The sequence below is a fragment of the Carassius carassius genome, chromosome 2, assembly GCF_963082965.1.
Source record: "Carassius carassius chromosome 2, fCarCar2.1, whole genome shotgun sequence".
In the NCBI taxonomy this organism is placed as follows: Eukaryota; Metazoa; Chordata; class Actinopteri; order Cypriniformes; family Cyprinidae; genus Carassius; species Carassius carassius.
This window is the reverse complement of record NC_081756.1, coordinates 31558555-31630643: the sequence shown is the minus strand read 5'-3', so window position 1 is coordinate 31630643 and position 72089 is coordinate 31558555. Positions and strand designations below refer to the sequence as shown.

General features: G+C 39.2%; 4 protein-coding genes and 1 long non-coding RNA gene across 17 annotated transcripts in view; 4 read left to right on the top strand and 1 right to left on the bottom strand.

Annotated features, from left to right (window-relative positions):
* Positions 1–37577: 37577 nt before the first annotated feature.
* Positions 37578–49105, bottom strand: LOC132108154 (ras association domain-containing protein 7-like). 5 transcript variants are annotated; one of them, XM_059514765.1, is made up of 6 exons: positions 48982–49105; positions 41529–41678; positions 40554–41437; positions 38778–38934; positions 38484–38591; positions 37578–37664 (listed from the first exon to the last, which is right to left on the bottom strand). In XM_059514765.1, exons 2-6 carry the CDS (start codon positions 41629–41631, stop codon positions 37633–37635), a joined length of 1284 nt encoding a protein of 427 aa, XP_059370748.1. In that variant the 5' UTR covers positions 41632–41678; positions 48982–49105; the 3' UTR covers positions 37578–37632. The 5 variants fall into 5 exon arrangements, with proteins under 5 accessions (XP_059370748.1, XP_059370740.1, XP_059370731.1 ...); XM_059514757.1 differs by having other exon boundaries at positions 41529–41675; positions 48982–49091; XM_059514748.1 differs by lacking the exon at positions 48982–49105 and adding an exon at positions 46934–47175.
* A 1011-nt stretch (positions 49106–50116) lies between these two features.
* LOC132108178 (GTPase HRas-like) lies at positions 50117–55637 on the top strand. 4 transcript variants are annotated; one of them, XM_059514795.1, is made up of 7 exons: positions 50117–50343; positions 50424–50540; positions 51863–51997; positions 52336–52514; positions 52614–52773; positions 53620–53743; positions 53887–55637. In XM_059514795.1, the coding sequence occupies exons 3-6, from the start codon at positions 51887–51889 to the stop codon at positions 53737–53739; spliced, it is 570 nt and encodes a 189-aa protein (XP_059370778.1). In that variant the 5' UTR covers positions 50117–50343; positions 50424–50540; positions 51863–51886; the 3' UTR covers positions 53740–53743; positions 53887–55637. The 4 variants fall into 4 exon arrangements, with proteins under 4 accessions (XP_059370778.1, XP_059370769.1, XP_059370794.1 ...); XM_059514786.1 differs by lacking the exon at positions 50424–50540; XM_059514811.1 differs by lacking the exon at positions 50424–50540 and having other exon boundaries at positions 53620–53760.
* Positions 55638–55695: 58 nt separating this feature from the next.
* LOC132108201 (tumor susceptibility gene 101 protein-like) lies at positions 55696–61395 on the top strand. Its single transcript, XM_059514823.1, has 10 exons — positions 55696–56116; positions 56196–56283; positions 58201–58266; positions 58407–58570; positions 58662–58788; positions 58884–58944; positions 59838–59917; positions 60329–60531; positions 60705–60944; positions 61058–61395. Exons 1-10 carry the CDS (start codon positions 56072–56074, stop codon positions 61145–61147), a joined length of 1164 nt encoding a protein of 387 aa, XP_059370806.1. The 5' UTR covers positions 55696–56071; the 3' UTR covers positions 61148–61395.
* Positions 61396–61400: 5 nt separating this feature from the next.
* On the top strand, positions 61401–62679 carry LOC132108206 (uncharacterized). The gene is made up of 2 exons (XR_009424418.1): positions 61401–61912; positions 61985–62679. It is a non-coding gene; the product is annotated as an uncharacterized LOC132108206 (long non-coding RNA).
* A 7291-nt stretch (positions 62680–69970) lies between these two features.
* LOC132108228 (serine/threonine-protein kinase BRSK2-like) overlaps positions 69971–72089 on the top strand; it is a 153482-nt gene continuing 151363 nt past the window's right edge. For all 6 annotated transcript variants that reach the window (XM_059514904.1, XM_059514921.1, XM_059514896.1 and 3 more), the window contains exon 1: positions 69971–70221. In XM_059514904.1, the coding sequence (XP_059370887.1) occupies positions 70131–70221 (91 nt within the window). In that variant the 5' untranslated portion in view covers positions 69971–70130. The remainder of the gene's footprint in view (positions 70222–72089) is intronic.

Here is a 72089-nt window from a genome sequence, read left to right as displayed (position 1 = left end):
TGGCCCGTGTACGTTTTGATCATTTCGGTTTATGGCTTCAAATATTACATTCGCACTTGTGGGTGGCGCTGAAGCGCTCCTTTCATCTGATTGGTCGAATCGCTCCAGTTCCAGCCCGGTCTTTTCATTCTTTCAGGCAGAATAAGAGTCAGTGCGAGTGAAGCACTGTAATGTCTGAAACCACCGCTCACTTTTAATTAGCATAATATTTGAATCAGATGATGCTGGCCACATAATTCGTGCTGCTGCGACTTGCAAGAGACCCCGTTAAATTATTTATAGGTTATAGCATTGTATAAATATTGTCCCACTGATAAATACAGTGCAAATAGTTCTGTCTCCTTGGATAACAGTGAAGTGGAAATAAATATAGTTAAATTTATGAAATAAAATTAAATAGGATTTTTTGGGAAGGTAAGTCTGGCCAGTTATTCAGCAACACGAGTCAGACGAGTCTGAAGATCTGAGCTGAATTTGGTGAAACATTAAAGTTCTAGTCTGTGTCAGTTACTTTCATAATAAATAATAATAATAATGTTACCCGTATTTTTCGGTATAAGTTGCATCAGTCCAAAAATACGTCATGACGAGGAAAAAAACATATAAGTCGCATTTATTCAGAACCAAGAGAAAACATTACCGTCTACAGCCGCGAGAGGGCGCTCTGGGGTAGGCTACAGGAGCACTGAGCAGCATAGAGCTAATTTTACTATTTTTATTTCAGAAATGTAACAATGTTAATTTTTACAATTATTTATTAATGTCACACACACATACCTAGTGCCTTATGGCTTAAAAGATGAGAGTGGTAAATGTTACAGACATGGAACTGTTCAGTCTATTATTGATTTTTATTTCCACTTCACTTTTTTCCAAAGAAACAGAACTATTTGCACTGTATTTATCAGTGGGACAATATTCATACAATACTGCAACCTAGAAATAATTTGCAGGTCTCAGCAGCACGAATTATGTGCCCAGCTACATCTGATTCAAATATTATGCTAATTAACAGTGAGTGTAGTTTCAGACATTACAGTGCTTCACTCGCACGGACTCTTATTCTGCCTGAAAGAATGAAAAGACCGAGTTGAAGGTGGAGCGATTCGACCAATCAGATTGTAGCGGCCCTTCAGCTCATAGGAAAGAAACAGAGAGTTTTTGACGGGTGCCTTCAATTTATTTTAAGATGCAATAAACTTCATTGCTGAAGTGATCGTTGTCTTAATTCCTTGTTGCAAATGTTTTCCATGCATCACAACACTGTGTTTACACATTAACTTCATAGCACCATTACAATTGTATCACAGCATGGTGGCACCGTAAAACTACAAAGAAAACAAAAAACAATAGATAAATAAAGCAAAATAAACTCAAAAACAAACAAACATTCACTACACATTTAACATTGTTCAAATTAAACAACAAATGACACCAAAGAAATACATGAAAAACAAACTAACATACCTCGCTCTGCTTGCCAAAGGGATACTAAAGCTTAAACCATTTTTCTCAAGCTTGTTAGCTCAAGAACAAACGTGAAAATACTCTTGCTTTGTTTCCTCTCCCTTATATACACAATAAGGGTATTTCGCCATCTAGTGGTAACGCCAAGCAAAACAAAATTAAAGGGGAAGGCCATTACACTCCCACCAATCATGTTATGATACACAAAAACAAAAAAATACAAATATCATACATGATTTCAACCTTCAGTGACCCTTTTCCAACATAACACACAACAAAAAAAACATTTTAACCTTGTGTTTAACCCAATTGTCTAATGCACGAGTCCCTATCAATGAATCATTCGCTTTCAAGTAGAACCACTAATTTTTGAATTGGTCGCTCAATGATTGAAGGTTTAGGGTGATGCCCTAACTTAGTCTTTAGTTTTCGTTCTCCTGTTTGAACTTTAACTCGTCGGACTAAGCCATCGTTCCCTTGAATGACTGGTTCCTTGGCAGCATGTCCTCTTTGATGATGACTATGTCATTAATCTCAAGATTACGTCGAGGTACGTGCCACTTCTGTCGTGTGGAAATATTTAGGAGATACTCCCTTTTCCAACGACTCCAAAACTGTTCAATTAAGTACTGGACTCTGCGCCACCTTTTTGTAGCATACATGTCTTCCTTCAGAAAGTTCCCAGGAGGAGGAAGAACAGTCTTAGACTTCATTAGGATAAGATGGTTTGGTGTTATTGGTTCCAGTGACCTGGGGTCATTTATTCCATCTATAGTTAATGGTCGACTGTTAACGATAGCCATTGCTTCGTAAAACAACGTTCTAAGAGAAGAGTCATCAAATCTGCCGGAGCACTGAGAAAGCGTAGCATTTAGCACATTTCGCACAGTCCTGATTTGGCGTTCCCAGACACCACCAGAGTGACTAGCTGAAGCAGCATTAAAAACAAACTCACACTGATTTTCCACAAGAAACGCCTCCAGTGTCTTTGCGTCACATTCTTTAAGAGCTTCTCGAAGTTCATTTCTAGCTCCCACAAAATTTGTACCACAATCACAATAAAGTTGACGAACAGCTCCCTGGAGGCTTAGGAAACATCTTAGAGCATTAATGAACATATCTGTTGACAAATCTTCCAACATCTCGATATGGACAGCTCGAGAAGAAAGGCAAGTAAAGAGAAGACCATATCTTTTATACTCCTTTCGACCCTTCTTCATGATAAACGGGCCAAAACAGTCCATACCAGTGTAACAGAAAGGGGCAGAGACTTCAATCCGTTCTTTAGGAAGCTCAGCCATTTGCTGCTCTTCTACTGGCCGTCTTAGCTTCCTACATTGTACACATTTGTAAATCAATTTAGATACTGATCTACTGCCACCGATAACCCAAAACCCATTTGCTCTGAGTTCCATGAGTGTTTGATACCTCCCTTGATGACAAATTTTGGCATGGTAATGTGTCAAAATGAGTTTGGTGATGTGGCTGTCTTTCGGCAAGATCACTGGATGCTTGAACTCTTCACTAAGAGACGACTGTTTCAATCTTCCTCCAACTCGAAAAAGACCACTTTTCAAAATAGGATCGAGATGAAAAAGTACACTTGATTTCTGAAGAACCTTCCCTCCTTGAATTGCTCTTATCTCTTGGGGAAAAGCCTGTTGTTGAACGAGCTTGATAACAACCTCAGATGCCTTTTCTTGTTCTTCCACAGTCACAATGTTGTTAAGATATTTCTGACTTGAGGCCAGCCTTTTTATTCTAGTAATCACATTAATGAGAGTTCTCCAGGAAGAAAGGTGATTAAATCGTTCAAGAAAGTCAGAACTAACACCACCCTTCGTCACTAATGCTTGAACTAGTCTGACTTCAGGATCTCCCACGAGTAGATTATTTGAGAAATTAGGAGGTGGACACACTTCTTGTTCCCATAAAAATTTGGGTGCTGACATCCAATTTGTTGAAGATATGTCTGAGACAAGAAGACTCTCGAAACATGATCAGCTGGATTTTCAGATGTATTGACATAATACCACTGATGTGTACTTGTAATTTCCCGGATTAGTTGCACACGATTTGCAACAAACACATGAAACCTTCTGGCTTCATTGTTGACATATGCTAGAACAACCTGCGAATCGGTCCAAAAGAACTCTTGATCAATCTTCAGTTCCAGTTCAGCCTTTAACATAACACTCATTCTGGCTGAAACTACAGCAGCAGACAATTCCAGTCTCGGAATGCTTTTGATCTTTGTGGGTGCAACTCGAGCTTTGGCCATTACAAGACTACAGTGTACTTCGTCTTTGTCATTCTTGAACCTAAGATAGGAACATGCACCGTACCCCAGGTTACTTGCATCAGAGAAATGGTGCAGTTCTGTCCAGACAATTTTACTAAAGGATGGTGGATGATAGCATCTTTGAATGCTGAAATTTTTTCAAGTCCTGAAAACTACTTTTCCACTCCTCCCACCGTAGGAATAAGTCGTCAGGAAGAGGATCATCCCATCCAATATTTCTACGGCACAACTCCTGTAAAATGCACTTTCCTTTCAACAGGAAAGGAGCAACAAACCCAATAGGGTCAAACAAGGAAGCAACAATTGACAAAATACCTCGACGTGTTCCAGGCTGGTCTTTCAGTTTGATGTCAAAACTGAAAGTGTCATCTTTCGTAGACCACTGAATGCCAAGAACGTATCCGGTTATTTCAGGAGTCAGGTTAAGAGGTTTAGTAGTTATTGCCCACTCTGTGGAATTCACACTCTGAAGAACTTCATTCTCATTTGAATTAAACTTATGGAGGCGTAACCCTCCATGCTTACACAGAGTTTGAGTTTTGACAATCAATTCCTTCGCTTCCTCTATCAATGGAACAGAAGTCAAACCGTCATCAACATAAAAGTTTTTCTTCATGAATGACGAAGCTGTGGGATACTCAGACTTATACTGCTCTGCAAGGTATTTAAGGCCAAAGTTGGCACATCCAGGAGATGAAGCGGCGCCGAAAAGGTGTACAGTCATTCTATATTCTTTGGGTTCTCTTTCCAAATCTCCATTTTCCCACCATAAGAATCTCAAATAGTTTCTATTATCGGGAGGAACATGAAATTGATGGAACATCTTTTCGATATCACATGTCACGGCAACAGCTTCCTTCCTGAACCGGCAAAGTACTCCCACCAGAGAATTTATCAAATCTGGACCAGTGAGAAGGGTGTCATTAAGAGAAATACCACAAAATTTTGCAGAGCAATCAAATACCACCCTCAACTTATCTGGCTTGTGAAGGTGGTAAACACCATGATGGGGTATATACCACACTGTTCCTTCATCAGATGTAACAGGAGCTATCTCTGCATCTCCCTTGCTGAACATTTCTTTCATGAAGGCCTTATAATGATCAAAATACTGTTGATTTGACTTCAACTTCTTCTTCAAGTGCTGCAAACGTACCATAGCAAGCCTCTTGTTATTAGGTAGTGAAGGAGGACTGATGCTCTTGAAAGGAAGGGGCAGTTGAAAATGTCCATCTTCTTTATGTTGGATGTTGTCACTAAGAAGACGTATAAAACGGACATCTTCCTGGGACACATATTTATCCTCATAACCCTTCTCATTGAAGTCTGACTCTAGTACCTTTAAAACATCATTAGCTGATGGAACTGACAATTCTTTCACTGAAACTCGATGAATGAAACTTTGACTTCCTTGTCTGTCCAGGTGGGGATTACAAAGGCCAATGATACTCCAACCCAACTCTGTTTTCTGCGCAAAAGGCTCATTTTCAGTGCCAATAATGACCTCTAAAGGAGCTAATGCTAAAGGACAATCATATCCAATTAACAATCCTATATCACAGCTCTGGAGTGGTGGTAACTCATTGGCAATGTGCCTGAGGTGAGGCCATTGCAACGCAGTCTCTCGTTGGAATATAAGCTTTATCCACGGGAATAAAGTCACAAGTATAGGCTTGCTGTACTTTAATACATTTCCCACCTTGGAGTCCTCGAACTTGTAAGCCACTAACCTTGTTACTTGGGGTGACTGTATCTGTGGTCGTCATTGTACTAAGTCTCAGCTTCACTGCTTGACTGCTTACTTGGAGCTCATCTAGAAAATCTTTCAAAATAAAAGTCGAATCGCTCTGTGTGTCAAGTAAAGCGTATGTGAGAATCTCATTTTGTGGCTTATCCACTGTTGAAATAAAAACAGGAACAATGCTAGAGGTAGCAGAAGCACGTTGCGTTACTGTATGAGACATAACCTTTTGAACTTCTTGATTAGTTTGCACGTCCGTAGGAGTGAACCCCATTCTTGATACATTCACAGGCCCTTTGATTTTATCTTCATGCAAGCAAGTTGGATGGCGAAAGCTACATGTGCCACAAATATGCCGTCTTTTGCAGTCTTTGGAAATATGCCCCTTTCTCAGACATCCAAAACAGATATGATTCTCACGAATAAAAGACCTTTTGTCAGCCTTGGGCTTTTCTGCAAAAATAGGACATTTAGAGATGCTATGCATTTCACTCCTACAGACAGAACATGGTGATACCGTCTTGAATTCTGTTCTTGTTGAATCTTTAACTTGAGTTGTGTTGAAAGCTCTGACTCTTTTGGGATATTTCTCATCTGAAACTTTAGAACTCAGTAGAAGTGGAGAAGTGAATGGATTGCAAGCTATTTTGGACTCCTGCTGCAAAAACTCAGCAAATCGTTTAAAACTTGGATAATCACCAGTCATGTCTAACTCTTCAACCACAATTGTGCTCCATTTACGTACAATCCACTCAGGTAATTTCTTGAGTAATTTATGGTTTTCCTCACAGTCGTTCAAAATAGCCAAACCTTTGACATGCGGAATAGCTTCAACACAGCCTTGTAGAAAGTCAGTGAATTCTCTTAAGGAAAGTGGGTCATTTACTCCCACCTTAGGCCATCTCAGAAGTTTTTCTCGAAAGGCTCTCTGAACAATGAACGGGTTTCCATACCGCTCTTCAAGGACCTTCCAGGTGCCCTGGTATGCATCGTGAGAATTTCTATAGAAGAAACCTTCCACAGCCTTTCGAGCTTCTCCAGCAAGATAGGTTTTCAAGTAGAACATCTTCTCACTTGCAGGAATTGATTTACGATCAATAAGTGCTGTGAAGGACATTTTCAAATCAATGAACTTCAAAGGATCACCAGTGAAAGTCGTTGGCTCTGGGACAGGTAATCGATTTATGCTTAGAGAGTTCGCTAACACTTGAGCCAAGTTCTCAGTCTCTTGAGTTGTCTTTACCTCTTGAAATACTTGAGGATGGAATGAATCTACCTGAGGATTCAGCTGGGGTTGAGTTCCAGCCGCTCTCCTTCCAGACCACGTTGCATTACCTCTCCCCTCCTCCTCCACTTCAAGATTACTCTCATGATAGTTGTAGGCATTCCCTTGAGCTGCAGCTACCTTGACTTCTTTATCTGCTTGTAGCATCTGCAGCTTAGTCCTTTCTTCTTCCAGTCTTCGATGCATCTCTGATTCTTTCTGTTTCACCTCTGCTAGCATTCTTGCTTCATTCAGCTTCCAGTCATTCTCCATCTCAAGTAATCTGGCCTGCTGATTGTGAATTTCTTGCATAGCCTTCACTTGTTCTACTTTGGCTGCGAGTTCAGCTTCTGCGTCGGCTCGTTTACTGGAAGCTCTGGAGAAGGTCTCCGATGTTGTTAGGCTTTCTGAGATGATGGTATCAGTGTTTGTGTAACCAAAGACAGATGCATACTCCTCTTTATTTAATGTCTGCCTTACTCTCTCCTTTACAACTTCTTTTTGTTGGATCTGCTCAACAGTTTCTATTCGTTTGCTCAACAAATCAGAAATTTCTGCAGTAAGTGTGGCACAAACATCTACTCTTTTAACAATCTCTGAAGTTGTTGTTTGATTGCGCAATAAGGGAGCATAATGCTGGGTGACTACATCATGTTTAGTTTGAATGTCCTTTAAAATATGTTCAAGCTCTTCATATGTGCAAAAAACTTTCAATTTAGACCTAGTTTCCTTAGCGGTCTGCTTCCAGGAGTCATAAGCTTTATTAAAAGCTTTCTCTTGCTTCTGGGTCTCCTGTTTATGCATCTCTAGGCCTTTCTCTGTACGATTTCTTTTTCGAGAACTTGATCTTGATCTAACCGGTTGCATTTCTTTAGAAATATTTAAATCCTTATCAGGAACTAACTTTTGACTTGCTTGCGCTGCCATTTGCTCAACTGTGTCTTCCATTTTGTCTGTCTACAAACTTGAGAGCAATGCATTACTCATATCAGACATCTATAATTTAGACACTCAAATAATCAGCAATGGTAATAAGTCAATTTATATATGCAACACGATCACGAATTCTTTGACATTCAACATTTTACACGTGCTTGTGACATATAGGCTACCATAAATATAAAACCCAGCATTTACCTGTGGCAGTCAATAACTTATATAAAGAAGACTGAAATCAATAACTTCAACATCATAATCAATATTTCACAACTCACTCAACTTCATATCTTGAACGTCAATTCTCTATAAAATTCAAAACATTTTTAAACATCTAAAGTGTCTTTAATTGTAAAGATTTCAACTCACACAGTCCAGAAACTTGTATTTGCAGTCTTACTTCATGTAACGTTCTTTTACTGAAAGTTTACCTTTTCATCTGTAACAGTAACGTTGATATACGATCACCATCCAAACGTTCATGAATGAGCCACGCTCCAACTGACTGTGTAATTTTACAATCCTGATGAGGTATCCGTCTCGGACTGACGTAACGTGATTCAATCAGCGCTTTAGATGCAAAGTCCAGTGTCCCACTCACGCGATGAAACAACAGCAACACGATGAAACCTCATGTGTAGCAGCGAGTTTTACTGTAGCGGCCCTTCAGCTCATAGAAAAGAAACAGAGTTTTTGACGGGTGCCTTCGATTTATTTTAAGATGCAATAAACTTCATTGCTGAAGTGATCGTTGTCTTAATTCCTTGTTGCAAATGTTTTCCATGCATCACAACACTGTGTTTACACATTAACTTCATAGCACCATTACAATTGTATCACAGCATGGTGGCACCGTAAAACTACAAAGAAAACAAAAAACAATAGATAAATAAAGCAAAATAAACTCAAAAACAAACAAACATTCACTACACATTTAACATTGTTCAAATTAAACAACAAATGACACCAAAGAAATACATGAAAAACAAACTAACATACCTCGCTCTGCTTGCCAAAGGGATACTAAAGCTTAAACCATTTTTCTCAAGCTTGTTAGCTCAAGAACAAACGTGAAAATACTCTTGCTTTGTTTCCTCTCCCTTATATACACAATAAGGGTATTTCGCCATCTAGTGGTAACGCCAAGCAAAACAAAATTAAAGGGGAAGGCCATTACACAGATGAAAGCAGCGTTTCAGCGCCGCCCACAAGTGCGAATGAAATATTGAAGCCATAAACCGAAATGATCAAAACATACACGGACCAACTGTCTTGTCCATGTTCTCTCACTTGAATCCTCTTCTTGAGATTTGAGTCTGTGACCTTCTGCAAGCCAGCCTTGTTCACGCAGTGATTGACATGGCGCGAGGGGGGCGGACACGTGATCGGCTCGGAATGCATTTTCAATGTGCACATTGAATTTTGCTACATTCATTGCGGGACACTGAATGAAAATGCAATCGTAAGTGTCTTGACTGTGAGTGTTAATGCATTTAAGAAAAATAGCATTTAAATGATCATTTTGCCACAGTTTTTGCTTGAACATGTTATACATATCTAATAATTTCTGTAATACATTTCCATTTTAATTTTGCAACTTATAAAGCGTTAAAATTAGTTTTCATTTTACATATTAAAACTGGTGTATGAAATGGCAAATGAAAATTATGTATTTAATTTTTATTTTCATTTTGCACCAAACGTTGCACAAATGTATTGGAAAATGAAAATGTAAATACAGAAATGCATTGCCATTTTACATATTGCATTGTCATTTTGCATATTACATTCCAAATTGAATATCGCTACCCATGTGCTTCCATAGAAGCAAGAAGGATAAAAATTTAACGGATTGCTATCACAAAGAAAGTAAAAAAACTTGCAGTGAAAAATGGAAAACTAAAGTGAAAGTGTGCGGAAGGTGCGCACTTGAATCGACGGTAAAGACATCATCAAGGAAATCAACGTCGGTGTTTGAACAGTGAAATGTTTAACGATCGTGGAATATGAATAGTGGACAGTGCTTTATTCTCCAGTGGATTTAAAACTGCATCACAGAGAAGAACGTCGCTACTTCTTAAAATTCGGCTCTTTTACTGAGGTAACGGACTTTAAATCAGCTATAAAAAGGCAATGCATGTTTGAAGAAACTGAAATGTATACGATTGATACAGAAAGGTGTTGTGCGTACTTTTAATCGTCTGCAAGCAGTTTGTGCATTGATGGAGTTAAGATGGCTGAAGAGGGAGAGGACGTTGCACTTTCTGAACACAAGAGGGCGCCTAAACCCACTGAAAGAGCGTTAGGGCCGTTCCATAGTCAACGCGAGAAACGCGAGCGAGAAACGCGAGCAAGCAACGCGAGCGACGCGCTCCCTTTCATAGTCTAAACAGTGGACGCAAGCGTCACGGGCGATGCGTGTATGCAATACACCACTCACGCAACAGGGGGTAGTAGAGTCGGGTGATATTCAGATCACAATGGCAACTGAAGAGGAGTGTATTCTGTTGCTGATTTTACATAGGCGGCAACAAAGGCAACGCAGAGATAGACGGTGGTATGTTCGCCCTATTTTTCCTCTTCGCCCGCCATTGTATTTGTGGCGAGGTGATGGACCGGGTAAATTACAGTTACACTTATGAGGAAAAGTATAACTAATTGAAAAGCAGACTACGCCACCCCGTTTCACTAAACGGAGAAATTTATACAAGACACGCTGGTTCGTGACCACAGAGGACAAGAGACGTGGATCAAAATACAAAAATACTCTTTTATTTTCTCAACAATAATTTAATATATAAAAACTTTGAGGTAGACAAGTTTTGCACTGTTAAGTGTGCACCAGGCCAAAAACAAAGAAAAACAAAAATAACAAAACAAAAACACTTTTGGGCTGAGGCTTGCCAGCAGGGAGCTAGCTGGGCAGTGAGTGTCCTAAGGTCACCCTACTCATTAAATTCCACTCCACACAACACTCACACTCACTAGGTGAAAGACACACAGGCGCCCACGGCAAAACACTCACATCACACTGTGAAGGAACCACCACCAAAAGAGGACAGACAGCTAGCTCCTCTGCAAAGGGCGGGCCTTCAGCTCCTGAAAGAAACAAAAACACAATATAATACACCTTCACAGTTGGCTGCGAGCTTATGAAGTTATAATAAAACAAATTCAACAAAGAAATCAACAGTCTGCAAATTACTGAGCACCGTAGTTAGCCTGGCTGGTAGTGACCTAGAAAGTTCACAATGTGGCCATGTTACAACAGCCAAAGGCTATGAACCAAATGAAATGAACCACACAAAACACAATTAGACATTAAATCACAGAAATCAAAAACCAGGCTTACAAGACAAAGAAATGTTGCTCACTTCACAATCTTCGAGGAACACACAGAGCAAAGGGCTCAAGGATAACCCAAAGGCTGGTGGTTATATATTAAGTGAGGCTAAATTATACCATCACATGCAGCTACGTCATGCATGGATGGACGGCTCGGAAGCTAGCCAGTAGCCACACACTAGTACAACCAGCTTTTATAACCATATGCAGATGCAATGTGAGCTAACGAAAACAAATAATGAATCACGATGATCACAGTGATATTAAATGGCAGCAGAAAACAACAGTGCCGTCTTAGCGACGTTATCAATGGAGCATTTTTGCCTCCAGTCCACAATGATGAACCGCTCACAAGTGGTTTACTGCACCCGTAGTAGATCGCTAGACCCACAGAGGATTAAGTTACTCACACGCAGTCTCGTTCACAACAGGCAACCCGCCAGCGTACAGAGATGTTACATCCGTTCAAGCACATTAGCCGCACTCGGATAGGGACAGCCTGCACCCACAAGCAACGTCGCATTAATTCGGACAGTAACCTGGCTCCCACGGAACTGCACGCGCACAACAACAAAGTCTGTGACGATGACGTATAACCGGGTAACCTGAACTCCGCCTTAAATAAGCCAGGGGTGGCTGCCGATAGGCTGTCAGCCCCGTCACTCAACACAAATCACAGGGCGGAATCTAACCCGCCTTGCCACAATCTACCCCCAGCTTTTGCATCGTCGCCCCGACGATGGACCTAGTCACACTACCACTAAGCGACTCCTAGTGCCAGGGCCTAAAGAGGGCAGAGACAGTATTAGACACAGCGGCCACCCTAGAGGGGTCATCCCTCACAACTTCCGGTGCCCGAGGGAGGTGGTGTCGATTCGAATGATGACCAGCATTAGCTCGCCCCGTCCGTCGCAAGGTTACCTCACCATTACCAGGTTGATCCACAGGCAAGGGTTCCATTACCCAGGCGGGTTCTGGAGCGACCGCACCAAGCTGTCTAGGGGTCAGTAAAGCCGTAGGGCTAACGCTCTTGGTTAAACATCGAGGAGCCGGCCCACTAACAGCCTGTGGGGTTTCAGGTACCAAAACCCACAGATCAACCTCCTCCGATGGAGATCCCTCCGATGGTGGTGCCTCAATCACCAAAGGGCCACCTGTAGAAACTTCAACAGGAGAGTCCCTTCGTACACGGGTCTTCAACAGGGAGCTGTGGACCCGTTTTACACTACTCAAGTCATCCACCGGCGCAATTGTATACACAGACTCACCTGCCTGCGGTGCTCTCACCACCTGATACACCACTGGGCTCCACAGGTCCTGGATCTTATGGCGCCCTCTCACGCCATAATCCCGAAGGTAAACCAATTGACCCTCCCCCAATGGTGCATCTCGAACATGTGGGTCGTGCTGCTTCTTACGACGATCTGCCGCTACCTTTAAATGTTCTCGGGCCCCTTCGAAGGCCACCAACAACCTCGTTTGGTGCTCTATCACCCACTCATTCACCTTTCCGGATGCCATCTCTTGGTTTTTACCCAAAAGAAAATCAATAGGGAGTCTGGGCTCTTGGCCAAACATCAGGAAGTAAGGTGACTCACCAGTCGCCTGATGCGGGGTAGTATTATAGCAGAAAAGCACCTGAGGGAGCGCAGAAACCCAATCTGCCTTTCGGGAGAGGGGTAAGGTGCGCAGAAGGTTATGCAGAGTCCGGTTAAAACGTTCGCACTGCCCGTTGCCAGCCGGGTGATACGGTGTAGTGCGAGACTTCTCAACCTGATACAGATGACAGAGCTGTTGTATTAGGGAGGACTCAAAGCTGCGGCCCTGGTCAGAATGAATGCGACCAGGTACACCAAATTTATAGAACCACTCCACCACCAACATGCGGGCCACAGTCTCAGCTCGTTGGTCTCGAGTAGGGACTGCAAGAGTGTATTTGGTAAACACATCAGTCATCACCAAAACACTTTCCAGCCCTGAGCGAGAAGGTTCTAGCAGCGTAAAATCAATGGCCAAGATCTCATTTGGCCGGGAGGCCAACAAGTGACCCATAAAGCTGCGGGCAACTGGCTGCGTATCCTTGGCGACCTGACACCTTTCGCACTTCCGACACCACTGGGCTACATCAGATGTCAAGCCTGGCCAATAGAAGCGCTGCCGCACAAGCTCGGTAGTCCGCTCGATCCCCTGATGCCCATGCCCTTGATGCATTTGTGTCAACACTTCCTTATGCAAGGCCGCAGGGAGAACTACCTGGAGAATCTCTTCGCCGCCATTGGAACGGAACACACGACGATGCAAAACCCCTTCTCTATCTAGTAGCCGGTCCCACTGACCTAACAGGACCCGGGCAGTTTTGGACAACTGTCGACGCTCCTCAAAAGTAGGGCGGGATCCCAGTCTCCAGAACACCAAAACCTCCTCAATCACCGAATCAGCTTCCTGTAACTCCCTCATGTCGCCCACCAAACTAGGCAGAACAGAAACTACAGCCTGGGTAGCTTGTACCCCCAGATCTACCCCTGATGCTTCCGTCACTTCCGATGGAACCTCAGTCCCCAATAACAACCCTCTCACTGCCCCATGGCTAGCAGGGTCCTGTCTGGAAAGTGCATCGGCATTCCGGTTACTCCTTCCTGACCGATACCGGATCTCAAAATTAAATGCTGCAAGCTGCGCAGCCCAGCGCTGTTCGGTAGCCCCGAGCTTTGCAGTGGCCAGATGGCTGAGAGGGTTATTGTCAGTGTACACAATACACTGCTGCCCTAACAAGTACTCCCTAAATTTCTCAGTCAAGGCCCACTTGAGCGCCAAAAACTCCAACTTCATGGAGCTGTAGTTGGACATATTGCGCTCAGTGGGCCTAAGACTGCGGCTCGCATATGAAATTGGCCGTACCTTACCTCCTTGTTCCTGCGAAAGGACAGCCCCTAGACCGCCATGGCTAGCATCTACCTCCAGGATAAAAGGCAAGGAAAAGTCGGCATAGGCGAGTACTGGGGCGCTGGTAAACCTACTCTTCAACTCATCAAAACTCTGCTGGCACTGCTCAGTCCAGGCACTAGAAAAACCCTGCCCTGCTCGAATCCTAGGCTTAATATCAGCCCATGCGGCAACCACTTTATGAAGAGGGGCTGCCAGTTTTGCAAACCCCTCAACAAAACGGCGATAGTAGCTTGCAAAGCCCAGAAATGAACGCAGCTCTGAGGCATTAGTGGGGCGTGGCCAATTAGCCACTGCCTCAATTTTACCGGGATCGGTTGACACTCCCTGTGCTGAAATAACATGTCCCAGATACTTTACCTCACGTTGGAAAAATGCACATTTACTCAATTTAGCCTTCAAGCCCTCATGCTCTAAACGACTTAGAACCACCTCCAACCGCTCTAAATGCTGGGATACCGAGGAAGAGAATACTATGATGTCATCAAGGTACAGAAGTAAAGACCTACACTGCTGGTCCCCAAACATCCGCTCCATTAACCGCTGGAAGGTGCTTGGGGCATTGCAAAGCCCAAAGGGCATGCGATTCCATTCAAACAACCCAAAAGGGGTGCAGAATGCGGTCTTAGGTCTATCTCCCTCAGTGACCGGGACCTGGTTGTATCCACTTGCCAAATCCATCGTGGAAAACCAGCAAGCCCCGGTCAAGGAGTCCAACGATTCCTCAATGCGAGGCAGAGGGAACGCGTCCTTTCGAGTCTTTGAGTTTAGTTGACGGTAGTCGACGCACATGCGTAGACTACCGTCTTTCTTTTTGACAAGGACAATTGGTGACGCATATGGGCTGCAACTCTCCCTTATAACTCCCGCCTCCAAAAGCTGATTGATGTGAGACTTCACCACCTCATATTCTGACGGAGGTATACGCCTGTAACGTTGCCGGACAGGAACGGTGTCTAACAGGGGAATGTCGTGAGAAATCAAACCTGTACATCCCAAGTCACCCTTGTGCATAGAAAACACAGACTGAAATCTGTAAAGCAGATCCCTTACCTGACCCTGTTCTACTTCCGATAAAACAGACAGATCAAGTGCTTCAATTTGTTCCTGAACACGAGGGCTCGCTTCAGGGGCTATAGAACCCACCATTGCCTCTACAGACCTGACCTCACTAATTCCTGATGGCAAGCTAACCACACAAACGTTATTTAATGTACCAAGGACAGTGTTAGCATAGAGCAACACGTCGATGGTTCCCACATTTACCACGGGTAAATAAACAGTACCTCGCGTAACTTGCACTAATGCAGGAGAAGCCAACAAACCAGCTGGTAACCCAGACTCTGGAGGCTCAAAAAGAACAGTGTTGTTGGCATATTGCTCGGAACAAGTAGCTGCCACAAACTTCATCATGCCGCCTGGGATGCGCCATGGTCTCCTCCCTCGCACTCTGACCCTTCCTGAACTTACCTCAGGGGGCTGGTTATCAACTAGATGACAATGTTGCAGCGCCTGCAGAACAGAATTTGGAACCTCGATGGTCAAAGGCAATTCGAAAAGGGCCGGGCCATGTTGTCCAAAACACTCCCGGTAGCATCGGCTAAGCACATTCATTCCCAGAACACCTGGGACCCGAGTGCACAAGCCACCAGGAGGGTCCCGTACAACAAGCACGCCACATCCCGAAATCAACTGGCCGCACAATTCTATGTCCAATTCCACATAACCAATATAGGGAATTGAAAGACCATTAGCAGCTCGAAGCTGCAACCACTGGCACGATTTAAGTCGATCCTGACCCCATGGCTCAAAATGTTTCTGAAAACAGCTCTCAGTGATCGTGGTTACCATGGAGCCAGTATCCACCAGACAGGACACTTGAACTCCGCCAATCAATGCGTCAAGGTGCGGGCAAGATGACATTAAAGGCGACATATTTGAAAGTTTTGAGCCAGTTAATTCCCCATCCGTGTTATGGCCCTGAATCACGGTGGGAACTAGTTTTCCGACGTTGCAAATGGGCCAGGCTGTCCTCTTCCAGCTACTGACGCGACTGAGCGTGAGGGAAATTGAGCGCGAGAAGGAGCGCGTTCCCCGTCGCAATCCCGAGCATAATGACCAGGTTTTTGACACCTTCTACATATTACAGGTCCCTGCCGGGGAGGTTGACTCCGTGACTGGGGGTTCTGCAACCGGGCAAAACTTTGTGTAAGTTTAGTTAACTGCTCCTGTTGGCTTTTAAGCATATCCCTCAACTCAGCCATCTCCGAACTCCCCGGTGAACTACGGATGCCAACAAAAGGATTCCCTTGCACCCCATATTGGATCCCATGAGCAGAGGGAACAGAGTGACTTCGGGCCCTTGTGCTTCCTGGCATACCCTCCCTCTCCCATCTAAGGGCTTCGCTACGAATCTCCAACAAAGTTAACGCAGGTTGCTGACGAATCAACTGTTTTAATTCGCGACGGAGGGCGCTATCAAAAACATGTTCGACAAATTGGTCTCGCAGTAAAACATGCGAATTTGGCATACCGTGAGGAGACTGTTGCTTCACTTGCTCAAGGAGACCCATCAGGACAAGGGAGAACTCCAACAAGCTCTCCCCTTCCTGTTGCTTTCTCGAAAAGAAAGCCTCCTGCAATGAAACATATGACTGTGAGCAACCATACAATTCTCGCAAAGCTGAAATAATCCTCCCTGGGTCCTTACGCTCCACTTCTGGGCGGTACTTAATCTCTTCCCTTGCCTCCCCTTCTAAGTGGTCAAACAAATAAAACGCCTTATCGGTTTCAGAAAGGTGACGAACGCGCATACAAGCCTGGGCCTCCTCAACCCACTCTTCAATGCCAATGCCCACCCTGCCATTAAATTTTGGACACTTTCTGTCTCGTGGTACAAAAACAAATCGGTCCGGTCGGGTGGCATCAACATTACTGTGTTGCAAAGGAACAGAAGGCCCAGGTAAAAGCGGTGCATCAACAGGACCTGGAGGCACAGGAACACGCTCCTGACGCAACCTCTCGTTGTCTGCTTTAAGCTGATTAATCATTTCCCTCAATTGTTGTAACTCCTCTTCCATATTTTAACTACAAAATCACTTACCAATGAAAGAAGAATAAGCCCACAATAAGGGCTAGAATTTATACACAAGACGTGCACTGTTGCTCTGCTGCCACTCCAAGGAAATGTCAATCCTAAAATACAAAAAGAAAAAAAGAAAAGACAAACAAAAACAACAACAAACAATTGTACAATTAACCCACGTCTCTGTCTCAAAGTGGAAACCCTGCCGACTACGCCAAAATGTGGCGAGGTGATGGACCGGGTAAATTACAGTTACACTTATGAGGAAAAGTATAACTAATTGAAAAGCAGACTACGCCACCCCGTTTCACTAAACAGAGAAATTTATACAAGACACGCTGGTTCGTGACCGTCAAAATACAAAATACAAAAATACTCTTTTATTTTCTCAACAATAATTTAATATATAAAAACTTTGAGGTAGACAAGTTTTGCACTGTTAAGTGTGCACCAGGCCAAAAACAAAGAAAAACAAAAAAAACAAAACAAAAACACTTTTGGGCTGAGGCTTGCCAGCAGGGAGCTAGCTGGGCAGTGAGTGTCCTAAGGTCACCCCACTCATTAAATTCCACTCCACACAACACTCACACTCACTAGGTGAAAGACACACAGGCGCCCACGGCAAAACACTCTGTGAAGGAACCACCACCAAAAGAGGACAGACAGCTAGCTCCTCTGCAAAGGGCGGGCCTTCAGCTCCTGAAAGAAACAAAAACACAATATAATACACCTTCACAGTTGGCTGCGAGCTTATGAAGTTATAATAAAACAAATTCAACAAAGAAATCAACAGTCTGCAAATTACTGAGCACCGTAGTTAGCCTGGCTGGTAGTGACCTAGAAAGTTCACAATGTGGCCATGTTACAACAGCCAAAGGCTATGAACCAAATGAAATGAACCACACAAAACACAATTAGACATTAAATCACAGAAATCAAAAACCAGGCTTACAAGACAAAGAAATGTTGCTCACTTCACAATCTTCGAGGAACACACAGAGCAAAGGGCTCAAGGATAACCCAAAGGCTGGTGGTTATATATTAAGTGAGGCTAAATTATACCATCACATGCAGCTACGTCATGCATGGACGGACGGCTCGGAAGCTAGCCAGTAGCCACACACTAGTACAACCAGCTTTTATAACCATATGCAGATGCAATGTGAGCTAACGAAAACAAATAATGAATCACGATGATCACAGTGATATTAAATGGCAGCAGAAAACAACAGTGCCGTCTTAGCGACGTTATCAATGGAGCATTTTTGCCTCCAGTCCACAATGATGAACCGCTCACAAGTGGTTTACTGCACCCGTAGTAGATCGCTAGACCCACAGAGGATTAAGTTACTCACACACAGTCTCGTTCACAACAGGCAACCCGCCAGCGTACAGAGATGTTACATCCGTTCAAGCACATTAGCCGCACTCGGATAGGGACAGCCTGCACCCACAAGCAACGTCGCATTAATTCGGACAGTAACCTGGCTCCCACGGAACTGCACGCGCACAACAACAAAGTCTGTGACGATGACGTATAACCGGGTAACCTGAACTCCGCCTTAAATAAGCCAGGGGTGGCTGCCGATAGGCTGTCAGCCCCGTCACTCAACACAAATCACAGGGCGGAATCTAACCCGCCTTGCCACATATTCAAACCTTCTTCTTCTGTAAACACAATATACTTGAAATAATGTACAATACTTGCAATGTCGCCCCCACCGACAACGCATAGTATTGCGTCCATCGGCGCGTTGCGTATCAAAAACTAGAACGACACATTTGGCTACGCACCGACGCATAATGGCGGCCGAAGCGCAACGATGCGTAGGCTCGGGGACACGTATGCGTACAGATGCGTTGACTATGAAACGGCCCTTAGAAGAGCAGCTTCACCGACGCATTGGACTAAGAAGAGCGAAATTATCTGCTCTTACCAGTAAAAGCAAAGCCATTGAAAAGTTGATGATTGATGAAGAAAATCTGCAGAATGTACAAGAGTTGATGCAACTTGACTTTGCACAATTGCTAAACGAATTTACTGAGTTAAATTTGCAAGTTCGAGATCTTTTGCCTGAAGATGAAATGATTGCAGATCAACAAAATTGGTTTCAGCCTAAATTGGACTCCCTGAGAGATTTTGAAAAGAAAACAGAAAACTGGATAGCTGCTGTTGGTGATAGAAAAGGCCAAAAAGACAATGCTGATATGGAGGATGATGTTAGTCCTCACGACAGTGCCTCACAGGTATCTGCAAACAAGGCTGAATCTAAAAAACATGATTCAGATGTTGGAAGTGGATCAGTTTCCTCCTCAGTATCATCAGCTTGCGCACGAGAAGAATAGAAACAGCTCTTGCAGAAAGCAATGCTAAATTAAAGGTCCTGAAAGAGTATGAACGATCAGATGACAGCAGAAGCAGTGTACAATCTAAGCCAAGAAGGGGAATCCACCAGAAGCATTCAGAGCTGAAAACAGAGCTGAGTAATGATTCACCAGGTCACTCATCTGTGGAAAAAATTAAATGAAGGCCATCTCAAGCCCAGTGTTACTTGCACCACCATTTGACACATCAAGAGCCACAGGCCACAGTAACAATCGTCAAACAGATGACAGCATTATTCAAATTATGCAGAAGCAAAATGACTTGACTGAATTACTTGTGAAACAGCAAAGACAAATTCAGCTTCCAAGTAAAAACTTCCAAGTGTTTACTGGTGATCCACTGACTTTCAAATCTTTCATCAGGTCCTTTGAACATACCATAGAATACAAGATAGACAATGAAAAAGGCTAGTGTTTATATTGATAAAGCTTTAAAGTGGCCTCAGATCAAGTCTGATGATGGTAAAGCTTTGAGTGCATATGCTCTGTTCCTGATTGGTTGTCGGAATACAATGGAAGATGGAGAGTTCATGGAGGAAATGGACAATCCTACTGTGGCGAGTGGGGCGGGGCCGAGGGACGTGGGAACCAGGAGTGAGGCCGGCAATGATTGGGCAAATCAGTGTCACCTGCGACCCACCGCCGGTCTCGAGTCCCACGTAGGAGATGGAAGGATATAAAACTGGATCGACGACAGTGAAGGACGAGAGAGGACCAGGCCTGGGCTTTTAGTTGTGTTTTTATTTGAGCGCACCAGTCGTCCGTGAGGGGCTGGTGCGCTGTTTTGTGTTTATTTTGATTATTCAAGTTTTATTGTGATTGTCTGCTGGTTCCCGCCTCCTTCTTCCGGATGAATACGAAGTTTTTATCATTACAATGGTGCCGAAGCCTGGGAGAAGGAGGGACGCGCTGCTGAAGATCCCTCGCCGCTGTGGTGAATCCGCGGTGCCATTGAGCTGGCGAGGAGTGTGCCGCCATGGACGCTCGAGGCGGTGGGTGAAGCTGGAGTGAGTTGACGGGGGCGGGCGAGCTCGCTGCCAGCCGCCCACGATATGGAGGGGCGGCTTCCGTCCGTGAGGGAGCGGAGGAGTCGGCGCCGTTCGCCAGGTGGCCGGAGCCTGCTGCCACCTGCCAGAACGGGGAGGAGCAGGGAACGGGGGACTCCTGCCGGCTGCCCAAAACCGGAGGAGCCATCGCCGTCCACCGGGCGGCGGGGGAGTGTCGTGCCGTCCGCCGAGGGCCGTCCAGTGCCACCGCCAGGCACCGCGGAGGAGATCACCAAGCAGCAGTGCGTCTGGGAACCGGAATTTTTTTTTTCCCTCTCTCCCCTCTCTCGTCTCTGTCGCTCCTCCTTCCATCTCCGTTTCTCTCGCCTCGTCTGTCCTACCCCCAGGTCCCCGCAGGTCCCCGTGAGCGGTCCCCTCCGGATGGAGGGGGGGGGGGCGGAGTAGAGCGCAGTCTCGAGGGTACCCCCCGGCCTGCGAGGGGCGATGGGGGTATGTGGCGAGTGGGGCGGGGCCGAGGGACGTGGGAACCAGGAGTGAGGCCGGCAATGATTGGACAAATCAGTGTCACCTGATATAAAACTATAAAATATGGATATAAAACTGGAGCGACGACAGTGAAGGACGAGAGAGGACCAGGCCTGGGCTTTTAGTTGTGTTTTTATTTGAGTGCACCAGTCGTCCGTGAGGGGCTGGTGCGCTGTTTTGTGTTTATTTTGCATTATTAAATGTCGTTTGATTGTCCGCCGGTTCCCGCCTCCTTCTTCCGGATGAATATGAAGGTTTTTATCATTACACCTACCAATATGAGAGTTATACTTTCAAAACTACCATTCAAGATGAAAGAAAGGTGGTGATCAGAAGCTTACGACATCAAAGAGCGACAAGGAGTCAGAGCAAGATTCACTCATTTAGTTGACTTCATTGATCGTCAAGCTAAAGTGGCCATGGACCCTCTCTTTGGTGACATACTGGACCATCGCAATGTTGTAATAGCAAAGGGGAATCAGAAAGAAAAGTACCCTACTAAAAAAGGAGTAATAAAGAGCAGCTTTGCAACCAACATTTGCATGGAGGAAAGAAGGCCTCAAATTGTGTCCAGGAAACAAGTCAGTCCCCCCAAGAGCCTCAACGCCTTTGAAAAACCATGTATGTTTTGCACCAAGGATCATGCTCTAGAGTCATGCAGTGAAATAAAAGAGCAGCCACATAACGTACGTGTGGTTTTCCTGAAGTCTAAAGGCTTATGTTTTGGATGCTTAACTCAAGGCCATCTTAGCAAGACTTGCAAAAAGAGAATGGAATGTAAAGAATGTTCTCAAAAACACCCAGACATTCTACACATTAAAGAGAACCAAAAAGGTACAAAAGATGTTGAAACACAAGAACAGAAGATCTCATGTGCCCAAGTCTCCCTTAACAACCAATCAAGTGAGAACACATAGTCTGGAGGAGATAACTGTGTGCTTTCAATAGTGCCAGTAAAAATCAAGTCGAAGAAGAATGACAGATATGTAGAAACATATGCTTTCTTGGATGCTGGAAGTACAGCTACATTTTGTACTGGTGAACTGCAAGGAAACTGAACCTGAAAGGGAAGCCAACTCAAATTCTACTGAGCACTATGTGTCAAAATAAAACAGGAGAGCAGAAGTTAGTAAACAGTTTCATTCTCACAGACTTGGAAGTGTGTGCACTGGAAGACAAAATATTATGAGCTACCTAAAGTCTTCACACACAGCAGTATCCTTGTTCAAAACGAGAACATTCCCAAACAAGAACACATAAAAAATGGCCATACTTAAGCGAAGTAAGCATACCTAATATTGATGCAAATGTAGACCTTCTGATTGGAGCCAACAATGCAAAAGCAATGGAGCCATGGTACATCATAAACAGTCAACAGGGTGGACCTTATGCTGTGAAAACTGCACTGGGTTGGGTGGTGAATGGACCCATCAAGAAAGAAAGCAACACTGCAGAAAAGTCCAAACTGCCACATCAAACAGTTAATAGTCTCTCAGTGGTGGAGATAGAGAAATTGTTGATTCAACAGTACAACACAGATTTCCAAAGAGCAAAACTATGAAAGAGGAAATGTCAATGGAGGACAAACAGTTCATGCAGTCAGTGCAGCAAAAAACTAAGTTTGAGAAAGGGCATTACTGTGTAAGACTTCCCCCTAGAAATGAAGCAATCAAAATGCCAAATAATCGATGTGTTGCCGAACTGCGTGCTGCTAACATGAAAAGAAAGCTTCAAAAGAACTCAAGTTTGCTTGAAGATTACTGTAGCTTCATGAAAAGTATAATAGACAAAGGATATGCAGTTAAAGTTTCCCCCGAACAGCTTGTTCGCAATGACAACAGAGTCTGGTACATACCACACCACGGGGTGTACCACCCAAAGAAAAAGAAAATAAGAGTGGTTTTTGATTGTACTGCTTCGTTTCAAGGCATGTCCTTGAACAGCCAATTGCTACACGGTCCGAACCTCACAAACACACTGGTGTCCTTACCAGATTTAGGGAAGAACCGATAGCCATGATGGCAGATGTGGAGTCGATGTTCTATCAGGTGAGGGTTCCTGAGGAGGATGCAGATCTGCTTCGTTTTCTTTGGTGGCCAGAGGGCAATTTGAATGCACCTATAGAAGAATTTAGGATGATGGTGCACCTATTCGGAGCCACTTCGTCACCTAGCTGTGCCTCTTATGCACTGAAAAGGACTGCTGAGGACAGAAAAGAAGTAGCATCTCCGAAGGCTGTTGAAACAGTTATACACAAATTTTTATGTTGATGACTGCCTGAAATCTGTGTCTACAGAACAAGAAGCTATTGACTTAGCAAGTGATGTTCGGAAGTTGTGTGCTGAAGGAGGTTTCTGCCTAACCAAGTGGGTAAGCAATAGTAGGAAAGTACTATTGTCTATTCCAGAAGAACAAAGGGCCAGTGGAATATAGGACCTGGACTTAGATCAGGATTTTCAGCCTATCGAGAGAGAAAATGACGCTTTCACATATAAGATCAAGGTACAAGGTTCATTTCCGGTTCGATGGCGCCTGTGTTTGGCTTTGCCTCCGCGGCTGGATGTTTGTCCCGAGTTATTTTGTTTGTCTTTTGTGCCATACTACTACTAAGTTTGTCAACAAAAGTTGTGTCTACTGCATGGGTGTATGATCGCCAAACACTGCTGCTAATCCGATCTTCCTTGGTGGAGCGCAGCAACGGATATAATGGATATAACGTTATCTGGAATGGTATTGACGCAGCCCCATTCGCGCGTCCGACTGGATCTGACTGCACGCGACATGGAGAGGGCCTAATACGATCTACAATTAAACGGAGGAGAAAGCGAGGAAAAAGGGCAGGGAGACAGACTCATTTGAAAAAACTTTTCAAATTGAGGATTTTCAACTATGACTCCAGACCTTCATGCCTTCTTTCGGTTTTCCCTGGTGTCCCTGTGGTTCTGGTTCCAGGGTGCCGGAGAAGTTTCGACGTCGCATCTGGACGCGGTGTGTGCTTGGAGCATCTGAGGTCGCTGACGCGAGCCTGTTGTACTGCTTCGGTTGTTCCTGCACCGCTCAGGATGGGCCTTATAAATGCGCGTTCAATTGCAAACAAATCTCTCCTACTCAGCGATTTATTTACGTCCAAAGCCATGGACTTCTTGTTGCTTACGGAGACTTGGCAACGGGATATGGAATATTATCACCTGAATGAGCTTTGCCCGATGGACTGTGAATTTATTAGCTCGCCAAGACTCACTGGTCGGGGTGGAGGCCTTGCTGTGGTTTTTAAAAAGCGTTTTATCTGCCAGTCAATGAGAGCTGACGCGTACTCTTCGTTTGAACTACAAATGACTAAGGTTGGTCGCTCTAATTCAGTTTACTGCATCGTGGTTTACCGGCCACCTGGACCAGTGTCTACTTTTCTTACTGAGTTTTCTGACTTCCTATCATCTGTTATTAAGCTTGACAGAGTGATTATTGCTGGCGATTTTAATATACATGTAGATGATCCTTTGTGTAAAACTGCGTCTGAATTTGTAAATATTACTGAATCGTTTAATTTCATTCAGCATGTCTCTGGCCCTACGCACAGCAAAGGGCATACGCTCGATCTTGTCTTTTCTCATGGCGTTAATATTAATAACATCAGTATTGAAGATGTATTTGTTAGTGACCACAAATGCATTTTATTTGAACTTGTTTGTGATGAGGATCCTCTCCCTGTTAAACGAGAGACCTGCTCACGATTGATCACTCAGCGTACTATTGAGAAATTTTCTGCCGCTTTTGATTCAAGCTCTGTTCTTATTTCAACCGATGTAGACACCTGTGCACAGGCTTTTAATGATCACTGTACCCTGCTGTTGGACAAAGTGGCACCTTTTAAAACTAGAGAAATAGCAGCCGTTAATACATCACCGTGGATGAATGAAGCCATTCGTAGTTTAAGACGTGTTTGCCGGAAAACCGAGCGCTTATGGAAAGCGACTCAGCTACAAGTCCATCGCGTGTATCTTAAAGATCTTTTTATTAACTTGCATGAAATGATTAAAGAGGCTAGAGCCTCTTATTTTACTAATTTGATATCTGCATGTAAGAAAAAACCTAAGGCTCTTTTTGAAACTATTAATAATATTGTTTCTCCTGGCTCATGTATTGTCCCTGTGTTTTCAAATGGTGACTGCAACCACTTTTTGTCTCACTTTGTGGATAAGGTTAGAGCTGTCAGAGCAAGCTTGGTTCCATCAGCAAACCATCATATAGGTCTAACTGATTATCAAAGACCTTCAATACTGGACTCTTTCTGCCCCATTACGCTGAAAGAAATAATTAAATTAGTGGGCACGATGAGACCTTCACAAAGCCCGGTAGATATCTTACCCGCATCTCTGTTTTTAAAATCCATGAATCATCTTGGCCCATGTTTGGTCTCAATTTTAAATTTGTCTCTTCAATTGGGCAAGGTACCTAATTGTTTTAAACATGCTGTTGTTCAGCCTATCTTGAAAAAGAACAATCTTGATGCAGCTACTTTTAAAAATTATAGGCCTATTTCCAAATTGCCATTTATTTCTAAAATTTTAGAAAAGGTTGTGGCGAACCAGCTGTATAATGTTTTAAATGCGCACAATATCTTTGACAAATTTCAGTCTGGGTTTCGAAAAAAACACTCAACTGAAACAGCCCTTCTTAGGGTCTCAAATGATATTTTGATGGCTGCTGATGGGGGTAAATGCTCTGTGCTGGTTCTCTTAGACCTCAGTGCAGCGTTTGACACTGTCGATCACTGCACTCTGATAGATAGACTGAAAAAAACTGTGGGAATTACTGGGTCAGCTCTGGATTGGTTTTCCTCCTATCTCTCCGACAGGAGTTTTTCGGTGTCCGTAGGGAAATATATGTCAGATTCTGCTCCTTTGTCCTGTGGTGTGCCCCAAGGGTCTGTGCTTGGCCCTTTGTTGTTCAGCCTGTATATGCTTCCTCTTGGGAAGATTATTAGTAGCTTTGGAGAAATATCATATCACTGCTATGCAGATGATATTCAATTATATTTTTCTTTTAACTCTGATAGACTAGACAAACTGTCCTTGTTGCATAACTGCCTAGCCTCCATCAACAATTGGATGGCAGACAATTTTTTGCAGCTAAACCAAGATAAAACTGAGGTGCTGATTTTTGCTCCTGACAACATTTTTCCCAAGATTAAACTGGCCATTGGGGCTCTATCACCCTCAGAATGTAATGCTGTGCGAAACCTAGGTGTCATTTTTGATAGATCTATGTGTTTTAACAGTCATGTTAAATCTGTGGTTCGTTCCTGTTTTTTCCATCTCAGGAATATCGCTAAAATCAGATCTGTAGTTTCTAATAATGAGATGGAGATGCTTGTTCATGCTTTTATTTCATCTCGTCTTGACTACTGCAATGTATTGTACACTTGTTTAAACAATTCCTCCATGGACAAATTGCAAGTAGTTCAGAATGCTGCTGCTAGACTTTTAACAAAGACCAAAAGAAGATCTCACATTAAACCTATACTCAAGGCTCTTCACTGGCTTCCAGTTAGTTTTAGAGTGCAATTTAAAATTTTAACCATTACTTTTAGAGCCTTGCATAATCAAGCTCCGGCGTATATCCAGGATATACTTCATGCCTACACTTCAGGCCGTTCTTTGAGGTCTTCGGGTCAAGATCTTTTAACTGTTCCTAGAACACGTTTAAAAACGAGAGGTGACCGCGCTTTTTGCGTGGTGGCTCCAAGGCTCTGGAACGCTCTTCCATTAGACTTGAGAGCTTTGGACTCTGTAGAAATTTTTAAAAAGCACCTAAAGACACATCTTTTTAGACAAGCTTTTAACTAGTTTTATGTTTTCTTTTTTATTGTGGCACATATACTGTATATGTGTAATTTTGTATTGTATGTGCATTTATGTTATGTGTATATTTTTAACTCTGTGAAGCACTTTGTGACTCCATTGTCTGTGAAAAGTGCTATAGAAATAAAGCTTACTTACTTACTTACTTACTTACAAGAGAAGCCATTCAGTAGGAGAGGTATTCTCTCGGTTGTTAACTCAATTTATGACCCTCTTGGGTTTCTGGTGCCACTCATCTTATCAGTCAAGCTTCTTCTGAGGGATATGTGCAAACAAGGATATGGATGGGACTAAGAGATTGAGGGTAAACAAGCTGATCAATGGGTCAAATGGCTTGAAGAACTAAATCACCTCTCAGACTTTCGGATCAAAAGGTGTGTAAAACCAGAAAAGTTTGGTAACACAACAGAAGCGCAACTGCATCATTTCTCTGATGCAAGCAAGAGTGCGTATGGCACAGCAACTTATCTGGTGCTTACAAATGAACAAAATCAGAAACATTGTTCCTTGTTGATGGGAAAGTCAAGAGTTAGCCCTCTCAAACAAATCACAATCCCTAGACTTGAGCTGACAGCAGCAACCATAGCCGTCAAAGTAGACAAAATACTAAGACAAGAGCTTCAAATTCCACTACAGCAGTCGGTTTTCTGGACGGATAGCACTACAGTGCTCAGCTACATTGGCAATGATAGTGCACGCTTCAAAACATTTGTAGCAAACAGGATCTCACTCATACGGGATGCTACTACTTCATTACAATGGAGGTTTGTCAAGTCAGCACAAAATCCTGCAGATCAAGCTACTAGAGGTCTTAAAGCAAAGGACTTTGTGCAAGAAGAAAGATGGTTTAAAGGGCCCAACTTTTTGTGGAAACCAGAAGAAGAATGGCCACAAAGCCGAGATCAAATTAATCAAGGACCACAACAAGACCCTGAAGTCAAAGGTGAAATCAAAGTCAATGTTCTTAACATTAAAGAAGGCCATTGTAAGCAAGCTAACTGATTACTACTCAAGCTGGTTTCGTCTGAAAAAGGCAGTGGCATGAATGATCAGACTAAAAGAAACACTTTTACAATTATGTAAAGTAAGGAGACAATTCCAAGAGTCCATTGCACAATCAGACCCAGAAAAACAAGCATCTCTTCTACAGGAGCAAATGCAAAAATACAGATCAACAATGGAGAAAAGGTCATTGAGCCTGGAAAACCTGAATCAAGCAGAAATTCAGCTCATTCAATTCAGTCAAAAACAACAGTTTCAGGATGAAATTGAGGCTCTGAGAAAGAATATTCCCGTTAAGAAACGAAGTAAGTTGTTCAAGCTTGACCCTGTACTTCAGGATGGGATACTAAGAGTGGGAGGTAGACTCAAAAGAGCAGCCATGCCAGAGGAATCCAGACATCCCGCAATCCTCTCAAAATGCTCCAAGATTTCAACTCTCATTCTAAATGATATTGGACACTGTGGTCGAAACTACATGTTATCTACTCTCAGACAAAAATTCTGGATCCCCCAAGCTAATTCAGCAATTCGAAAACGTATCCATAAATGTGCAGTTTGTCGCAGACTCAATGGAAGAGTTGGTGAGCAAAAAATGGCAAGCTTGCAAGAAGACCGCTTGCTACCTAATAAACCCCCTTTCACGAACGTGGGCGTAGATTACTTTGGACCCTTCGACATAAAACGGGGTCGGAGTACTGTAAAAAGGTATGGAGTGTTGTTCACTTGCCTAACAATCAGAGCAGTACACATTGAGATAGCGGATAGTTTGAACACTGATTCATGCATAAACGCTTTAAGACGTTTTATAAGTAGAAGAGGACAGGTGTCAGTCATGCGCTCAGACAATGGCACAAATTTTGTCGGCGCAGAAAGAGAATTGCGAGAAGCACTGAGGAACCTGGACCATAACAAAATTGGAAACACCATGCTACAGAAACACCATGCTGGATCTTCCACAGTCCAGCTGCTTCTCATCAAGGCGGGGTTTGGGAGCGTCAAATCCGTACTGTAAGAAAGATACTCTACGCTCTCTTAAAGGAACAGACTATTAATGATGATAGTCTTCATACCATCATGTGCGAGGTGGAAAGCATCATCAACAACAGACCAATAACTAGTACCTCAGAAGATCCAAATGACCTTGAGCCTCTGACACCTAACCACTTACTGTTATTGAAAACTCAACCCAGCTTACCACCAGGTGTCTTTAATAAGGAGGACCAATATGCAAGAAAACGTTGGAGGCAAATCCAATACCTTGCTGATTTGTTCTGGAGCAGATGGACTCATGAGTACCTGCCCATTCTATAGGAACGCAGTCTGGCGATGTGGTTCTAGTTGTGGACAGTTCTTCCCCCTGCAATTCATGGATAATGGGAAGAGTAAGTCAAACCATACCAGACTCCAGTGGAACTGTACGCCGTGTAAAGTTAAAGACCAAAACAAATGTACTGGAGAGACCTGTAAATAAATTGTGCTTAATTCAAGAGGCAATTTAAGCATGAAGACTAACAAGGAACTATCAATAGTAAAGATAACTAAAGAAACATGTGGAAGAACTAAGTAGCTATTTCTTATGCATAAATGTTCAAGTTTAAGGGCTCTTAGTATTAATGTCTATAATAATTGTTTGGTCTCCTGCCCAACCAATTAGGGGCCGGATGTGTAAGAGCCATATGTTATTCATTTTATTTGTTTTTTTTTATATAGATGTGGAATAAATAAAAAATTGTGTGTTAAGAATTATAAAATAATTATAAAAGTAAATAATTTAATATGTGCATTATATTTCATATTGACAATGATGTCATTTCCGGCCAGGACCGTTAGTTGTTTTTTGTGATGCAATATTGAAGCGAAACAGTTTTTTGACCGTGTAACATTTTTCCAGTTAATTTTATTATTAAACTTTACCTAAAGAAAGCTTCTGGACTACGGAAATGTTATTCGACTTCAAATCACGCTTATACATGAAAAAGAAGCAAGAAGGATAAAAATTTAACGGATTGCTATCACATTTTTTAATGTTAATAATAAATAAATGTATGCTTTACTGATAGCAGAGATACACAGAGAGTGACAGAGTGTGAATGACTAAATGAGACAATGAGAGAGCAGTGGTTGATTGAGATTGAGAGTGAGATTTAGGGAAAACTGAATGAAAGACTACAATAATGCATTTACATTTTCAAATTTCAGTTCTGAAGACGTTGACTCACATACATGTTATGTTAATTTTTTTCCCACTTCAACAACAGAAGACATTATTGAGTACATAATTAAAAATTGTTTTAACACAAGGTTGAATTTTATTCTGCCAAAACACTGCGATATTACTGGGGTGTCCCTGAATAGTCAACGATTGAATGATTCGTCAGGAGGAGCCCGATTTGACCACCAATCTCACAGTTGAATATTCACGGCTGTTATGATCATGCCATTTTGGCTATAAATGCTCAAATGTCTGATTTCACATAAAACTACCGGTGTTCACCCAATAAGTTTATATTCAGCCTATTAAGATAATGCTGTAAATACGAATCTCGAAGCATGATCAAATCCAACCACTCCTATAGATTTGAGTTTCACTTTCTATAATCCAAGACTGACAGAGAAGCATCTTGGTGGCAGGGATTTAAAACTTTAACAAGACTCAAATTGACACAGACAGAGTAAAAGACTGGATTTCTTACACTCGGGTAGGGTACAAGTGATTTCAAAACATTTCAGCCAGTTAAATATATAGTGTATATATTATCTCGTATAAGATGCATTCCGTTGAGTCGCGCAGCAGTAAAGTGCTTCATGGTACGGTGAATGCAAAAATGCAGAAAATTAAATAACATTGAAACATGCAGAACATTAATACCTACTGTCATATACATAACGTTATAATGAGAGCACAATTAAAAAAAAATAGTATTGTATCGATTATCAGCAAGATTAGAAAATTCCAATTCAACTATGAAAATCCTTAGTCGAGGACACCCCTAAATAATACCACTTTTATAATCTAATGTTACGTTGTTCGCTGGGTTTGAGACTTTATCCCAAGAGGATGTCTGAGTCACATATAAAAATACACTGTTAACCCTTGCTGTATTTTCTAGGTTAAATAACTGTAAAATAGCCAGTGTGTTCTGGGAACAGTATTTTACTGTAAAAAAAACCCCGGTAAGGTTTAACAGTGTAGCTTATTATTGTAATACAGTAAGTAATACAGGTATAAGTAAATGACAGACCTTTCATTTTTGGAAAAATGAGCGCTTTAAAAATTAACTAATGACTTTAACTTGATGCATGAATATGCAGCTTTAAATAAATTGAAGTGTACTTCCATGACAAAAGATGCAGTGACCTGTTCCTAGTGACTCTTTATCTGCATCTGACACAAACTAAATGGAGAAAAAGAGGAAACATCAATGAATATCAGTGAAATATTGCATATATCAATACAAATTAAAATGTATTTTTATTTTGACACCATTGATCACTTACAACAGTGATGTCCTGGAGGACCAGCATCCTGCAGAGTTTATCTGCAGTCTGTCCACACACCTGTCTAAAGTGTGTGGTGATCCTGAAGACCTCGATCAGCTGCTTCAGAAGTACAGGATTGAGACTGGAGCTTAACTCTGCAATCAGGACTAGATGGCAATCAATACTCAAAAGAGAGAAGACAAACATTATGTTAATGCATTAAAACTAAAGTTAAAAAATAATTAACCCTTTCACGCATAGTGGTCACTACAGTGGACAGCTATTAAAAAAGCATTTTCTTGAATTTGCACGGGTTTTTATGGCAAAGTTGCACTTCAATCTCTTCATTGGACCCTGGTGCATCATCCTATAAATTGCAACCAAGTGGCAAGCCTTTGTGTTTCGATTTTTTCCCCCTCCAAACCAAGATGGCCAATGGTCAGTCAGACATGCCAAGTTGCTCCAGGATATCCACCCATTGCTTCTATCCTAGGAGACTCTTGTAGGTAAAAAAAAATATTGCAGCATAAAGCAATATCTAATGAGTCATATCACAGTAAAATTTTCCAAGTTTTGATTTTAGATTGAGAGAAAACTCTGATTAATCACATGTCCACTGTAGTGGACGTCATGCATGCAATGGCTATATTTCAGCTACAATTCATAATTATAATGTGAATATTGTTTTTGAAATTTAAAACTTAAAAACTTAATATGCATTGACTTTTTCTACTGTAAATAAATGTATTTGTATTATTAGAATGTAATTTTCATCGACATCGAAAAAAGTCATGTGGTTACATAATGTATGACACTTGTAATGCATTACTTTACTTGTTAGATCAAAAAGTAATCTGATTACGTAATGAATGTTACTTTTAATGCGTTTCTTTACTCATAACATCAAAAAGTAATCTGATTACATAATGCATGTTACTTGTAATGCGTTTCCTTTCTCATAACATCCAAAAGTAATCTGATTATGTAATGTGCATTATTGTAATGCGTTTTTTTACTCATAACATCAAAAAGTAATCTGATTACGTAATGCATGTTACTTGTAATACGTTTCTTTACTCGTTACATCAAAAAGTAATCTGATTAGGTAATGCACATTACTTGTAGTTAATTACTTGTTAGATCAAAAAGTAATCTGATTAGGTAATGCACATTACTTGTAGTTAATTACTTGTTAGATCAAAAAGTAATCTGATTAGGTAATGCACATTACTTGTAGTTAATTACTTGTTAGATCAAAAAGTAATCTGATTAGGTAATGCACATTACTTGTAGTTAATTACTTGTTAGATCAAAAAGTAATCTGATTAGGTAATGCATGTTACTTGTAACACATTACTTTACTTGTAACATCAAAAAAGTAATCTGAATGGGTTATGCATGTTACTTGTAATGCGTTACCCCCAACACTGATCATTTCAGATGAGATTGAAAAAACGTATCGCTAGGTTTTCTCAGAGGAGGGCTATGACAGAAATGTGCATGTCCATCTTGAACATAATCATAATTATCAGCTAATAAGGGTAAATCTCCATACTCTGGTGCACTGGAGGGAGCATCTGAGTGGTTTCCACAGTTGTACCTTGACAGGCTGTAGAAAACTCTGATGGAATCACGTCCTCATGTTCTGATATCATAGATACGCGAAGTGCAACTTGTATGAAGTTGTATGAAGCCATTGCAATGTTTTGCATTTATATTTTTTGCATATATTTTATAGTTTTCACATTATTTGATATAATTGCATTGATTAGTTTATTAAATTCACATACTTTATCTGTTTGATTATTGTCTTATATTTAATACAGTATATCTCCAGTTTAAACCAACCGCATGCTGTCCACTCAAGTGGACATCTGAAGATCTCTTTGAAAAATTTGTAAAAAAATAAAATAAAGATCAATTCTTGTTTTTCATGCCCTAAGAGCAATAAAAACACATAGGAAAAAAATCCTGACTGAGGTTATCATAATTCATGCATGAAAGGGTTAAAATAGTATATGGTTTAATGTCTGAGAATGGAAAAGGGAGAAAAAAGAAATTATCACTTAAATATATTACATAGGTTTGTATGAATGAATGCACATTCAAATTAACTATACAGTCAAGAGAAAATATAATTACACAAATAAGTTACCTTAATATTTTCTAGTCTATATTGTTACATTCACTATAAATTTTCATAGTTGATTGCTAGACTATTGATGTCTCATTACATCTGACAGTGTCCTCATCTTTATGGATACATAGAGTAGGCTACGCTCTCTCTCTCTGTGTCTCTCTCTCTCTGTGTCTCTCTCTGTCTCTCTCGGTGCTCGCGCCAGCTCGTGTGTGAGACGCGCAACTCTTCCTAAATATATTTATAATCTATTATTTTTAAGTAAAATTAACATGACAGAAAAATGACTGTATCTTTGTAATAATATTTAAGCGAATCATGTATATTGTTTGCGAAGCGGTCGTAACGTAACGTTACCTGTCAGCATGGAGTTTACCGAAATTTATCAGTTATGAACAGCCAGCCATACATTAATGATAACGAGATTTGATAAGCGTGTGTAGCCGAGGTAATGTATTATGCTATATTAATCTTCCTTTATGTTGCTATTTAGGACTTTATAAGATATATTATACGGACTTAGCGTAACTCCATTAGATTAATTAATTAGTGTGGACTTATTCATCTAAATACTTAATAACCAATAAGGTTTAGGATGTGTCTTGCAAATTACTTCATCTTTTCTACCCTGTGAAGCTTTAAAAAAAAAAATTCCTGATATTGACACTTTATGTTCTTTTTGTGGTGCTGAACACGAATCCATTTCTCATCTCTTCTGGGAATGCACATATACAAGTCTGTTCTGGAAGAATTTTTGTATCTTCGATCATACTAAAATGTACCATGTTTTTACTATGGTAAATATGAGTTAAAGGGACTGTAAGTAGGAATTACTCCCATCTAGTGGTGAAATTGTATTTTGCATTCAAACTAATTTTGCTCTCCAGCGCCTCGCTTTTTCACATGCGCGTTGCATCTACAGTAGGCGATATGTACCAAAAAGCTTTGACAGGATGTCTTCTAATAGCACTTCCTTTTGGCGACGATGTTTTCTTCTCCTGTGGCGCGGCATATGTATGGTCCATAATAAGAATGCAATCCAGCCTTTTAAACTTGCCGGTGCAGTTTCAAGCGCCTCTCACTGCTCTGCACCTGCGTTTCTGGCTCTGACCGAAAACGCGTTGTGGAAACGCGTTGGCTTAGTACTTTTTGTCCCTCTCTGCTATTATAGTTTTGCAAGATGGCGGAACTACATGGAAGCCGACCTACCCGTCCCATGTAGCCTATATAAAGATAATAAATTCTTCATTTACGAGGATTAGTTTAAACATTGGCATAGGTATTTGTACACCATTGAGGGCATATTTATGAATAAAAATATTGATTTTAGATAATAAAATACCTAAAAAGTTACTTATTGTCCCTTTAACGATAGTGTTTATAATTAAAGCACAGTAGCCACAAATGTACAGTTGTCTGAGACGTTATGAAATGTTCTTTAACATCATGAACCATAAAATGTAGTCAGTGTTCTGCTATTGTTTATTTTCATAATAGGTAAACACAGGTCACAAGTTAACACGGTCACATTTCCTTGATTCAGCAGCTGCATGATGTGGAGCCGAGAGTCCTGTCTTGAATTTAGAGATCTGCAGATAATACGTAGTAGATCGGTAGCTCATTGGTTCGTGACTGTCGTCTGGCGGCGTTCAGTCTTTTAGCGTGTGTTCGAAACCCACGCCAACACAGACGTACTTTATTTTTATTTTATTTTTTACTTACTTCAGCCGCCAAACGGGAAATATACTTATAACTTGTAATCTTTACAAGAATATCTGAATCATGCAATGAGCAAGTCTGCTTTTATTAAACACTTAATATCGCGTATATATCATAGACTGTATATATATATATATATATATATATATATATATATATATATATATATATATATATAAATATATATATATATATATATATAGCCTATATAATTATTATTATTATTATTTTTTATTTTTTTTTTAATAATATGTGTGTATTGTGTATATTTATTTAGTATACATGTTTATCAATTTGCACTGGCTACAAATTGCTGCTCACATAAAATTCAAGGCATTGATGTTTGCATACAAAACCAACACTGGTTCTGCACCCCTTTACCTAAATTCATTAGGCTACTTAAGACTTATATGCCTATAGAAGCTTGCGTGAACGTCACTTGATTGTTCATCCCAAAGAAGCACAAAGTCACTTTTACAGACTTTTAAATTCAATGTTCCCTCCTGGTTGAATGACCTTCCCATCTCAATTTCTCTATTCTACCTGTTTTCTTTTTATTATATATATATATATATATATATATATAAATAAAATAAAAACTTGCTACGTATACTGCGTTTAAGCTATAGAATTGTTATAGCATTTATATCATTGCTGTTTTGTTAGATTTGATTGCTTCCATTGTCCTCATATGTACGTCGCTTTGGATAAAAGCGTCCGCTAAATAACTAAATGTAAATGGATATAAATGCAAACACATGCATGTATATATTTAAGAAAAATATGTTATGTTTATATATTAAATATATTTATATATAAAATTAAAGAATGTAAATATAAAAACGTATATATACATATGTAAATATATAGGCCTACAGTAAAAAAATATATAAATATATACTGTATGTGTGTGCATTTATATATACATATTTAAAATACACACTACACATACATATATTATGTAAACAAAAATGTATATAATTTTTAATCGCTTCCAAACTAAATGTTTTTGTTTACATAATATTTTTACATTTATTATGTATATAAATACAAACATTTATTTATATATAAATATATTTAATATAAAACATTAATTTTTTTCTTAAATACATGCATGTGTGTATATTTATATATACATAATAAATATGCACTTAACACACACATATATTATAAAAAAATAAAAAACCGAGGGTGCCCACAGCTAATCCCCATAGGGCCCCAAATGACCAAACTGCTATGGGACCCACATGGGCTAACCCACAGGGGGCCCCAAGCGGTTTTTGTGTGGGCAAGCCCCTGTGGGCAAAACTGCTGTGGGCCCTGCATGGGCATGTTTGCCACACCACCATAAACATAACGCAAGATAGCTGTGTCCGAAATCTCTCACTCATTCACTCCTAAAAAGATTATGACATTTGAGTGCACTTTTATCAGAGTGAACGAAATAAATGCCCTGTCCAAATATCCACACTTTCGGTCTTTGCACTTGACCATTCAGGTTATATGACATATTTCCTGTATTTAGACCAACTATGTTCAAGTGAGCACGAAGACCACAAGTGTGTATAGAACTTTTCAAGAACTGATGGGACACACTTTGTTTACAGGACTTTATTTTTATTTTCAGTAGGCTATTACGCATTTAAAATAAACTTCTAAATGTCTATTCAGTAGTCCCCATGACAGACTGCAGTACACAGTTTAGTACCTGTGCGGCTTATAATTAAGCGATAAAAAAACTGTCGCTATCTCAGAAGAATAGCAGAATCTATGTAAACCAAGGCTGCAACTGTATATCAGTTAGGAACATCTTATTATATTTTGTGATTTGATTAGTTTGACTTTTAGGGTATCATTTAATTCACCATGCCACTACCATTTGGGGTTAAAACCAAATTTACCATGACACAGCATATCATCACTCTCATGTGATGGATGACGGTGTTAATTCATCTTCAAAACAGAGGATTTCCAGACAAACTTTAATGTTATTGTAAAATATAAATACCTAAATGATTGTAATGACGTTTTAATTGAAAAATCATTAAGCATAACCTGTTAAAGTATTTTATTTATTTTTTACGTTTTTTGATCAGTAGTGAATATGAATATATAAGTATGTCTGTGTTTCGACTCTCCAAATTTTACAGTGGGAAATCAATAAGCCTAAAAACTTGCAGTTTTATTTATTTTTTGTATGTTTTTAGTTAAAGAACTATATGTTAATCGTTCAAATACATTCAAAAATCTTAATGTTTATTAATTACAAAGACAGCACTGTATTTACATAGATTTATTCTTGTTCACAAATGCATTTCACATAATATCACACAAAAGAAAAGTAAGTACAAAAGTATGCTAAATAATTAGCATACTCAGACAAAATGATATAAAGTGAACAGTGAATAATTCCTCAAGGTTGTGCTCCAGACTTTATCGCCATGATGTCTCTCTTGATGACAGGACTGCAAGACACACACAAAATGGAATGAGGCTCATGGGCTTCATGGAGGATGATTGAAAAAGGTTTTGCAACACATTGGCGGGGGTAATGTTTCACATAACAGATATAGGGAAGACTGGTGAATGGAAGAAATATAAACAAAGAAAAAGAAAAAAGCTCTAACTTAAAAAAACAGCAGCATAAACGCTCAAACATCAAAATGCTCCATTCAAAGTCAGACAGCCTGACCTCGAGTCTATTGCAACACTTCTGTACACCCACACGATCAATCTGCACAGCATCCACTGGAGGCAATTCCATAGAAAGATATTCCATAGAAATTAATAACTACTTAATTGATTTCTAATTAAAACACCTGTTCCAGGTAGGAACAATGGAGCAAAATACACTGGTAGCTCATGTTTCACATTAACCTTCATGAAAGAACCCCAAGGCAGTGCAGGCTTCAGCAAAATGGGAAAGCGAAAAATGTTTCGTGCTAGCTTGACAGTCGCTATAAGCATGCAGCAAGACAGAAGCTTGCTATCTTATTATAAGAAACCACAGAAAACAAAGTAAGCAAAGTGTTTTTGTTTTCTGGAGCAAAACATAGCACAGTAATCAGTATAAATGTCTGGAATCTTTCTTGTTGGCAGTACAGTTGAATTGTCTGATCAGAAAAAAATGCTCATTGACAAGACAAAGAGCCACCAGAGAGGACAGGAGGTGTGCAGTAAAATACTGTGCATTCTGGGAAGCAGGAAGAGGTAGAGGTGGACAAGCAGAGGATTTTGGCCAGCAGAGGACAGCGGAGTGCAAGCTGTGTGTCACACATACACACCCTCTGGATGAAGACTGGAGACAAGTGGGTCCTGAAGGCTGCGCGGGTTCCCTAAGATTTGCTTGGCAGTGGTACGAGGGTTGAACTCCAAGATGGAGGAATTTGAATCTGTCATAAACACACACACACACACACACACACAAAAACTACTTTTAAAATTTGCCAGCATCAGTTAACTACCAGAAAGTTTCTTTTCTACTTGGAAGATATCCACGAAAACATGTTCTCCCCACGTATAGTTGAAAAGATCTTATTAACCAGTGACTTGTAAAAACAGTTTGTAACTTCACACACCTTCATCGCTCTGTCCATCAGGCTTGAGGAGAGCAAAATCGATCTCTTCTGTTTGCTGATTGGATTGTGCTGGAGTGACTCCTGTTTGCAGGATGAATTGTTGCAGGTTACACTGGCGTAGCTCCTTATTCAGATCATCCAGTTCCTTGCTTTTAGCCTACAGGGGAACATACAGTAAGAGAGATTTAGTGCCGAGTTGGAGGAAAAAGCTGAAGCAGTGACTTTCAAATGGCAATATTGCTTTATCACACAGTTCTCTTTTCTTGTAATGAAACACCCACACATTAAATCTCCACAATGTGGTCTAATGTCCAAGCGATGTCTTAAATGTCATTTATCATACAATTAACAGAAATAATTGTTAGATAAAGCCAGTACAGTTGTTCCTGCTTAGTTGTCACAGACATTTTCCTTAACATAAATATGCTGCCTTTGCACCACTAGATGAGTCTTGTTTTGTTTTCCTTAAACTTACGCATTTTTATTTAAACCATTAAAGGTGTGACCAGGATTGTTGGTAATGACAACAACCTGCAGGATGAAATGAATATAGTACTGCCCTTGCTAATGGGAGTGAGACAACAAATAAAGCAATAGTGACGTAGTGTGTATGGTGCACTTAGGTTCAGTTAGTCATAGTGAGCACACAACACGCTTTCGTGTGACTGCAATTAATGTATCGGTTTGAGTCAACAACTAGAACAAAGACGCTTTATTTACTGTACAGTCAGTGATGAGGACTCTGAAATAAGTGGACATTAATGTTGAGTTGAAATCACGTTACAATCATACCTGCATATAATCAAAGCTTTTGCTAATAAAAAATGTCCTTTACAATGTAGCAACAAGACAAACATGGTAACAGTATTACAGTAATAGTAGCACCAAGGTCCTATAAGGTCATTTTCACCATAGTTGATAACTGAGACTCAAGTTGTGACTGTATGAGCCTGTAGTCTGAGTGTGAATCATGAAAGTAGCCCTCGTTTGAGTAAATGGGTGAGCGGGCTGATATAAAAAAGTCGCCACCACAGTGCCAAATGTTACAAAATATCACACCACCAGTCAAGCCATGTAATAGTAAAGCAGAATAAATAGCATTGCATCTAAAATCGCATACTCAGTAGATACTAGATTTGATTGAGAATTTACTTAGGGACCATTAAAAACGTATGTTTACTACACATTGCACATTTTATAATACAGTTCTTCTATATAGTGGCTAATGAATCTAAAGTCTTACACAATCTCAGAAAATGGCTTTACTTCCTTGTTGAAAAACTAGGTGGATATATAATTTGAATCTGTATAGTATGGATGAAATCTAGGCATACTACATCAGCCGTGTTGGGTGTGTCATGTGACCTACAGTATGGTGTCAGTTGTACCATGTCATTCCTCTCAGTGGATAGTAAAGAATCTCGTCAGAAGTAGTAGGTCATCTGGTTAATTTTCGTCCTACGTCGAATGCTATTCATATGGACATACTACTCTTTTGACATGCTGTTTTTTATTTACTATATACTAGGTAAGCAGGCATATTAGAACTTATTTGTCCTTTAGTACCTTGAGACTCTAGCACTTGTCCACCTAGTGAACCCATATTGACTGCAATATTGTCTCATAATATGAGAGGATACATTGATTTGATTTTGCACTTTTAAATGTTTTACGCATGAAAATAAATAAATGAGTATTAGAAGATTAACCTCTAGTGAAACAATAATGATATGACAAGGACATAACATTGTGAATAATAAAAACAAAAATGCAGACCTGTAGTTGTTCTTCTGCCAGCCATAACCCCTTTTCTATTTCTTCATTTGTTGCCTGTAGTTCAGCCCCCTGACGCTGATGGTTGTCCAGTTGTTCTTTCGCTATAACTATAGATTCTTCAACACTGGGTCTGGTTTGAAGCACACCGTTTCTCTTGGTTTCACAAAGCAGCTTAATATCTCGCTCTAGCTGCTCTGATTGGTTGGCTGTGTCCTGCAACCTTCGACTGTGTTTGTCTAGAGCTAAATGGAGTTCATTTTTTTGCCGTAGTATGTCCTTTTCTCTTTGAACTTCAGACTGAAATTCCTTTTCCCAGTGCAGCACACTGGCCAACTCTGCCTCGTTCTGCCTCAGAAGCTGCTGTAGGTGGTCCATCTCCTCCAGGACGTCAGGGGAAAGGGTTGGAGGAGGAGCCCGATCCCAAACGCCCAGCTCCCTCTTTAGAGCCTCCAGCTGTCCCTGCAGAGACTGTAGCTGCCCTTGTTGTCGTAGAATCTGCTGATAAAGTGTTTCTTTGGATGGACCGGCTTGGGTAAGAGACGAGGGGAGAGAAGGGGACCCCCCTCGTGCTTGGGAGTCTCTGGGTGGTTTTTCAACCTGTTTTACACGAGTTTGTGGTGATGTGGAGGGCCCCAGATTGAAAGTAAGAGCTTTTTTTGGCTCTTTGTGTCTGAGGGGCTCTGGATCTGGAGGTCTGGGTAATTGCGGGGCTCGACCTTGGTCTGAGCCTTCACTGCTTGAGGGGCCGGTGCGCCGTAGGATGAATTGTACTTCATTGCCTAATTGGCCCAGTTTAGCCAGGGACTCCAGTGGGCGTTCATTGGCCAAAAGCTGCCGTTCCTTATCCCGCAGTTTCTGGATAAGAACATAACGACCAGTTTGCCCTGGAGAGCACATTAAGAGTGAACATTAAAATACAAAGGCACTAGCTGTTCAAAGAGCAGAGTGGAGAAAGCTAGAGACTCAATAACTTACCTATAGCCTGGGCAAGGGCAATGACTACATCCTGGCAAGATGTCTCTTCTGATAGGCCACAGACGACACGTGGAACGCCTTCCACCCACACCTTCAGCTCCATGACTGTAAGAAAGTCAGTAAGGAGCGGCTCTACATGACAGTTCTCTGCTAAACAGATACAACAATTAAAATGCTGAACAATGATGCCCCGCTATGATCGAAGGAGAGTTTTTTAAAAAGGCTTGCAAAATGTACGGAGAGAAACTGGCATGGATGTAAAATATCTGAAATTAGAAAGGTTTTAATCCAAGTCTTATGAAGGTACACAATCGCTTTATATGATGAACATTTAATGTAGGTAGAAACATTCTTGCTTGATGCACATGAACAAACATCATTGTTTCATGTATTACATGGCTTCTATTTTGAATCAACAAAGTTTTGGTTACATGAACTTTCCAAGTAGGGACAGAAATCTATCAAGTTTGACTAAAAATAGCTTCTGTGTTTTGATGATGAAGGATAAGTACGCAATGACAGAATTTTCATTTTTTGGGCCTTAAAAAAAAAAAAAAAAAAAAAAAAAAAAAAAAGCGGCCCTGTGCACTTTAAACTGCTAACATTCCAAATTCTGTTCCTTTAGATGTTACAATTTTAATTTTACTTAAATGTAATAGATCAAAATAAACTCACCAAAACTATAAAGAGATACATAGTGAGTGCAATAACAGACTCCGAATGTTTTGGAGTGCTACTTTACAAGTCAGATAATGACAAAGTGTGCCACGGATTAAACCGATGAATTAAAAACATTGTTAGATAATGTTTTTTTAGACTACATCTAAGCGATGTGTTGTGATGAATATACACGTCATGAAACGGAAAGAAGTTGCTTCAAAAGAGTATGATCACTTTTAACCTGACACCACATTTCTCTGGAAGTATGCATGCATGACAAAATGAGGAACATGAGGATTTTACTTAGTCCTAAACTTCAGCCAAACTGTAAATGAACCAGGCATATTTTTCAGAAAACTTTGGCCATGCAAGCCTGCATGTTCTGAGAACAGCAATCAGCACTATTTTGCAAGTTATCATTTTGATATGTACATTTTAAGAAAGCACTTATGTTCAAGCTTCGTCTGGCAAATTAACAGGTTAAGACACCGAATCTCTTTAAAAAACTGTCTGTCCTTTTTAAATATGCTCTATGATGTGAGTTAGAGAGTGTCTCATGTCCTCAACCTGCACATAATGTTTGACTCCTGTCCTGAGGCAATCATTAACCAACCTTCACATTGCTGTAAACCTTGAAACTTTGCTCACATGCTCAAAGAATGTGTGTACTGTACTCACAGTCACAACACTTCTGCCTGTCAAACTAGATCACTTAATTTGACAAATGGCAATAACCATAAGAGATATGGGGAAAAGTAAAGACAAATATGTTGTCTGTCTTTTGGTGTCTCCACAGAACATGGCTCAGGTTTCATGGCTTGCTTTTCATAATTCTATACTATAACAAAGATATCATGTCTTTGGCTTGATTAAGCCACACCTCTGTTAAATGTAATCATTGACTTATTTCAGCACAATGACCTTGGCAGATTTAACCTAAAAACTATTTAAGATAGCTTTCACACATCAGCTCTAAAATATTAGTAAACTGTGACAGTAATCAGAAATTACTCCATTTTCGTTATCCACCCACATACAGAGAAGTGCATTTTAGTTTAATCTATTTTTGCTTTAAAAAAAAAGGCACACTGCATAACAATAGCTATGCATGCATCCAGCTCACTCTCATCTCATCTGTCTCATCGATTTTGGGAAGTGAGTACAAATTTTACTTTCCTTCTAAAACTTGTACATTTCCGTACAAATTCATACGAAATTGCCATCTCATAATATAGTTACATTTTCTCATAAGATCACGTTGTGTACAACTGCAGCACTGATGAACAGAAAAGAAGGTAATGTCTCGAAACACGTTTTTTAAAATGTGCCGCTCATGCACAAAAGAAAGGCGCACCACAAATAATACACTTTAAAAGCTGTATGGTCAGTAAACACAATGAATTAATGCAACAGTAGCCTGTATAGTTACATTTTTATTACTGCTACACACAGACAATGGTTGCCTGATTCATCAAGCATGTAAACTTGCATCCTTGTGGTAAATGTGGTCCTTATTGTAGCTTCAACTTTCACATTTGGGATATGATTGTGTGCAATTTATGTCGCAGAGAAAAACATGCAAGTCTCTCGAAGCAATGTTACCCACAAATCCTATTTTAGTCAGCTGTTCTAAATATTACTCAGCAAACTTTGTGAACTTCCTAGCTGTCTGTAGCAGAACTGATGATGTGACTGTAATCATACACCATCCACCTCCATCAGCAGACCTGCAGTAAATAGTTTAGTCTCTGTTCTCTCATTGTCTTCTAAACACAAATCTGCCGTGAAGTGTGGAGACCCATGAAATCAGCTTAGTTTGAAACATTTCATTCCTGAAGTTTAAAACCATTGACCTTAAACCAGCCCCATGAGCAAGAACATCAAAGATTCATTGGTTCTTACTGACTCAACTTACTAGAGTAACGCATTATGTAATGAAATAAAAAACTATAAATTAACCCGGCATCCTGTATTACTCTTTAAATCATATTCTAAACATCAATTTCACAATGTTTCTTCTAAAGGTAAGTTTTTAATTGTCATTCGTTTGAATATGATGTTTCTGAAGGTGTGAAATGCAAATATGGTGGGAAAAAACATCAAATTTCTTGTGTTTTCCTGTCAACATGGGCTTACAGGAGTATGGCACATGCTACTAGAAAGATATGGCAAACTAGAAATACAGGTTTCGTGCTCTTTCTTCCGTCTGATGATGACAGATGATCCATTGGGGTCATAAGACCTCTACATGTTTGAGAGCTGAAGGACCAATAGAGTACCTATTTTTGACCTGAAACGTCATCTGAGAGTTCACCTACACTAAATAAGAGAGCATATGTTGATGGCATTCTCACTCAGTGAACCATGAGAACCAAGAAAAATGTTTAAACTGGCTGAATTCCATTTGTTGAACCAGGCTCAGGGACTTGTCTCACAGGCATTATGTTTCTTGTGTTAAAGGGGCGAAACTGGGCTGCTTACGTAGAACAGCATATCTAAACCTTCCCCATTGTGTGCAAAAGGAGGAGTGTACTCTCTCCCTGTCCTGAGAGTTCATTGCCGACTACAGGTAAATAGTATCGCCAAAGAAAGTCCGATAGCTTTGGTATGCAGCATTACAGGTGCATCAACCTTGCTTTTCCGGCTAAAGAATTCCAATCAAATTTTATGAAAAAGGGACACAAAAGTGTAAAAAAGAACTCCCCTATTGAATAAATGAAAATGTAGTAAGTTTAAGCAAAAGTCTGTTACAGGGTTATAATAGGTATTTAAATCTTAAACCATAAAAAACACACACACACAAAACATTTTCGTGACTTGGAATGAAATAAATGTTAACTTCTCACTTTCATTTTCATCTAGTTGAACTTGATTACTAAAACTTCATTTAAAAACAATAAAACATTAATAGAAATGTCAAAATCAATACAACTTTAAATGTAACATTAAAGTGGAAAAATCTAAGTCAAAATAATAACAAAATACTATAATAGTATCTCATTGATACTAAAACAACACTAGATGATACTAGATGACACTAGTGATAAATGTTATCACTTTTTCACTATTTCTGCTCATCTACTTCAAAGTTTCCTCAAATTGTTGTTTTCTGTACCAGACAGTGTCATCAGTAATGCTCAAGTACCTCTTCACTGCACCAAACCATAGGAATTGAATGCATTATAAAAAAATTAGATGAGATACTGTGATTACGTTTTAACATAACATTAGGTTTAACATAGCAAAAATCGAAATCTCTCTAAGCACCCATTTGCATTATGCATGTTCCTGATGGGAATCTCTGATATATTGGAATTTCCACAAAGAATAACCACAAACTCAGTGAATGTAGGGAGTGGTCCTCTCTTTCAACATATCCTCAGAGCGAGACAACCACTCCACTAAATTTACGACATGATTCGTAGCCTTGAGCTGCAGGAACATAAAACAAACAGACTGCTCTTTCTTTTTCTTTTCCTTTTTTTTCACACATTGATTTCATCACCATCATTTCAAGATCCATAATTTAAACTGCATCGATTAAAATTCACCTTTCTAACCTGCAGGTGGTCGGTTATGTGAAATCAGGCGTTTGCCCTCTCTGACATAGCTTGTGAACAGCAGTAGATGTGACTGTAGTTCGTTTTGCATACCCAAATAAAGTGACATCACATTGTCAGGTGAATGAAATGCAGAAGAATTTAAATGGAATGTCCTAAATCAGATATTTCCTTAAATGATTTAGATGAAAGATTGTGGACTAGAAGTAGTAGGGCTGTGTAAATAACATCAAGGTAAACTAGCTGTGGCCCTGTTTATGTTGGGCACATGAGTATATTGCAAAGATTTACATGACCTGCCAACAAAGTATCAAAAAAAGAGAAATTGTGTCAGATTGTTTTTAATCTGGATGCCTGATTCCAGACTTTACAAATGATTTATTTTCTATTCTATTCTATTCTATTCTATTCTATTCTATTCTATTCTATTCTATTTATTTATTTAATTAAATCAAACATCAAATATTCAAAACGTTCGAAAAAAGATACATTTTGTTTCATTTTAATTTTCCAGACTCTCATATTTTAGTTTTATATTTCCAAGGAACAGTTCATTAGTATGGTCAGAAAAACTTGTCAAAAAAAATAAAAATAAAATAAAAATACAGCCCAATTCCCAAATGGATTGAAAAACAGTAATAATCTACTCAGGCATTTTTACGCAGGTGTTCATTTACACAAGTGACGGGATGAGTCAAAGAATCTGACGGCTGCAGTTTACTGAGAGATATCGGACAATCCACACAGTCCAAACGTCAAGAAAAATAAATGCATTGATAATACACACTAGAATTAAGATGACTAAACCATTATGACTAATTCCCTTCAGGCATTTTTCATGAATAAAAGCAGGTTTTACAAAACCTGTAACCTCAATTATTTATTTATTTTATTTTAACAGACGTTTTCCATATTGAAAAAAAACTTTACCTGCAGTATTCTATGCTCCAGGTTTCAGTAAACTATTTTCTACTAATTACTGATATTTTATTTCTAACTATTTACTTGCTACTGATTAAAATCAAGGGCATAGTCCGAACTAAATATCAACTGCTTCCCCTTGTTTAAGCTGCTTTCCTTTCCAGACAGAATGGAAACACCTGGCTAGAATTTGGCACATTTTACTGTCAAGTCCGTATAGCCTCATTAGACAAACCTGCTGGTCATACGGAAAGCTGTATTTACCTTAGAGTTGAAAGCCTGCTTCTGTGTGTCCTCCTTCCTGGTTACCATGTTGAATATATTTCAAAAAGTACACTCATAAACGCGTCTAATGTAAAATCAAAGAGGTAACCTGTAACACAGAGGTTGGTGTCCAACAGGTGTTGTTTTTTCGGTATCTACAGGAGCAGGATTAATGGCGCACTACTCTTTTCGTCTGTTGAAAGTGACTCTCTCTTTCCGCTCTCCACAATGCTAACACATACCACAGCCCTCCCATGCTCCTCCCCTTCCACAGGTAACACTTATCTCTCTCTCTATCTCTGTCCTGCTCTCGCTCTCTGTCATTATTTTGTCAAAGATCTTAGAGCAGCTTGTAAAACTGGCAGAGTTAGACATAGTGAGTGCTTTATTTATTTATTTTGAATTCCATGGCCTGTCATTGTATTTATGTGGCATACTTTGACTTCCTCTATAAACTGAATAAGTTCCTTTTAATGGCTTTCCAAATGATACCTGTCTGTAAGAAAATGTGTATGGTGTGACAATAACAGGGTGTTGTGGCCAGTTATCCCAAGGTGTATGAGGTAGATATGCTGTGTGAGTGTTTTTGAGCAGTTGCTAGCATGTGAACGTTATGAGTGCTTGCTAGTGTTCTGGATTGTATCTTAAGCTGAATATTCTCCCACTTTTCACTGAAAACTGAGAACATTATTCTGCTACCTGCAACAGTTCAAATGTCAGAATAAAACAACAAAAAAATAGATGTTCACGTATTCTGGAAAACAAAACATTGGTGGTCCTTTCCCATGTAAAGATTGCTGCTGTATTTTCAGGGTGTTGTGTGTCTTGTAACATGTTTACAATGAGGTTGATAAGGTGTTTTGGCTGGTTGCTAGGCAATTGCCTACTGGCCCAGGTCAAAAGAGCCCAACCCTAAACCCCGATGATAATCTGAAATGATAATCGGGACTCCTTAATTTGAGTCTTTTTGCTTTTAATTTCGTCTAGGTGAGAAACTTACACTACCGTTCAAATGTTTAGGGTCTACTGTTATGATCAGTTTAATGTCTGATCATTTAGAAATGTGAAAGCCTTCCCTCAACAAGTCAAACAATTCCATTCTTCTCTGTAGCACGATTGATGCTAAAAAAAAGAAGACGTAAAACTCTAAATGACTAATTCAAGTATGGATAATAGTAACACTACATTTATGCTAGAAGTGTTTTACATGCATGCTTGACCTATCAAACTATTACAAGAACACATGAAAGACCAGCAACCCTCGATTTAAATAACTCCCTAAACAAAAAAAGCACCTTATAGCATTTAGTTAAGCTTCAACCAATTCTATCTCAGAACTGCATGAGCACTTTTGCCAATATATGTATAATATTTAATGCAACATAGCTTACAGAAATCATTTACATACAATGTCTTTTCTGCATATGCTACACAAGAAAACTTTCTGGTGCTTTTCATATTTTAAAGATATTATACCAACTTCTTGCATAGGTGATAGAGAAGGACTGAAGAGATACATTTGCCTTTATTGTAGGCTTTCACTATCAACATGGCCACGTTGATGACTCCATCTTAATTTACATGACAGAGAAGGGAACAGGCTCACATCACTCCTGCGGCTACAGCCACCGTTATCTATAATGGAACATCTTGCACTTGTTAGACATGGTACGCATAAACCTGAAAGTGATGAACACCGGGATGAAACAAACAAGGAGATGAATTGCTCCAAGCACAATGCATTTAACAAACCAAATCTCTTAAGAGATAAAGAATTGTAGCAACTCGCTCACCATTATTCAAGTAAACTCTTCCATTTATATTGTTTGATCGCATACTTTGTTAGCTGATCAACCACAAGCAAAGAAATAAATTTTAACTTACCTGATGCAACATGTAAAATAATTATAAAATGTCATGCATTGTATTTCAGGGCCCCTCATCATGTGTGATCCTGTCTGCAGCTTTCACAACAAGAACAATTCATTGCAAGAAAATATATATCAATGTTTTTAACAACACACTACATGGTACATCTATTGACTTACCTCTGATAAACTCTTGAGATGCACAGGAGAGGAGAGAGCGAAACAAGAAGAGGAAGGTAAAACAGGATCTGTGTGACTTTGTCAAGGCCTCATCAGACAAGTGAAGTGGGACTGCGGCTCTTGGTTGTCTTGACGACGGATGCTTTTTCAAGCAAATCAGCCAATGAAACGCACTGGTCGTCATACAAAAGGCCATGTGACTCTCTGGCTGCCGTTCAGCAGGAGGAGACAAGAAGCGCAAGGATAGTAGTTAGCGTGGGAATGACAGCTGTATGATTCTTCTTTACACCTTTTTGACTCTGTTTTTATGATGACTGCAGTCCCATAACTATAATAGATGTCTGTAATATATTTGAGCTTATATTGCGCCTGGAAGTGTGAGCCTGAAGGCTACGGAGATGAAAGAGAGCCACCTTGTGGACCATTTGGAGAATTACCTCAGTGGACCTCTATTTTGAAAATTAAACTATTCACTTAGAGTATTTTGAAATAATAAATCACTCAGGGCATCAGCCATGAGAAATATTTATTTTAATTAAGTACATTATGAAAATAGAAGAAATCACTATCCATATCTGAGAAAGACAGTGCCGACACATTTATAGCCCATCACGCACATGCTTAGCACTCTGTATTTTCTTGAAATGTGTGAAAGCAATGTAGGCTATATAAGACACTTAAAAACAGAAATGAAAAACAGAAAAATAATTACACTAAATTGGGGGGGGGGGTCATTATTCGACTGCTTTATCGTGGGAAATTTACCTAATTTCAGTGATTAACTATTCAATAATATATATATATATATATATATATATATAGGCAATGTTGTGCAATAAATCAAAGGATTTACAAAATTTATAACCTATATTTTTTTTAAAAAGTTGAGTCACTGAATGTTTTATCTGAAATTTCCCTCTGAATGCCAGTGTTTTTGTTTGTTTGTTTAAGAAAGAGGGAAGCAGATGTTGTTTTGTGTTTTGCAACATAAGACAGCACACCTGTAAGTAAGGTTGAGAAAGTGTGTGTGTGTGTGTGTGTGTGTGTGTGTGTGTGTGTGTGTGTGTGTACTGAGACACTCGGGGTTTGGGCGTGTGCGGTGGCTGTAAGCGCACTCTTCTTTCTTCCCCCTACACACACACACAAACTCTCTCTTTCTGCTTGCCTATCAGTCGACCCACACCGGCTGCTCGTTGTCCAGTGTTTGTGTTGCTCGCATCTGCGTGAGTGAATCTGTACCGCGCGAGAAGAACCATACACGCGCGCTGTGTGAGAGGAGCAGCGGGAAGGATGTCGACATATTATTGAGTTGTGCTGCGTGTCTGTCGTCGAGACGAGCGAACAGCGCCGTACGTGTGTTCAGTAAGTAGTCCAGCCGCTGTCTTTCTATGCTGTGTGTCTCGCAGGAATAACAGCAGCAACAAAATGTGCCTTCCTTGCAGACGCTGGACGGAACATTTTGTTGGCGTCAGGACATAAACCATTTCACCAACACCTAGAAACTGGAGAACTACTACTACAGTAGTAAACACGAAAAACGAAACAAATGCGTCAAACCAGTGAGCGCGTCTGACTTCAATTCATCTCTATTTTGTTACATTATAGCGAGCTGTGCAGTTATCAAATACTCATATACAGCGGGGTTCTGCTTGGATAATGGTCGATTCAGGAGATGTAAGTGCATTTAAACCGACAGAACCAGAGACGTTTGACTAAGTCTAGTTTTTGTTCTCTAATGGGTTTTGTTTAGGGACATTTTTGAAACTTATTATCACATAGATTGGTTGTCATTATGTTTATTGTAAGGCTAGCAGAGATCATATCATCCAGATGACCACGTTGTTTACATTTTCTGACAAATCAATAAAGGTGATGTCATTGTATTCCAGCATTAATGGGAAAAAATAAATATAATTAATATTTTTTCTATATTCATATTTTTTCTATTTTTTATAGAATATATATATATATATATATATATATATTAGTATGGGTGTGTGTGCTTTGTGAAAGTCTTCAAAGGGTGACATCCCTGGTACAGTATGATCACTAATTTTATGGGCAAAAAAACACTTAAAATTATAGATTTTAGTTAATCCAAATTTAAAGCATGACCTGATGCATAAAAGTGATTATAAAAGTTGTAAAAACTAAAAAAATTATAAAAATAATAATTTCACAAGTAAGGCTACATGATAGGTGGAAGAGCTCTTGCAGAGCTCTTGGTGGAAGATTTTCAACTGCAGTACTTGATGCTGTGTCCATACAGCTCAGCTGAACCTGATGGCTTGACTATTGTTTAAATAGTTCACAATGATTCAGATGACCCATTATTCCTTTTGATCTCCATAGCAAATAATAACCTATTTAATAACCTTTTTTTTTGTACTCAATTTTTTGGTTATTTAAATATTATAGGTATGTTATCTGCTCCATATGTTTTAGGAAATATCCATAGATGGTCATCTATTATATGTAGATTCTTTGAAGTTCCTCTTCTCCTGAGGATCGATATTTTATTATGTAGGTGGTCTAATAAGTTTGGTAGGAATGAAATCACACTGCACCAAGCATTTGAAACTAATAACACAAATAGATAACTGTCAGGAAAAGTCCTTTGTAAGTTTCCCCTGGCAGCCTAAAATAGCTTTTCTTTTTGTCCTGTCTCACACGACACAAGGGTAATTTCATCTGTATTAAATACTGTCGGCAGGATGAGTGCTTCACTCCAGGAAACTCTTGATGTTGACTGGCTTCACTTTTTTACTGATTTCACTTTGTCCAACAGTCTGTTTCAAGTGTAAGGCCTGTTATGATTTAATTCAGAATTTCCCCAAATTCATCCTTTTCTCAAATGTCCTTGTTCCTTGTTTTCCCTTAGCTTCCGACACGGTAGCAGTTAATAATGACGGAATATAAGTTAGTGGTGGTTGGTGCAGGTGGTGTGGGCAAGAGTGCTCTGACCATCCAGCTCATCCAGAACCACTTTGTGGATGAATACGACCCAACCATTGAGGTAAACCAAATATCAGCTATTTTTTGTCATTTACCTTTGTCTCATATTTAATCATTTATTTAATAACTATTTGTTTATTTATTATATTGATTGATTGATTTTTAATTCAATAGACCTCAGTTCAGAATAAAGTTCCCTAATTTCAAATATATTATATGAACATGAAACATCTAAATATCATCTGAATGGAAAACATTTGCACTGTTTCGGCCAAACAGGCTGCAGTTCCCACTTTCTTTTATCAGTAACAGGATTCATTTAATTCTATGCTGCAATATCAATTTAGCAGTAAGAGAATTCACAGACATTGAATATTTCTGCATTGTTTTTCCTCACAGGACTCGTATAGGAAACAAGTGGTGATTGATGGAGAGACGTGTCTGTTGGATATCCTGGATACTGCAGGTCAGGAAGAGTACAGTGCAATGAGAGACCAGTACATGAGGACCGGAGAGGGCTTTCTCTGTGTCTTTGCCATCAACAATATCAAGTCTTTTGAGGACATTCATCAGTACAGGTTAAATGAATGAAAACTGTATAAGTACAACAATACATTTATATATATATATATATATTTTACATGTGTGTGTGTCTTTGTTTTCGTTGCTTTTAAAAGGGAACAGATTAAGAGGGTTAAAGACTCTGATGATGTGCCTATGGTGCTTGTGGGTAATAAATGTGACTTACCAGCGCGCACCGTGGACACAAGACAAGCCCAGGAACTCGCCCGTAGCTACGGTATACCCTACATTGAAACCTCAGCCAAGACGAGACAGGTTAGAAACATTTTCTTATAAGATTTTATTATAAAATTCTGTCAAGTATCAAGCTGCCCTCGTTTCATTTTGTGCATTGCACTCTTTATGTATTTTTGGTTCTTTGGCATCTGTGGTTTCATGAAGAACCTTTTCTAAAATCTGTGCAATCTTTCCAAGGTTCTTTAGAATATTCAAATGTTTTTCATGCTAAGAGCAAATGATTTTTTTATAAACAGAACATCGGATAAAATTTTCACTCTTTTAGATTTTTTTTTTTTTTGCATTTAGTTAGGTTAGAAAAGCTGAAAAAAACACAGCCAGTTTGTTAGGGGCTGTCTGAGTCTCAAGCATTGTCATCCAGCAAGCTGTTCCAGTTTGTAGCCGGTTTCTATATAGATAGCTAGCTATTTGAATAAGACCACCTCCAAGCCATATATGGAGCCCAAGGCCATTCCACAGAAGAGAGGGGCGGGGGTGAGCAGTAGCTCATTATCATATAAAGAGACATGCTCCGAAACGACTTGCTGTCAACAGAGCTGTTTTTGCCAAGGTAAAAAGGGTGTTGTTTTACAAGACCATTGAGGAATTTTCATCAAAGTATGTTACAGACATTTCATGAAGACCCTAAAGAATCATACCAACTTGTGGAAAACAGGCATCCGATGTCCCTTTTAAGAACTGGTTCTTATATTGCATCACAAAAAAAAATTAATAATAACATTTTGGACCATTTAATTATACGAGTGTGGTGGCATGTATAGCTCAGGATAAACTATAACCAACAGCCAGAATGTAAGAAGAAAAGCTCTAATTAGTGTGTGTGTGTGTGTGTGTGTGTGTGTGTGTGTGTGTGTTTCTATTCAGGGAGTGGAAGATGCCTTTTATACTCTTGTCCGTGAAATCAGGCAGCATAAGCTGAGGAAACTGAACCCGCCTGATGATAATGGCCAAGGCTGTATGAACTGCCGCTGTGTGGTGTCATGATCTGGTAAACATTTTTATCCTGTAAGCTTGTTAACCTAGTATATATTCGTACGGTTCTCAATAAATGAAACATATGAGTATTCCAGGATAACTAAGCCATTGTGTACTGCTACTCATGTGTACTCCGTTCTTCACTTGTCTTTGCAGTGAATGTGCATGACGAGGCTTTTAGAGCGGTGCAGCCTTCCAGACCACAAACACTGCAACACAGATGCTGGACATTTAGAGCAGACTGTGTAAAAGGGAAATCTTTATTCTGGCAGTCCTTCTTCTTTGGGATGCTCCCGTTTCGCTCCTTCATTGGAGATGAAATAAGTTGTACCTCATTTTTACAGTCTCAACACTGGAGTTTCTAAAACTGGATGAAGCTTTCACACCTAAATATATTCACATTAAACAAAACTATCTACTCTTAACTGGAAGTAATAGCTCAGAGAATAACCTCTCATATTGCTTTGTCAAATGTGGATGTTAGAAAAACACTTTACGAGATTGGAGATGAGAAACACTACATCAGTTATATTAGCATACATCTAGATTTGTTGCTTAGAGCAAGTCTAACCAAATAAAATGTACACAATTCATGGCTTTCCCTAGCAAAGAGGACTTTTAGTCTTATGCAGTGTATTTATCAGAGGTTAAGGTGCAATAGATTGCCATTAGAAGGTACACCTCCGTTAAGTCTTTGATTTGCACAAGGGGTTGGAAAAACGGAGGACTTTATTCTTTGTTAGCTTTTGGTTTTGAATGGCCCTCAGGTTCTTTGAATTGTGGCTTGATTAGATATCCGGATGGAATGCTTTTTATTTCTCGATATTAGACAAACGCATTGCAGATAATCGCATTGGCTTAAGACAGACTGACAAAGATCTTTTCAAAGAATATTCATATTTGTTGGAAAATGAATGCAAAGCTACTATAAAAGCTTGGACTGGAAAGCCTTGTTGATATTCTTGCCAAGCACTGTGCTGTTCCTATGTTCAGGGCATAAGCTTGAAACTTTTACACGTATACCATATTATCTACTCATCAACTGCATGTTTCCCTTATGCCGTTCTGAGGTAAATATTCCATGTTTGTGCCATTAGGGAGTGAAGATGTAGGTTTAAATCTGGAATTCAAATGAAAATGAAAAAAAAACACATATTGACTGTATACCCTTACTGTAAATTATCATATGGGGAACCTTAAGTTATATGTTCATAGGCAACATATGGCCTTGTAATTGCAGGGAAGAGCCACAGTCTGGACTTTCTCTTTTTTGATTGCTTAAAAGTAGCTCATGTCTCCTTGCATAGTACAGATTTTAAATCTCAACGAAGATCTTTCTAATTAATTTACTTAGATCAGATTTACTGACATGTCAGTAAAGTAGACATTTGACTAGTGAGTGTATTCTCTTTCTGGTTGAAACTGGATGATTTTTCTGTAAGGATTCTGGTGTTTTATTCCCAGACAGTCTATTGATTGTTCTCAAGGACATACATGGGCGGCTTTGATTCTCTCTTTAAATCACAAGTCAGTAGCTATGGATATGACCTTCAGGGGATTCTGTCAGAATACTGTGGGCATTCAGATCTTTTTGATAGGTTTACTGTCTATGCTGCCTCTGAATAATGTGGGTTTATCAGGTGGGGAGACTGCTGCCACTTACCGAATATTGTTTTACATCAATACTGTTGTGGCCATTTTCCGTAACACTCTGATTAACATTATGTAAAATAATCCACAAACACGGGACCTGTCCAATGTTATTCTGTTTTGAACTTGTCGTACGCCAACTGCTGCTGCTAAATAATTTTTATGTTTTCTTTCTTTTTTTACTGAAAAGAAATTGTAGAACTCAGCGCTAGCGTTCCAAAAGGCTGTGTCTGTTCTGGTATTAAATAATCATATTGGTTATTTTTGTGTCTTTAGTGTGTGAAGACAACAATGAATTTCCTTTTAACAATATGTTATAGATCTGTGGGTACCATTATTATTGTGTTATGAAAGAAAATCAAATAAAGAGGTTTGTTTTGATTACCTGAGCATCCTTTTTACATTTGCACATTTAAACTTTTTTTTAAATCACATATTACTTGGTTACTGTATCGTGAAGATGAATTTATAAAGTGTAAAAATTATTCTAGCAGTAATTGCTGTAAAGTGCTGCGTCATTAGTCATCTGACCGGAAGAGACTTCGTGTATTTTAGCCGTGATTTCCTTGTTTATGTATGCATGCGATGGTTATATTTTTTTATGAATTTACGTCCTTAACAACAACTGCATAATTCAGCTAATAAACGCTGTGCAGTCGTTTTAAGTAATACATTAGTTCATAGTATTTCTATGGCGGTAATCAACGAAAGTTCCGTACGGAAAATGCTGTCGAAGGTACGTTTAAGACTTGCATACTAGAGAAGCTGTTTACAAAGTAATGTTAAATATGTGTTATGTTTTTCTGTGTAAACAGATTTATAAATACAGGGATCTGACCGCACGCGACATAACAATCGTCGCGTCTCACTATAAAGATCTTAAACCTGTGATGGACAACTACGGTAAGACTTCACCTGCCTCCAAACTTAAACTAGCTAACGTTACTTTTTTTTGCATTGTAATGTTTGGATGCACAGTAGGTGAGGGAGATGGGTTTAATCTAGCAAACCTGCTTATTTTTCATATGGCTTTATCTATACAGGTCACATCAAACACGTCATGTGTTAGAAATGCATGAAAAGTGATGAGCTTTTTTTAAATAAAAGAAAAAAAAGTTTGACATGTCAATGTATTTTTTACATGCCACATTAAAATAATTTTTATTTCAAAGCAAAGTTTAATAAATTATTTGAGATACTGGTTATGAATTATTAAATACCGCATATTTCCTAAAGTGGTGGCTGTAGAGAAATGTGTCAGATGCTTCAGAAAGGAAATATTGTTACATAAGTCTCATTGTCCCTTGATGTTTAAAGAATATGAAGGAGTACTTTCAAAATGAACCCAACATTTCAAAGTAAATTATGAAGGATTTCCCCCACAAAATTATGTATTAAAGAAGTTTGTGATATATATTGCACCGCTTTGAAGTATTGTGAATATTACACCTTCTTATGACTGTTTTATAGATCTGTTGAAGAAACAGAAAATTGTGCTGCCAAGCAAGACCCGGAATGTCATAGTGTTTTTCCCCATGAATCTGACATAAGTGCATTTAACAGTAAACTTAACTTATAAATAACTTAAAAAACACAAATATAACAATTAATATATATATATATATATATATATGTATATATGTATATAGCGGATAATTTAATTGCAGCTGCGGACTCAGGTGAAGTTTAAGCTCATCCGCACATATCTACACTAAGGCCCTGTCCCAAATGGCGCACTTCATGTTGACTTTCGGTCTCGTGGACTTAAATTGCACATGCTCGCCTACGTCTACGAGTCCATAGGCCATCCCATTCAGCATTTTAACGCTCTGAAGTGTGCTCCGCAGCGCCCCCTTTGTACCCTTGAAGCGGTCTTCCGCTTTAAATGTAGGTATCATTACGGTTTTTATGACCTAGGTGTACATTTTATCAGTTGTTACCTACAGTTTATACAAACATAATGGTCATCGACCAGTGGTTAATATCTCAAACATAATAATAGCCCGTTGAATAATACGATCGCATTATGATTCATTAAATAAATAGAACCGAATGTCAGGGCTTTACTGAGTCATATGTAAACCTATTATTTATAAACCTGTAAAAACTTTATTACAGGCGTGAGCACCGAGTCTGTCCAAAAAATACCTCTCAATGTGCCCCCGTGGACTCGCACCAAGGGCCCTATAGGTCTACACTACATGACGTCACCAAAGTGTGGACTCTGAGGAAGTCCACAAGTCTGGAGTGTGCCATTTCGGACAGGCCTAAGACCAGTAGCAAACAATGCAGCGCGCTCTGCTGGACAAACTAAGTAATTACACCATTCAGAAGCATTTCATCTGCATTATATGTTCTTTAAAAAATGAATAAATAAATAACTTTCATATCGGCAGTATATTCGCTGATACCGATATATCTCAGACAGGCTAATATTGGCCGATAATATAGGCAAAACTATATATCGCTGGGGCTCATTTTTTTTAAACATGTGCTTTACTTAATGGCATAATTCACCCAAAAATGAAAAAATTGCCGAAAATATACTCATCCTCAGGCCATCCAAGTTGTAGGTTTGCATCACATCTCTTGCTCACAAATGGATCCTCTGCAGTGATTGGGTGCTATCAGAATGAGAATTCAAACATCACGATAATCCACGATTGCTTTAAATTGCTTTGTGTTATGAATAAACTCTGCCACAAGTTGAGTAAATGTTGTGTCTTGTCCTCTGATTTTTCTGAATGATATCAGTTCCATCGTGCAGTAAATATACAGGTATGTAATTGCCCTGCTCTCATTCAGTTTTCTTTATTTCAGTGTTCAATGATGGCTCCACCAAAGAGCTGTTGAGTCTCACAGGAACAGTGCCAGTAAGCTACCGAGGTATAGACAGCACTGCTTTCAAGCAGTGTTTGAGTTTCTCCATTCCTCAGACCCATTTAGCAATCCAGCTGTATCCAGATGAGTCATTTCTTTATGTTGGACGGACCCTTTTTCCTATTTAATATTTTTCTCTTCAATAGGAAATGTGTACAACATTCCCATCTGCCTGTGGCTTCTGGACACGTATCCCTACAACCCTCCCATCTGTTTTGTCAAACCCACAAGTGCCATGATGATAAAAACAGGGAAACATGTTGATGCCAATGGAAAGATTTACCTCCCATACCTGCATGAATGGAAACCTGTGTGATTTATTATTATTATTATTTTTTTTGTCTTTGTCTGTTTAATGTAGGATGACATAAACCACCCTTTTTTGTTTTTCTTTTTTTTAGCTCCAGTCTGATTTGTTAGGACTGATCCAGGTGATGATTGTGGTGTTTGGAGAGGAACCACCAGTTATCTCACGGCCCACCACTCAGGCATCTTACCCAGCATTCCCAGCAGCAGGCCCACCTAATTGTGAGCGTAGACTTGCGTCTGATCTTTTTGATTCAATGCAATATTTTTGATCTCATTTTAAAGTTTATGTAACATTTGTATAAACATTTTTCCAGCTTCTTACATGCCAAGCACACCAGGGTTGCCTTATGGTCAAGGTCACTCTTCCAATCCAGGGTAAGTGCTTTCAGTGTGCCAATCACAAATCTTGGCCATATGATCAACTCAATTCCTACATATAAACACTAACATTCAAAAGCAGTATGTTGTTTTTTTTAATTTATTTTAAAAATACATTAAAACAGAAAATGGTTGTTTTATTCAAATATTACTCTTTTTACTGTATTTTTGTAAAAAAAAAAAAATGCAAATAGACATTTATTTGTATACTAGGCAGCATTCTGTAAATCTAAGTACAGGTAAAAGCACCACAAGTTTCTGACAGAGTCGTGAAAATAAAACCTATTTTTGTGCATATATGAAACAATGTGAAGGATGTGTGTAGAAATGTTTTATTAAGCAGAATTAGCAAACTACTGCTGGTTTGATTGAATATCTCCAGCATTTACACAAGAGAATAGGAGGAAAAGAACAAACATGTCTTTCATTCGCAATACATTTTCTTAATAGATGTACACTCTGATGCATTCAATCTTTTTTTTTTTGGAATGAAGGCTTAGCCAGAATATAATCAGGATAGATCTAGTTAGAAATTGTCACTTGGAAGTGCTCATGCAAGAGTATTGAGAGTTCCTATAATGAATATAATCATGAATAAAATTGTATTTTCCTTCTTTGAAGAATTAATTGAATTCTTGTGATATTATGTAGATATTACTAAGATAAAGGACAAGTAAAATGAGTCATATTTGTCCAGTTTAGCAACACTTTTACTACTAATGAAAAGTTATAACTATGCTAGATCACTAACAGGCTTGTGACTGAAGTGTATATAAAGAGATGAGACAGAATATTGGGTAGGTGTCATTGTGTTAAATCTGGCTGTGTAAAGAATTTTTACTACATACATATATATATATATATATATATATATAATTTCTGTCTGTCAGTGGATTTCAGGGCTACCCTTATCCTGCAGTAGTCCCAGGATACCCCACTACCTCAGGCTCCTCTCCCTACACCCCAGTGGGTGAGCATTTTTATCATTATAGGGTGGTTGTGTACACACACTGCCAACACAAGTTTCAGTTCGATGACCCCTTTAAGCTTCACAACTGTTTTTAACTGTGATAATAAGAAATGTTCCTTCAACAGCAAATCAGTTTATTAGAATGATTTCTGAAGGATCATGTGATACTGCGGACTGGAGTAATGATCAAGAGATTTAATGCAGGAAGAAATATATAAAATAACATATTAAAAAAGAAAATGGTTATTTTAAATAGTAAAAATATTTTACACTATTACTGTTATTACTGTATTTTTGATGCAGCCTTCGTGAGCATTGGATACTGGAAAATTTACTGACCAAGATTTTAAACAGAAGTGTACATAAAAACTGTACTTTGGAACACCTGCAAACATTTTGGCTGTGTTTCAGGACCCACCCGTGATGGTACCATCGGAGAGGACACAATCCGTGCATCTTTGGTGTCTGCAGTCAGTGACAAGCTGCGCCGGCGGATGAAAGAAGAGATGGATCGAGCACAGGCAGAGCTGGACACTCTGAAGAGGACAGAGGAGGACCTAAAGAGAGGCCACCAGAAGCTGGAGGAGATGGTGACCAAACTAGACCTGGAGATGGTACAAGAGACACTTTTGAATTGTACCCTGTTGCCTTGTTGATACTTGAGCTAATCATGACTCGTGCTTTTAACTTTCTAGTAAGTCACTGTTTTTAACAAGGCCTGTAAGCAATGTTTTTAATGTTTTGTAAGATACATAATATTAATGATGTTCTTTCCATTGAATTGCAGGCTGATGTGGAAAAAAACATTGATCTCCTTAAGCAGAGAGATGAGGAGCTGACTGTTGCTCTGGAAAAAACGGAGAACCAGTCTGAGAACAATGACATTGAAGATGTGATTGTGCCCACTGCTCCCCTTTATAAGCAGATTCTGAACCTCTACGCTGAAGAAAACGCCGTAGAAGACACCATCTTCTACTTGGGTGAAGCGTTACGCAAAGATGTCATTGACTTGGATGTCTTTCTTAAGGTTGGTCTCAACTGCATTATTTTGTTAAGCATTGTCATGTCGAGTAAGCTGTAAAGCACAATATTTGAATATTTATATTAACAGAGTATTCTTTTGTGTGCGTTTGTGTGCAGCATGTGCGCCTTCTCTCCAGAAAACAGTTCCAGTTGAGAGCCCTGATGCAGAAGGCCCGGAAAATAGCAGGCCTCAATGACCTGTACTGACCTGCCCAAATAAATCATTCCCCCTCTCAGTTATTACACATGCACTCTATGGCAAGCACCCTACCTTTTATCCAAAAACAGGGGGTTTGGGACCCTCCTTTCCTCAAATCACAGTCTTTCTAAGTACAGAAAGATGTGAAAGGTGACTAATACACCCAGGGCCAAAATATTCAAGTATACATTCATATCATCATTATTACAAATAACAAGTGCATTGAATATATCTTTATAATAAAAAAATGAAGTGACCTTTGCAGAGAGGAAACGATAAATCAAGCATTTTCAACTGATTTTTCCTCAGCTATGGAGTTTAGCATAGACTTAAAAATAGCAACTGTTGCACTTTATGTAACTTGTGCCTCATATTCTTTTAAAGTGTCTTTTCAGATATTTTTGAGAATGGCTTTCAATATGCTCAACCTAAATGTCTTATTTTTATATTGTTTAATCTCCAAATATGTGCATGTACTAAATAATTATCTTAAAATCAGCAAGTTTGTAAATCAGTTTTCTTAACATCTCAGAATCTAATTAGATCATTATGAATTCTTCCTCATTATCATTGTCCACTATGTAACACACTTTTGCAGTCCTGCTTGTGATTTATTCATGTGTTGTCAGTTATAACATTCTTATTTACAGTTGTTATGCAGTCAGATTACAAGAATGTGCTTGGTATTAATGCAGATTTAATGACAAAAATATGCTGAAATTTTGATATTGAACTTGTATATCTATTTAAGATGTGATGCATAAAACCACAAAGTATGATGGGAACATTTTCTTTGCAAACATGCTTGGAGTATTGTTTGGTTGCTGGTTTAATCATGGATGAAGCTTACAATCAAGGGAAACATAGAATAACACACTGATTGTGCAGTATACCTTTAAAAAAATTAATAGCTTAAAAAAATATAAACAAGAAAAACTCTTAAATCTGGGTCTGATTAACTAAATGTTTAACATTATCACACTAGATGTTTAGATTTTAAAAAAGTAAAGTCTTTAATTTAGTGTAATTTCAAGCTGTTTATTTTCATTTATTTTTCTTTTGCAAATCTTCTGTTGCAAAGTTTCATTATTGAAGTTTAGTGGTTCATTGTAGAAAATAATAAGAGACACTGAACAACTGTCTTAGGTTGCCAAATTTGCTGTTTTCCTATGGAAAATGGACTACTATTAAACAGTTTTCACAGGTTTCTTTTTTCTTTTTCACCCACAGGTTAAATGTCTAAATTATATTTGACAAAAAATGCATCTATAGAAATACAGTATTTCATTACATCCAATGTATATTCTACCAATGACAAAACTGCTTGATGATGAGGTATAGAAAGGAGAGTTTTGTAAAAACCGGGACAAGGGAGCCTGTCTGCTTTCATTTCCATGGTAACAGTTTGACTGGTCTCTAATTACTGCTAGTTATTAAAAAGTATGATGTCATCTACAGGCCAGCAATGAAATTTAAATTTTAGATTATAATCTGTAAATAGTTAATTTTGAAATGGTTCTAAAATAAAAGATTACCATCCACCGAAGGAATTTGTTCATCTGCTGTCAAGATATTAGGAAAACATACTGTATACAGCAGCACAGTGTGTTCAAGTTGTATGTAATACATAACAGTGACAGTAGAATATGCATGTCATATTTTAAGTTTTTATATTTGGGATAGGGAAATTTTTGATGTGCAGATCTGGCAACCCTGCAGCTGTCATCCATTCATGTTTTAGCATTTCTCATCTGGTAAATCTGAGGCCTTAGATTTGAATTATGTTGACATTTCAAGAGTAGACTTATTGTATGTGTGTGTGCCATGTTTTCTGTTACCGTTACACTGTAAACACACTTTTTTTTCGAAGTCATCAGTAAAACGTGATTGAAGTACGTTTTACAAGGAAACACTATTTCAGTTTGTCTACTTCCATGTTTAATTCAGTGTTACTTGCCGTTTCTTTGTAATTGTTTGAAATTTACTAGCAATTTCTGTGAAAATAGTTGAGGAACATTGATTTTAAGTTTTGTTTTAAATGTAAATCTATTGGTGTCTCCATTGCCTGATGCTCTAAAATCAGCAGTTAGCAAAATGCTGAATCTTCATATTTGTGCGATTCGGACCCATGTAAGAACCTTGCAGAGTGTGTCCTGTTACCACATGGCTGATAAATGATATCATCTTCATATGAACATTTTAGCTGTGCTGTGTGACCTTGCGTATTGTGTTTTGGTGGCTCCTTTAACCCTCTAACACTTGCATGCACACAGTCTGCACCTCAGACTGTCCCTGTTCGATCGTCTGAAATTTTTTTTCAGCCTCTAATCCAGCAGCTGTGAAAGAGGGTAGGACCGGTCAACTGTTTCAACTCTAATCAGCTTTTATTGCACATGGGAGAAAGAAACAGCCTGCCGCTGCTGGAATCTGTGCTCTTCATAATTCAGGTTTGGGTTGAGGGGGACAGGAGGTGTGTGGCGGCTGGATATGATGTTAAATCTAATTCACTCACTGCTGCTAGGCAGTGATGTGTCAGCAGGTGGAGATGTTAGAGCTAATAGGCCTGTCATAGTTGCTAACCTCAATCACTAACCTTCATAACAGCCTGTTCTCCTTTTAAACCACCCCTCTCTGCCTTTTCACAATCTTGGTTCAAAGTCAGATTTTTGCTTCCATAAATTCTATTTCTTTTTCTCGATTGCTTGAGGTGGTACTGCACTGACTGATAACCTTCTCATGTCATTTTTGAACCGAACAGATTACAACCCTTTTCAGTGTATTTTATCTGAAAGGTGACGAAAGTCACGTTTGATTTAGTGTAGCATGTATTTGATGTAGTATCTCAGATCAGGCCTGTTAACACTCGACAAAATGCTCGTTAAAAAGCACACAGAGCCTACAAATATTTTTATGGGGCTTAATGTGACACCTTGGCATTGTACTGGCAGAGGAAACTGGTGAAAGTGTTTATTGGCTGTCAGGTCATTGCCGCTGCTCTCAGCTGGAGTTGCGGTCCTAGCCTGCAGTGACAAGACAAAGCTGAAACATTGATGGTCTGTCCGGCGGTAGCCCCATTGTATGGGAATGCTATAGGTTTTGTTCTTTCTGACGGTCTGCTGACCTTAGTTTAAGAAAGCTCTCTGGGCGAAACCCAGGGCACAAGGGTTTGATTGAACTGACCAATGTGGATCCCCAAAGGATCTGTATCTGGGAACACAGAGTGAAAATATCCTGCACGTGAAGGCCTCAGGATTTGAAATCCACCCTCCAAACAACGAAAGACAGTTTGGACTGACAGAAAGCCATTGACATTTCCCCATACTAGTGGTTGAAGGTCATATTTGCAATTTTATTATTTTGAATTCTTATAAGTAGAGTGTTATATGAGTTTGAGTGAGATGTAGCTACTAATTTAATTCTGAAAGAAGGTTGTTTAAGGTACACTTTATCCAAAATATAGAGCAAATAAGTGAAAGATATTTTAGTCAACCGTTTATTATATATATATATATATATATAAATTTTTTTTTGTGTGTGATCTGGGCCACTTCATGTAAATAGTTGGACATGAAATAATGATTTAAAGGTGTTGTATGTAAGTTCTTTTACACTACTAAATAGTGAGAATTATCAGAATATCAGTCTCTGTTTTGTTTTTTGAAACCCTTGCCACTTCTAGTTTACCCAATTGTACTTCGTCACCTCGTGTTGCCAGTTGGTAGAAATCACAGCGTTTTTGATTTCATTCATTGTCAAGTGGAAACCAGCTCGTGCGTCAAGTCTGAGGAGGAGGGGCCGGATGAAAAAACTGGACTGCAATACCTAGATCCACCACTCGGTGACAATCCTACATACAGCACCTTTAAATGTAAAGTTCTCCAAACTACTTATACTCTGCTCGTCCTCTGTAGGGTCACAGGGATGCGTTATGGATCTCACGGATGGCCTGAATGGATGGCCATTCCATCGCAGATTATTTATAACTTTGCGTGTATATTATCTTGAAGCTTCCAAAAAAAAAAAGGCTCCTAATAACAAGACGAACACTGAAATATTAATTTTCACTGCAACTGATATGGTGGCAGTTGCGTTTGTATGAAAATAGGAGCAAGCAAGTCTGTGGTGTGATATAAAAGACATGGCAGTTTATTACCTCCCTTGTTGAGGGTCCTAGTTGACAGATCACACATAATCCTATAAAGGTGTCATATTCACAAAATTTCACAAGTAAAAATTGTCAACAGTGTAGTGATGTATGATCACACAGAAGCTACTTTCAAACCAAGCAGCTTTTTTTTTTTTTTTTTTGGTCAGTGTGGCGAAATTGTGCGACCATCTTGAACCCATTGTGAAATTTGTGTGGCGAAATCTTTTGTTCTCGCATGAAGTTCCTGAATGAAATGCACACAGTATCCAAATTGGCTCAATTATTTTCATTTACTCCTTCAAGTGGAATATATTAGTGGGCTTACATTGGGAATATAAAATGGGAGTGATTTTGGATACAGCCCTAACTGCGGAATGAATGGTAGGGAATAAGGTATATCACCTGTTTTACTTAATTAAATTAGCAGACAGATAAAGCATTGCAAAACCACAGTTGTAATAGAGAATGATAAAAACAAATGACATAAAGTATCAAATCACGGCCCACGCTTTAAGAACAAGCAGATAATAATGGGTAAAGGAGTTGTGTTCTACATTATGTTAGGGGTTAACTGTGTAGCTTGGGTTAATGTAATTACATTGATTTGAAGGGACTACAATTGCAACACAGCATTCTGCATTAACCACTGTGCAATTATTTAAGCAGTGCAGACTTAATTATCTCTGCTTGCACCAGAGTCTCCTCAATTACTAACAATTTGCACTTTACTGTATGTAGTAATTATTTACCCCAGAAACATCTCTCTCTAATTATAATTAAGGATGAACAGTATATATTTATTCTCTTCTTAGCCTAATTTATGTAGTGGTATCTTAATGAGCAGATGAAAAGTTTTTCTCTCTCTTGCTCTTTATTTTCGAATCTGAGCAATGTACCTTAGATTCACATAATGCTGCTTGGCAACCATGTAGGACTGTGTGTAAACTTCTACTGAAAAGTTACCGCATTTCCTCCCACAAAGTGAAGCAGTCTACAGTGCAGACAGAAAAGGCGAGCAGGTTTTTAAATGTTATTTAAATGGTGTTTATCTAGTTTATGAGCAAGACTGAATATGAGGTTTTGCAATGGAGAAACCTCATAGCATCTCACTGTAGGAAATACACCATGATACTGACTAAAACAAGAAGAAGAAGAAGAATATAAGTGATGATGATAAATGAAAACAGTGCAAAATAGTTCTAAACAAATATGTCAGTGGATTTTGATGTGAGAGGACAACAGGGGATGGTTATCGGAGTTCTTATGGATTCTGGACTCATACTACTTTGGCCAGGAGTATTGTTGTAAAGTTAAAATGCCTTTTTAATGGGTTTGTTTCTTGCATGACATGCAGCTTTTTACTTCACTTCACATCACGATGTAAATTTAATGGACTGGATTCATGTGGATTATTTTAATGTTTTTATCAGCTGTTTGGACTCTTATTCTGACAGCACCCATACACTGCAGAGGATCCATCGGTAAGCATTGGTAAGTGATGTAATGCAAAATTTCTCCAAATCTGTTCCATGAAGAAGCAAACTCAACTACATCTTGAATGGCCTGAGGGTGAATGAATTTTCAGCAAATTTAAATTTTTAAGTGAACTATTCTTTTAAAGTGCTATCTTAAAGGGTTAGTTCACCCGAGAATGAAAATTCGTCCATCTTCTACTCACACTCGAAGCATCCTAGGTGTGTGTGGCTTTCCTTTTTCAGAATAATCCAATCAAAGTTATATAAAAAAATTTACTTGCTCTTCCAATCCTTTAAATAGGGGAAGCGGGTGTTTGTTGTCAACAGTTCAGAAGACGTGAAATAAAGTGCGCGCATCTGTTATAAAACGTCCCTCACACGGATCCGTGGGGTGAATAAAGGCCCCCTGTGGGGAATCCATCTTCGTTTTGTAGGATAAATATCCAGATTTCAAATGTAATAAACACTTTTTTCTCACTTCTGCTGACTGTTGGGAACTGGAAGATGAGTGCAGATTGTAGATGTGAGTGCCCTGTTACAGATGTATCCTGAAGAGGGCATTGCAGCAGTGTCACAAGCTCAAAAGCACAGCCTGCATTGGTCCTGCATAAGGAGTTATCAAACCCAGCTGCAGCTGCTGCGTCTAGATACAGGACATGCAAACCCACCTCAGTTAAGAGAAGTTTTGTACACTTTTATTATATTGCCCTATAGAATTTCTTTATTGCAAAAACGACACAACTTCTAGTGAAAGTCACCTTATCTGTGCTAAAGGTTAATCATCAAATTGGAAGGTGAATGAAACTAAAGAAATAGAGTGGAACAGTGAAAGAGAGAAAGATTAGCTTTCTGTATAGTTTCTTATTCATGCTGAAATTAATAGTATATACTGAACGTAAAGAAATGCACAACTAATTTATCATTAATGGCCCTTGCTTGGTAGCATAAATCTGCTTCCGTGGGAATATATTTAGATGCGACATTAGCCTATATATCAACAATTAATAGAAGAACATTAGCCTAATATTCTTCCCATCATCCCTCTCATTTGAGTGAATGAGTGAGTGAATATGAAATGCAGAAGTCAGTAATTTCATACAAGAAGCGAGACATTCACAAAGAGTCTTAAGTCTTGTTTAATGCAATTATTAATCTGGGACTCTCACAACAGTTTACAGCATATGATGATGTCAATAGCCATTAGATTTGACAAAATATATAAGCCTATAAGTTAGTAAAGGTTATGATGACTTTTAATCACATCATGTTTCATAATAATTCAAAAGAAAAAAATATTTGATATAGCTCTTTTTCAAAGTCTTTTTAAGTTCTACTGGAAAAAAAGTGCCAAACTAATCAAACTTCATGAAGGTACTCATTATTCAAAGAGATGGAGCTTTAGTGTACAAATCTCTTCCAGCCCTTTAATGTATTTGATTTTCTTTGAGCACTGAGCGTGTCCAGCCTTCATTTTAGACTGAGTAAAGAGAATTACCCACCCTGCCATTTCTATTTCCCCCTTTAAAACAAACTAAAACTTCAGAATATTTTCAATGGATGGAACGGATAATTACCTGATTCAGTTCTGCATAGCTCTTATCTGTTCATAGAGAGACAGATGCAGTTTACAAGTCGCACTCTCAACAAGAGAGTTAAAAGGGAAAGGATGGAGAAAGGGAGGATGAGAGGATGAGATGATTAGATACAGCCTGGCCAGGTGTTCTGAGTGACTTCAAAGTCTTGAAGAAGCTCTGAAGTAAGTTACCTGGGAATATATTGAAACAAGGCCAAAATCTCAGTGGCACCTGATTCTCAAAGAGTAGCTCGGAGTCACGTGACCAGGTCAAAGCAAAAATGTGTTCTTTTTGTATGTTTTTTTTTTTTTGGTGTATTAGTAAAATCTTTTATTAATTTTTTTATTATTTTATTTTTTTAATCCATGTGATTTGAAAAGTATAACAAAATGGCAATTTACAGATAATGTTAAAACCCAAATCATTCCTTTTTTCTTCTTCTTTTGACCAAATATTTTAAGTAGCCTACCTGCTTGTAAAAAAAGTGTATATATTTAAAAATATGTGTTAAGTGTTAAAAAAGAAGACTATAAAAACGTAATAAATGAAAACATTGTGAGTGAAACGAACTGCTTACACTTCAAAATGTATGACTGTCGGGTGAAACTATTTTGATATGAACTGTTTTTCATTACAAAAAACACATAATAAAATACATATCTTAAATACATATCTTAAAATCTTGTTTGTGTGATTTAGCAATTTTCTAGCAGTAAACATAAAACCAATAAAACTGAATGAATGGCTGACACAGTCAACTCAATTTGTGTAAACGTTGAGAAAATATAATGAGGTTAAGGCCTACATTCCCAATGCTGTAGAAAGGGTCCAAATCATTTATTTATTTATTTATTAGTTATGTGTAATATCGAACTTATCAACAGAGTTGCATGCAAAATATGCAACACAGATTATTGTTATGAAAAATGAGACAGGCTATGTCTTTTTATTTTGTTTATACTGATTCAAAAGGTTATGTCACAATTATTGATTGTCGTATTATTTAAATTGATAAATGCAGAAGGTCAAGACCTTTGCGCTTTGACATCTGAACCATAGTGGGAGGGAACATTTACCCGACACGTGACGTGTTTAAAACTAAGATAGCCCTAAATTATATGCCAGGTTAATTTCATGTCAGTTAATAGTTTATCAAACACATCTAATATGTCTCACAAACATGAGATTCGTCGTGCCTCTAATTCTTCGTGCAATATCTAGCTACTAAATTGAAAGTAGCTATACATAGATTAATTATAAATTCATGTAAATTCTCTAGCTTAAAAAAAAAACATTATAAGCACAACGCATCATTTGAAATCAAGGTTTATAATGTCTCGTATGATTCAGTATTACGACGCTAATCATTATTATTATTATTAAACTCTTGAGTGTCTATGATGAGAAACGTGTGTTAAGCGCGCACACACGCAGGCGCAGGCTGAGCATCACACGCGCGCGCGCGCGCGCACACACACACACACACACACACACACTGACTGCTGTGAGATTATCAGAACGCTCGGCAGCAGAAATAGAGAGAGAGAGAGAAAGAGGGAGACGCGGAGGAGACTAGAGCAGCAGCCCCAGCGATTCTTAAGCGAAGGAGAGAGAGTGAGAGAGAGAGAGAGAGAGAGAGAGAGAGAGAGAGAGAGAGAGAGAGAGAGGCAGAGGCAGAGAGAGGCAGCGTCTGGAGCAAGAGCTGGGCGGGGAAATAACTGCGGTACTGAAGAAATACTTCATTGCCGAACTGCAGAAATTGGTCGGCATTGCAACTTCGTCCGTGTAAAGCAAAATGTCATCGTCGGGAAAAGACAACAGCTCCCAACATGCGAATTACGTGGGACCGTATCGCCTGGAAAAGACGCTCGGCAAAGGACAGACAGGTTTGTCCTTTTGTGTGTTTGAGATCAGGGATGATGACACGCGCTGCTCACTAAATATGATGCGTGTCTGTGAGTGCTGACTTGTCATTGTGTAGAGAGGTTTTCCGCAGATTAAGGACATTATTGCCTACTTTTCTGACCTTCCGGTGAGCTCTTATCAGTTGCAGAATGCTTTTTGGGTGGAACAAGTTGGCAAGCGTTTGTATTTTTATCATATAAAAGGAACTTGGTCATCGCAAATGACAGTTTGGCTTTGCGGCTCCGCTTTGCTTCTGGCTAATGCCGTTAATCCAGATTTGTCAGACAACGGGATGTGGTTGGTTGTACTTGCAGGTCTCACTGCTGAATCTATTTGTCTTGTGCAAGATCTAGAATTGAATGTTAGACATCAGGGTACCGGTGGCCCTCGGACAGTTTTGTTGCATCCGTAGTGCACCATGTGTTCAACCTGACTCTCTCTGCACTCTGGTGGTGCTGAAATACAGTGCTGAGCTTTGAGGTAACCTATAAGGGAAAGCAGGCTTGCTTTAGTTCTGCTGAAAGCCACTCAAAAGCTGTTGGCTGTCTTGTGCCGTTTTAAAAATCAATACCATAATCATCCAAGTTGATTTGACCATATAATGCATGACAAAAAGGTTATTCTTATGTTCTTATAGCTAAGAATGGCTTGAAGACATGGGAGTGTGGAAGAGGTATTGATCTGGTGGCAGTTTTTGTACTCTGTGTTCTGTGGCCAGTGGCCTCTTCTGGTGTGGCTTTGGTAGAGAACAGTTACTGAGTCGATATCCCTGGCCAGACAGATCCAAGTCAAGTGCCTGCAGCTGTTATTATGCGACACATGAACTGCAACTGTTAAGAGTATAGATTGACTGTTTTGAAGAACACTGATGCCAGAGGTCTTGGTAGTCAGGTCTTCAAGTTTTCATGTTTCCTGTTAAACGTAACCAGCATGGCTGAACTCTGTACAGTCATAACTTTGTCATTCAGATGAGTTGTTGACAATTTATCATTTATTATTATAATTAATGAAATTGTAATTTTAGTGTTATGGCTTATAGTTTGTGTCCGTTAGCTTTTAAAAGCTATTTATGTCATCATTTCACGTCAAAATTAACTTTCAATGTTTAAAAATTGCAGTCTCTTAATGTGTCCAAATATACTAAAGCAAAGCAGTACATTGAATCAGTCTGAATACACATGTCTGTTAACAGTAGGCAAATAATTTGTCGATGGTGTACCGTGTCCACTGAGATTCTGAAGTCCATTGTAGCTGAGGAGCTGTCAGATTTGAAAAATGCAGAAACGTGAGGCTGGTGGATCTTTTCTAGTGCTAGAGATACCAGGAAAGTTGTACTTAACAATACTTGAGTAATGATTTTTGTGATTGCTGTTTGAATGTTACAAGTCAAATAAAATACAGGTGATAGGAGAGGACCAACATGGTGTGTGTTCGTATATCAATGAATATATGCATTCTATAGACCTGCATACTTGAAGTACACAATTCATCAACAGTTGAGAACTACATTTAGTACATTAATTCAGTACTCTGACAGAGCTTCTTTTTTTTTCTTTTGTGAGAAAATGAGCCAAAAATATTGATGACTCACCTTGCACTCTTTATCCAATAAGAATCTCCCTGACCACCTGCTTCTGTCTAGCAACAGCTGTTAGAAGATCATGGGTCATAGCTGTGGTGGAAACTAAAAGGTTTTGGTTATACAAAAATAGTCCGATAATCAACCCCTCAATATGTCTTGCCCCAACTTCCAATTTAAATACAAAAAATACGTTGTCACGGGAAAATATACTGCAATCATCAAGTCATTTCATTCGGTCTTAAAGGGATGGTTCACCCAAAACTGATA

What these genes read in the sequence shown, in the direction of transcription:
- LOC132108154 (XM_059514765.1), bottom strand. Translation starts at nt 41,631, where the DNA reads ATGGAGCTGAAGGTGTGGGTGGAAGGCGTTCCACGTGTCGTCTGTGGC. An exon ending in TGCCCTTGCCCAGGCTATAG is followed by an intron (nt 41,438 to 41,528) that starts GTAAGTTATTGA and finishes TGTGCTCTCCAG; the next exon opens with GGCAAACTGGTCGTTATGTT. An exon ending in CTCCAGTCTTCATCCAGAGG is followed by an intron (nt 37,665 to 38,483) that starts GTGTGTATGTGT and finishes TGTGTCTTGCAG; the next exon opens with TCCTGTCATCAAGAGAGACA.
- LOC132108178 (XM_059514786.1), top strand. Translation starts at nt 51,887, where the DNA reads ATGACGGAATATAAGTTAGTGGTGGTTGGTGCAGGTGGTGTGGGCAAG. An exon ending in GAGGACATTCATCAGTACAG is followed by an intron (nt 52,515 to 52,613) that starts GTTAAATGAATG and finishes TGCTTTTAAAAG; the next exon opens with GGAACAGATTAAGAGGGTTA. An exon ending in CCTCAGCCAAGACGAGACAG is followed by an intron (nt 52,774 to 53,619) that starts GTTAGAAACATT and finishes GTTTCTATTCAG; the next exon opens with GGAGTGGAAGATGCCTTTTA.
- LOC132108201 (XM_059514823.1), top strand. Translation starts at nt 56,072, where the DNA reads ATGGCGGTAATCAACGAAAGTTCCGTACGGAAAATGCTGTCGAAG. An exon ending in GGTCACTCTTCCAATCCAGG is followed by an intron (nt 58,945 to 59,837) that starts GTAAGTGCTTTC and finishes TCTGTCTGTCAG; the next exon opens with TGGATTTCAGGGCTACCCTT. An exon ending in CTCTCCCTACACCCCAGTGG is followed by an intron (nt 59,918 to 60,328) that starts GTGAGCATTTTT and finishes GCTGTGTTTCAG; the next exon opens with GACCCACCCGTGATGGTACC.